At 39.9% G+C, this 70,485-nt stretch overlaps 1 protein-coding gene across 1 annotated transcript; it reads left to right on the plus strand.

Annotated features, from left to right (window-relative positions):
• Positions 1–6: 6 nt before the first annotated feature.
• On the plus strand, positions 7–37,737 carry ADAMTS5 (ADAM metallopeptidase with thrombospondin type 1 motif, 5; the record flags this gene model as incomplete). Its single annotated transcript, XM_009073512.1, has 8 exons — positions 7–105; positions 12,429–12,561; positions 24,637–24,804; positions 30,657–30,940; positions 32,091–32,274; positions 32,702–32,877; positions 33,554–33,729; positions 37,164–37,737. Coding segments are annotated over 8 exons (1,794 nt in total), but the record flags the coding sequence as incomplete, so codon positions are not given.
• Between the last annotated feature and the right edge of the window lie 32,748 nt (positions 37,738–70,485).

Below are 70,485 nucleotides of genomic sequence, written 5' to 3' on the forward strand. Positions count from 1 at the left end.
GCCGCGACCACTCTCAAGAACTTCTGCAAGTGGCAGCACCAGCACAACCACCTCGATGATGACCACGATGAACACTACGATGCTGCCATCCTCTTCACCCGCGAGGTAGGCGCCACCCTGAGCGGCAGCGTGTCCCTTCAGCCGCGTGTCGTGGGGTGGCCGGGCTGCGGCGTGGCTCGCCTGAAGTCCTCCAGCCACGTTGCCCTGCTTTGCCCAGTGGTTGCCTCCCTGCTCGTGGATTTGTCTCTTCCATCGGGTTGCACTGTGTCTCGGGGACCTGCACATGCGCAGCGGCTGGGGATAGAGTGGTTGAGAATCCAGCGAGTGGTCTGTGCATTTGTGTGTGCCCTCAATCCCGTGCAGTCACCCCAACTGCCGGGACACATTCGTGCCAGTGTGGTGTCAGGACTCCTGTCAAAGTGGAGAGGTGGTCATTTGCCCGATCAGGCGACGCTGTTAAGGCCACCTAACTTATTTCTGCTCAAGACATGACATGGTTGCATCTTTTCCAGTGCGATGTTTAACACACAGCCCCTCTCTTTTGGAGAGGTGGCCCAGGCAAATAGGGCTGATAGCACTTCCTAGCCTAAATTAGTTCCCAAATAAACCTGCTAGTGAAAGTGGTGGAGAACACCTTAAAAGTACAGACAACTTCCTTGTTGAGTGCCTTGAGATGCTATTTCCAGCAAGAGTAGCTCCAATGCACTTGAAGCCAGCAGCATTTGTGGTTCAAGTGTAGGACGTAAATGCAAACCGCAGGTAAACAAAGCTGCAGAAGTTGAGTGAGTTGGGCTGGTGGTAAGAGGCTGCAGTCCCTCTCTTGTCCCCCAGCTGAAAAACGGATGTCCTGATCAATTGTGGGTTAGATGTGGCTGGTATTACCCATGCAGAGCTGTGCCTTGCTCCCTGCTTGGTTGTTAATTAATTGCATTGCCAGAGGTCATTAAGGGACATTGCTCTAGTAGACATGTAGCCAAGTTTATGCAATGAACTTCTTCTGTAAGAATATCCCTTCAGTGGTTTGGGTTTAGTGTTTTCTTTTTTTCCCTTCCCCAAAAAAAAATAACTGCATGACTTTCCATTCATTTGAGTTCTCCTGCTTTTCTGCATCATAGGAGCCTGCCAAAAAGGATGCTTTGGATGGTTTGTGGAAGGACTTGCTCCAGAAGGGGGGAAAAAATGTGCCTGGCTTGCTTTTATAGCTGTAAATAGTTGAAACATTAGGTTCTGTGTCAGGCATCACTTGTACAACAGGCGCCTTTTTTAGCAGTTTAAAGGCCATCCTTCCAATTCACAAACTTTAATTTTTTTATCATTATAATCTGGATGAAAGCAGACTGCTTGGGGTGGGTCAGAGTGCTCTTGCTTTTTTGCTGTAAACATCCTTTCTAATGGCTTATTAATTTAGCCTGGGCCAGAATCCATCACTTTTCACTGCAGAGTGTTTTTCTTTGCCAGTATTCCCATTGATTTCCCTGGGATTTATGACAATTCAGAAACTCTTATGGTGGCAGACTGTGAGCCTTTACATCAATTATTAAGTTAATTTGGATTGAGATAGGATGTGCATGTAAAGTGCACTTGCTTTACAGATGCTTATCTGTCATTGTTTGCATGAATGCCCTCCTGCCAGAATGAGAGTCTACTGCTAATCAGTAATCCACTTTCAAAGAGTCCTGATAATTTTTCATGCATAAAGTTACTTCTTCTGGATGTAAGTTGTACCTAAACTAAACAAAATGTCACAGTCCCGTTGTCTCCTCCCCCTCTTAAGATGCAAATACTGCTTGCACTGTTATTTAGGGGTGTAAATGCTTCGTGAGAAAAAACCCCACAGGCTTCCATTTTTCTTGGTTTACATTTTCACAGGTTTAACTATGGAATTAGCTCCTCGATACACTTCGGGATAACTTAGTTTGCTTTAATGATTTGCTGTGTGCACACACACATTGTTTGGCATTGCATTTCAGAATTTGACTCAATAAGAACAAGACTGGAGTAGTTTCTTGCTACATGTGTTCATGATGTTCTTTGCAGGGAGTATGTGTGAGTCCCCACAATTTTTATATGCTTACATTTGAAATGTCAACATGAATCTTATTTGCTCCTCTTGGAATGTAAACATGAAAAGAGTTAAAGGATGAAAAGGGAGTAGAGAGGTTTCCTGGAGAAAACAGCCCCACTTTGAACTAAAAAGAGATTTTTTCCAGTTTAGCTTTTCAATGAGAGTGGCAGCAATTGGCAGGAGAATCCCACTTTTACAACTGTGTTTTGAATGTATGAAGTATGTTGCTTAGCTACTAGACGCCGAGCCATGGCTGCATGTTTTGATGGGCTCTGAATACCGTCATGCTAATTTTTGAACATCCAGATGTCTTTTTCTAAATGACTTGCTTTTTCGGCATGGGGTAAATGTGTGAGGTACATTTTTCCGTCTTTGTTTACTAACTGAGGCCACCTTGAACTTTGTGTGTCTCTGTCAACAGAATAATATTTGCAAATCATTTGTCAGCTGAAGGTGTTTTCCTCAGCTGTATGTAACTGTTTTTGTGTAGATAGAATCTACGTTATCCATACTTGTTGCCATACAAATCTCTAATAGAATAATTATCTTTGTTCTGGAGTGACATTTATTTGGATGTTACTTTTTACACCAAAAGAGGCTGACTGTAAAGACAGTAGCTTTAGTTCCTTATAAAGGAAGAATCCCAACAGAATTCAGCACTATTGCTTCCTCCTCTTCTGTTGTCTTTAAAGATAAACTATTAGTAACCATTGATAGACTAAGAATGAGCTGGCAGGTTTCCCTTATTATAAAATTAGTACTGGCAGTTCAAGTTATGGTCATCATCATCATTCATACTAGGAAGCACTTCCCATGCAAAAATATTTTTTGAAGGAAATTTACTGATTCTGAATTATAACAGCCACTTACTTTTGATCATAACCTATATTTAATTTGATCAGGGCTTTAAAGCAATTGTGCTGCAGAACATAGTAAATAATAAATAAATATGAACATGAGTTCAGTTTTGGTTGATACAGGCAACATGGTTAAGCAGTTTTAAGTCTCTGTATTGCTTTTCAGTGATGGCAAGGGCCATCTACCTATCCATTAGCTGCAGTGGGTCCTACGTTTAGTCTGTAACTGCAGGGAACACTATGTGTCTGGCCATTGTTTCCAACTGTGTAGGAGATTGTGAAAATCTGCCGTGCACAGACAAATTATCTGTCACTAATTATTGCTGAAATTTAGTTGCGATTATTTAAATTCCTCAGATCTGATGAGGAGAATTATATTGTCCCAGTGGTCTCAGTCTCTCATTTTGAGCCTTGATGTATCAAGCCTGACAGAGGTCTGACTTGACAGTACCAAAAGGTGATAATTTTCTAACATGTCTAGTCCTGTGAGAACTCTCATTAAGGCAGCTTGGCCGTAACAGCCATAGAGAGTACATTGGGTCCCTTGCAGTTCACCTACTTGGTAGCTAAGTTCCTGACAGCAGCTGTAAAATTTGGGCCACACGCATTCTCAGAGCATCCTCCATGGAATAGTGGATGAAGGGACATGGTCTATCTGGATTTCAATGTCTCCCACAGCATACTTCTAAAAAACTGGCTGTTCATGGCTTAGATGGGTGGACTCTTTGATGGGCAAAAAACTGGCTGGATGGCCAGGTACAGAGAGTTATGCTTAATGGAGCTAAATCCAATTGGCAACTGGTCACTAGTGGTGTTCCCCAGGGCTCAGTATTGGGGCCAGTCCTATTTAACATCTTTATTGATCGTCTGGACATGGGGATTGAGTGCACCCTCAGTAAATTTGCAAATGACACTAAGTTGAGTGGGTGCGTTGATCTGCCTGAGAGTAGGAAAGCTCTACAGAGAGATCTGGACCAAGCTGATCGGTGGGCTGAGAACAACTGCATGAGGTTCAGTAGGGTGAAGTTCTGGGTCCTACGCTTGGGTCACAATAACCCCATGCAGCGCTACAGGCTGGGGGAGAAGTGGCTCGAGTGTTGTTCGTCAGAAAGGGACTTGGGGGTGCTGGTTGACAGCAGCTCAGTATGAGCTAACAGTGTGCACAGGTGGCCAAGAAGGCCAATGGCATCATGGCCTATGTCAAGAATAGTGTGGCCAGAAGGACTAGGGAAGTAATCATGCCCCTTTACTTGGCATTGACATCTCGACTACTGTGTTCAGTTTTGGGCCGCTCACTTAAAAAAGGGCATTGAGGCACTGGAGTGAGTCCGGGAAAGGGCAACGAGCCTCATAAAGAGTCTGGAAAACATGTTGTATGAGGAGCAGCTGAGGGAATTGGGTTTGTTTAGCCTTGAGAAGAGGCAGCTCAGGGGTGACCTCATTGCTTTCTACAACTACCTGAAAGTGGGTTGTGTAGAGAGGAGGGAGATGGTCTCTTCTGCCATGCCTGCAGACTCAGGGAATGCTCATAAGCTGAGACAGGAGAGATTCAGATTAGATGTTAGGAAAATATTTTTCACTGTTAGTGTGGTCAGGCACTAGAATAGGTTGCCAAGGGAGCTGGTGGAGTCACCATCCCTGAAAGTGTTTGGGAGGTGTCTGAATCTGACACTGGAGGATATAGTTTAGGATTTAAGGGTTACAGCAGTGTCAGGCTAAGGGCTGGACTTGATGATCATAGAGGTCTCCAAAATTGGTGATTCTATGAATATGGTGATGTAAGGATTCAATCATCTGGTGGCCAGGTGAGTCCTCCATGCCAGGCTGCAGTAGGGAAGTGGCTGTTTGGTGGGGAGGAGGAAGAGCTGGAGATTAGCTCACTTTGTTCTCAGTGGCAGTGAAGTCAACAGCGAATTTAGAATTTAGTCTGTTTCAGGTCTCTTTGTTGTGAACAGTTCTCAGAAGCTAGAAGCAGGTTATCTTCAGATTTTTATGGCTGCAACAAAATACTTGCCAGATAATTTGTCATGGTAGTAAAACATATTAGACGTGATTGCAAACTGCAGTTGAACTCACACTGTACTTTTTCTGAGGTCTAGCCTGCTCTGCAATTATCCTCTACAATTCATCCAATCTATTTCATTAGTGACCCTTAGTTAAATTTCAAGTGAACTATTGAGTGCATTTGGATAAAATCCAGCTCTCTTTCTTTCCCCCCAGTTCTGAATCATATGAAGATTAAAATAGATATTTCTCACAGTAGATACAGGCAGCAAAACCAAGAAAAAATACTTTCCTAAGTGCTTGTTAGCATCATCTGTGACAGTACCATCATGCCTGGCTCTAAGAAATAGTTTATGCTGGAGCCAGAGGCCACTGTCCTGCCTTTTCCTGCACTGTAATTATATGGGTCTTGCGTGTGTGATTTAGTTTAACTGTCCATCTGACAGTGCTGTTGAAATTTAACAGCAGGCTTTGTATTATCTCAGCTCTACAGATGATAATTTCATTGCACGGAGCACATGATTTCTCTGGCTCTGGTTCTTCTTTCTTTTCTTTTCTGTATTATCATCTTCCCACAATTATTATCCCATAGAAGTAAAACAAGTCACTGTACCAAAGGTCAATAGAGTATGTTTCACTGTTTATTATTATTACTCTGAAGAAATTATAATGTATTGTGTCTGCCAGTTTCATAGTATTTTCACCAATTTTGTTGCAAATCTAATGCATTTAAATAATGTCCCTGGGGAGACTGATCTAGGAAGGTGGTGCAGAGTTTCCCCACAAAGGAACTTTGCATTAGGCAGGTTAAATCACATATTATTCCTTGTTCACCAGTCACCAGTTTCATAACTGTAACTGCTCCTCCCCATGCAGAGTCCAAATGCATTTTGTCAATATTTTTAAATAATCTGTGGTTTGCATAGCACTGCTGAGTTTTCTTTCTATACTTTGTGGGAAAAAAACCATCATTTTGTTAATGTGTCCATTCATAGCATAAAAGCTTAATCCAATTTAGGTTCTATTTCTAATATTTTGTTGCAGAATGTCTTTGGATGACTAGCTCCTAGGGTCCCTTCATGCCTGTATTTATCATATGAACCCAAAATGCAGATGACCTCAATGTTTAAGCTAAACTGCTGTGATTTTTGTTTTGGTAGATATGGCAGGTATCACCATTCTGGTTTTCATCCCAAAGTAACCAGGCTTCAGCCATCCTCTCAGAATAAGGCCAGGGGAGAAGGGCAAAGCAGTAACCCAGTGAGTCTGACCAGACTCTTGCCTTGCTTCACACCAATGGCCAGGCCCTCTCCCTGGTGCCCTAATTTAGACACCTCCATGACTCACTGGTGTTTCAAGAGGACTTCCTCCAGGGAAGCATCCCACTATTTTGGCTTGTAAAGCCTCTTTTAAGTGCCATAGTATTGGTTGATGGTAAAATAGACCATGCCCCAGTTCTCCCATTAGCCCTGATTTCCTGTATACCTTTTGCTATCTGTCAGCTTCAGTCTTACGCTCCTTTTGTCTTCCAGTTGCCATGCACTCTTTGGGTGATATCTGTTATCCTTTCTGTTTGGGTGAACTGTACTTTGCTCCACATGTGCCATTCCACTTTGCTGTGACATTAAAAAGCATTAATTCACCTGCTTTGCAGAGGGATGCATAGGAGGGTGGATGTGTATATTCCAAATACTGCCTCACCCCACCTTCCCTTTACAGGGCTGCAGTGGGAACACTGTTGCAGAAAGTCAGAAAGTTGTACTTAATTTCTTCCTCTGCTTGAGGGATTTTAGGTCTGTATCGCCCACGTCCCAGGAGAGGTCCTTAACCACTAGGGTGTAAGCTGTTCCGAATGTTAAGGAAACCCCTCTGACCCTAGCTATGTCACTGTTTAGTGAGTAATTCATATGGTGAGAATGAGAGGAATCATGACCTGAAGGTGGTGACTGGAGTGCATAGCTTAGAGCAAAGTGGTCTGGGTTCCTAAAGTACGGAGTGCAGACTGTTTCTGTAATTTACCACAGGACTGTTCAGTGTAAAATGTAGAAACAGCTGAGGAATAGGGACCAAAAATTGGGTCCCGTCACCAGAAGCCACAACTCTTTGTGTGCAGGATCACATGCAGAGACCTTCACTGTAGGCCATAGTCTGGTGTGGACCATACAGCACTCTCCTAAAAAATATGCTTCTAAGTGGTCTCATCCCTGAAAGGAAGTTTGAAGCTGGATCATATTCTTACTGGGCAAAGGCTTTAGCTGATGAGCTAAAGAAACCAGAAGAGCGAGTGAACAAGCACACAGAGATGTGAAAAGTGTTAGCTGTGCTTTATGAGAAGGAGATGGGCAGCTGTGCCTGATAGAAAGCCTAATCCTGTGGGTTTCTTGTACATCTGATTTGAGAGTATCTGTAGGCTTAGCTTCCCTCAGGGACAAAGATAGTGAAACATTAAGCATCTCAAGCCCAATCAAGCTTTAGTATAAGTGCTAAGCTGCTCAGGACCATGAAACTGTGGCACTTTGGGACCCATAAGGTCACAAATCGCAAGCCCTATGATGGGTAGGTACTCAGAAAAACAGAGGATATGTTCTTCTGCCCTTACATTGCACCAAACTGTCCATGTTGGTGTTTAAATCCTGTTTTGGATCCAGTCAGCAGGCTCTGACCTAATAACAGGTTTCACTAAACAGCTTATGCTTGTTTTTAAGCCTACTGAACTAGTTTCAGTTAAAATAAATCCACTGCTCCAGTAGGATGTGGTGACAGTTATCTTCATTCACAACAATGCCATGTATACATGGCAGAGAGCCAGCTGCTCTTGATGTACTTAGGATGCCAAGAAAATTTGGCCTTTAATAAGCTGTCTAATTAACTACTAGTCTTATGATGTACAGTTCAGTTTTCCTAAGTCATTCCTTTGCCAAAGCTTGAGTCTTAACATCTATTTCCTCCTGTATAGCAAATGCATTTCCCAGTCATTTTTCTCTTTTGAAACTACTATAATGCAGATCAAGGGCGAGACTGTATTTCTTCTTTAGAAATATCAAGAAACACTAATTCTTTGAAGCTTCTGCCACTGTTTTGAGGCAATTATATGAATATACAGACCTGCATAAGTGATTAACTTTCTAATAGAAGCCACAGACCAGAATGAAATAATAATTGGAAACTAATTTTAAGTGTCATGTGAATCCCCTCTTTCCTAGTGCTTTAGCTGGAGTATGAAAATTTGAGGTGACCCACACAGTTTTTTTGGATTGCATCATTGCATGGGGGCCTGTTTTTAAGAAAAAAAATGTCAAGGGAAATAAAACCTTTTCCAGTATTTCCAGAAACTTTGCTTTCCAAGACTGCCCAGGAAAACAAAAATAATATAACTATTGATGCTGGCAGCAAATCATCCGTTGCCAGTGCAGCTACAGGAGATTTAAGTCAAGAGAAATTTTGCCATCAAGGTTTTAAATCAGTGGAACTCTAAACAGACATGATTTTCAATAATATCGCTTGAAGTCATGCTGTTGGGAAGGATTATGTAGCTAGTATCAGTGAGTGGATCTGATGGCAAACTTTTCAGAATATGTGTCTCAGATGCCACTTGATAGGCTACAGTTATATTCACAGTATATACTATGTGATGCTATGAATAGAAATATATTAAAGTTCAAATCATGCAGAGGCAAGAGAAGTAAAGAATAAGTGAGAAAATGAGTTGACAACATAACAGACCTGAGCCTTCAGTAATCTGCCTAAATGATTATTGACAATGTCAGCATTAGCTGAAAAAAATCATCTTTGTGCAGTCACTGAGGACTGAAGTCGGCAACAAAAACCAGAAGGCACAATACATGCTCTCTGTTCAAAGCATAGCCGTCGCATGCCCTGCTTTAGCAGCAGATGGGCAACCCATAGACATCCCAGGAACAGCTTCATACACAGAAGCTAATGCCATAAAATATTTCCTGTTCTTGTTTCCAAAATCCTTTACAGGCCACCTCCGGCCACTTCCCAGCTGGGGTTTGGTAGGCGGCTGCAGGGCTCCCCACACCACCTTGCTCAGACTGCTGGAGCGGCAGCACGGAAGTGGTCATGGGGCTGGCTGAAGGAACAGGGCTTCACTGCATCACTGTCCACCACTTTCTGACCACAACACAGTCACTCTCCTCTCTGCTCCTTTATGGGGTCACAGGTCTCACAGCATCTGAGGACAGCTGTTTCCCAGCTGTCTGTGGGGAATTGGAGGAGCTATGTAATTTTACAGAGAAGCAGTTTTCAGAATCACTTATTTCCTGCTGTGGGGTATCCTAGGAGCAACCTTTAACTAATGCAGCCCTAATGTCCAAGGAAGGTGGCGTAATGTAATCCTTTGCACAGCTTTTGAAATGTTGAAGGTGGGATTAACCAGACATGAGTCAGAAGAGCTGCTTATGGTTAACATCCCTGTCATAATTTTCCATGGTCCACACATCCCATCAGAAGTAACTCTAAGGAGGTTTATGAGATTGCTTGCTTAGAAAGTTTATATCCTTTTACTTGTGTTGTCAAATCCAGTGAATCACTGCTAGATCTGGCTGTGTCTGCTGGGATAAATTCCCAGCCATATCACTGCCATGGATGTGTCTTGTATGCAAATGGAAATAAATCATGCATTGGCATAAGACATCTTTGTGCTGATACAACTGTGCCCACATTGGGAGCAGTACTGGTGTAAGTATATATGTAATAATGACACCCAAATACAAGAAGAGACCAAATAACATAGAATCTACATGGAGAGACAAAGCCTGAATTAATGCATTTTATACTATTGTGGGAACTGTCAGCCTGAGAGTAACCTCGACCTCTTCCACTAGGCTTCTTTCTGTCTCAGTTATGTGCTTCTTGGTACTTGTATAAAAATTTCAGCTCAACTGCTTGTGTGGTTTCAGGTCAAATTGCTCTAAAGGTGTCTTACTTCCTATAAAGCTCACACTCAGTTATTTGGGCAGATTATATCACCATGAAAAGATATTTTTATTTGTACTATGCACATGCATTTTTTCTGAGTTTTGTTACACATGCTGCTGTAGGTAAACCACTTACAGTTACATTTACATAGAGTGAATGTACCCTTAGACCGAAAGGGTCAGATCCAGAAGTGATACATGAAAGGCAAATGGATATGAACCCAAGCAAAAGTAATAGGAGTTTAAGGATAGTGTCTTCTTTGTTGAATATACCCCAAATATTTGGCATTATAATAACATGACCTCACTTGTGACCTCTTCCACTATTGGTCAAGAGATGCTGAAAATGATACAAAGTTTATTTGCGTAAATACAAGTGGAAAACTTTTGCATTTCTTTTAAAGTAGTTTAAAATGGACATCCCAGACTTTCCCATAACCCATGCAGAGCCACAGGCAAAGTCTGGGGAGTTAATTGGACCCCAAGGTGGGGAGTCGGGGGGGGTAGGGAAGAAATTGACTGCATAGTATATTCATTACTCAGAATGGAAGTTTTTCTTAAATCATAGATTATACCTGTGAAAATTTGGAAATGGAAACACTTCTGAACTATATTCCCTCTCTTCTTGTGAGGCTTTTTTGTTCATTGGTACTACAGCATTTACAGTTCGATAGGCACCAAGAGAGCACTTACCAAGAAGAGTTCCCAGACACCTGGAAGTGTGAAATTCTTCCTCTGTGTAATTTTGAAAAATGTCTTTGTTTCATCTTGGGGGGGAAAAAGCAACTTTTTTTTTCTTAGTAAAGAGATGCTCTGTCATGGTATCTGTGAATTTGGTGTGTGTTTTTCTTTGACTTCAGTGGGATTTGAATCCAATGTGTTTTCAAGGTTGCCTAACTTGTCATAATCAGTGAACACTGTTGACCTGAAGCCTCATACAAGGTGTGTGTTATTCAGATGGATTAATTATGAAAGGCTTAATAAAAGAAAGTGCTTATAAAAAGGTATATGATGGGAAGAAGAGAGTCTTAAAAATTAAGGTGAAAAAAGGTACTCCTTGATCACTTTGATAATAATATTAGATAATACTGCTTGAAAATGTCAGTTTCATTCAACCACAATGAAATGTTGAAGTGTTCCAAATAGCATGGTATCTACTTTTCCTTCTCATCCAAAAACCAATATATATGTATGTTCAGACTAGAATTCTTCCCCCTGCTTCAACAGAAGCACAGAAAAGTTACTGCTGGTGATTAAAACATGATTTCTGACCAAAGTTGCCTTCATCATTATCATTATCCTGAAACAAAATTAAAAACCTAATGCTACCTGCATGGGTTTTAGAGACACCCTCTATCTACCAGTAGGAGTGTGCTGGTTTGGGCTGAAGTAGAGTTAGCTTTCTTTACAGTGGCTAGTATGGGGCTGTGTTTAGGATTTGTGCAGAACACAAGGTTGATAATGTAGAGATGTTTTTGTTGTTGTTGAGCCGAGCTTACACAGAACCAAGGCCTTTTCTGCTTTCTGTACTGCCACACTGGCAACGAAGTCGGGGGTGCATGGGAGACTGGGAGCAGACACACCCGGGACAGGTGACCCAAACTGGCCAAAGGGATACTCCATCCCATATGACATCATGCTCAGTATATAAAGTGGGAGAAAGAAGGAAGAAGGGGGGACATTTGGAGTGATGGAGTTTGTCTTCCCAAGTAACATTTACGTGTGATGGGCCCTGCTTTCCTGGAGGTGGCCGAACACCACCTGTCCATGGGGAGCAGCGAAACAATTCCTTGTTTTGCTTTGCTTCTGCGTGAAGCTTTTGCATTCTCTGGTAAACTGCCTTTATCTCAACCCATGGGGTTTTCTAGCTTTTGTCCTTCTGATTGTCTCCCCGATCCTGTTGGTGGAGGAGTGTGCAAGTGGCTGCTTGGTGTTCAGTGGCTGGCTGGGGTTAAACTGCAAGGAGGCATGGTTGAGTTGTTGCACTAGTAGGACTGGGACTCAGGGGATTTTGTGCTCTGTCACGTCACTGACTCTGTAAGCAACCTCTGAGAATTACTTAAATACTCGGTATATTGGGTAATACACTATTAATCATTGTACTACTTGACAGATATGAAATGAAGTTTCACATATAACAATCTCATTTCTTTTAAGTGCAAATATAAGACTTGCCTTTGGAATAGAAAGGTGGTCTATCAGGAATCTGAAGCCTGCTTTCTGTACTTTGGCTCACTTCTGTAAATAAAGAGGTATTTTGAGTACCTACCTCAATGCAAACTTGAGCCTCTGTATCCATCACAGAAATACAAATTTAATTAACAATCATTAGTTACAGAACATACCCAAATTCTTTAAAAGACAATTAAAATCATCCCACTGAATTTAATAGGAGTGAAATTGGCTAGTTGTGCTTTTAAACTGCGTTGGCGTCTTTAGATGGAAGCTTATATTGATGTTTTTATCCAGGTTCTGCTATTTGCAAAAGGATAGTGGCTTTAACTGGTTGTTACCTATGGGTGTAAAAATTTATTTTAATGATTTTTTTTCCTTCCTGGGCAGGATTTATGTGGGCATCATTCATGTGATACTCTGGGAATGGCCGACGTTGGGACCATATGCTCTCCTGAGCGCAGCTGTGCGGTGATTGAAGACGACGGCCTCCATGCAGCTTTTACAGTGGCTCACGAAATTGGTATGCAGTGCCTTTTCTGTTCGCTTGCCAAATCAAACACTAGTAACAGCTGCATTAGTAACCAAAATACTTCGCAATTAATTCCAGATTTCCCCTGGTCCAGATACTTACTTGGGGATTAAGGCTGTATACATATGCACTTCAGGGTTAACTAATAAGGGATCAGAAGGCAAGTGAAGGCGCACAGTAGGTGTTTCCTTTCTGACAGTGTCATTTCTAAGCAGTAGTTGAAGTGAAAATTCAAAGGCTGCTGCTACTGTCCAAAGATATCAATACATGTCCCTCCTGAGAAAGCATTTGGCCCATCTATTGCAATTTGCATGCATTTAATGCATACACAGTGGAAAATAACTCACAGATTTTAACTATTTGCATGCTCTACTGTTATAAAGCTGGTTTCTTGGGACAACGTATTACCTGCAGAGAAAGGCTTTTGTGGAAAAAAAACACTAAACTGATTTATTTTTAAGTGTATGGAAATTCCACCTTCTGGTGGAATGTGAACTAATATGAATCCTGTAATAAGTGAAATAGTATTTAGGTGATAAAGGTTTGGTCAAAAAAACTTTTTAACCTTTTTTCAGTTTCCACCTCAGTGAAGAGCAATTAAATTAGGAACCTGACATGTACCCTTCAGAAGGATTTAAGATAGAATTAGTGACAGAAGAAAGTTCATGATCTGGCATATAACATCTGTCATGATGTATTCCTTCAGAGAGACTGCTGCCACCTTGATTATGTTTAATTTACTGATGTTTCGTAAACTGTGTTCACCAGAAATACATTTGGTATAAGAGCTATTCACTTTGGTGAGTGAACAGCAGTTTAAAAGTGGAGAACGTTCTTTTTGTTCTTTTTTTCTTTTTAAACATTCTTGGAAGGAAATAATAAGGAAAGGGGAACTTTCAGAGAGAGCCAATTGCTGAATTGCCTTGTACCTCATGCCAAACCAAAGTAAAGTTTGCTTTGGGAGTATCATTGCTGTAGTTCAGTTTTCAAGTAGCTAGCAGGTAGAGCCCAAGAGTTGTGTGCCTTACATATACATCTGGCTCAGCAAACGGAGGTCACTAAGCATAAAAATGCAGCTGGCATATCAGTTGCCTGACTCTTCAGTGATGAGTGAGCCTAACCAACCCTACAGCCCTTATGGTGCTACAAAGAAGTTAAATTGGCAGTGGCTGGAGAGGGATCATGCGTTGCATGGAAACATAAAATGTTGTGGTAGAACAAGTCCCCAAAATAGAAATTTTATTTAACAATAATGTAATTATAAAAGAAAAAGCCCTCTGAAAATCACTACTTCAGAGAATTTGGAGATAGCAACAGCAATACATCAAGTACAGCTTCACATCAGATGTGTTTAGTGACATCACACATGGCTGCTGTGAAGGTAATGAATGACATGGTCTAGAACTGGGAAAAGTAGAGAGATTACAAACTTAGCCTGTCAGTCAAAGGCCAGTCTGCTCGAGGGACTGCTTGTATCTTCTTGCACCCAGAAGTGATGCTTGCTGCTGAGGGTTAGTGGCAAGGTTGGATGAAGAACCTTCTTGTGATGCCAGTGTTGATATATCTGGTGTGTGAGTAGTTGAGTAATGTGTCTTGACTACCATTTTATCAGCAATAAGTACATGATTGGGTAGATTAAAAATGAAAGAACATAGATCAATAAAGACAGGAATGAGCAGTAAACATACATATTGTTACCTCAAGTTCCACACAAAGAAAATACAGACAAAAGTGAATTATTTTTAGTGATCTAGAAGCAAATTTTTGAGAAAGAGCCATTTTCATACCTAGGTGTTTACAGGAATCCATAAAAGCTATAATTTTCGATGTAAAAAGGCATGAATTGAAATAAATAAATAAGTGCCATAGTGGATAAAAAATTCTAGTTTGAGAGCGTTTAAAATAACATCCTTTTTTTTTTTTCTTCTCACCATAAGTTTTTAGGACAGGAGGGGTGTCAAGTCACAGAATGATCTTTGTGTGTGTGGCCTGAAGTGAAAGAAGTTGAGAGGAAAACAGCTAAAATTGCTTGAGTGCTTAAATTAAATTAAAGGTCAAAAAAGGATGAAAAATAAAAAGTGTGGCATGGATACCCTTTAGTTAAGCACTTTGGGGAAAACCTTGCTTTATTTTATTTGGAGACCAAATTTCTTCCTACAATCCAGAAATCTTAAAGTTCCCCTTGTCCTGTGGGCAGGGTGTTGCTTTAATTTTACAGTGGCTTAGTTACTCACTAGAATTCACCGGGCAACGTAAATGAGGGGATGCTAAGGGCTCTAAGCCTAAGATGTCAGTAGGAAGAGCAGGGTGAGCTGCTAAGTAAATCAAAGTCATTCTACAGTTTTTTAAATAACTCTGCTGTGTGTGCATGGGGAGCAGATGCAGCATCATTAACATGGGCTTGATCTGCAGAATGGCTGTGTGTCCTCACTTTGACTTCCAAGGGGATCTGAAGGATCCAAGAGCACTTTTCAGGATTGGATTCTTTCTCTGGAAGGCAACCAAAGTAAATTGAACTGCAGCTCAACCAAACAGGATGATGCACAGCCCAGGGGCTCATGTTGGATTCATGCACAGGAAGCCAAAAATCAGCCTCCTACAGAATAAAGCCTGCTGCTTCTGTTGCCAGGGTTTCTACCACCTTATGTGTAAGATGTTTATTTTATTTCTTTCAGATGAAATAGATGGATTTTTGCCAGTGGGTTTTGGTGGGGGGAGAGTATGAAATTTCCAAAGAACTGTAAAGGAGGACACAGAAAGAAATAGATGCAACCAAATTCTTATTACACCTGATTAGCTGACAATAAGAGGTGTCATCTGACTGTGTCAATCTATATATTGATGATTAGGTAGGACCTGAATCTTGTCCTACTTGTATGTAGGAAAACCAGTAATAGCTTGTCTCCAATGTCAAATGCTAAAAATGAGGATAATGCAACAAATACAGAGGAGAAAACCTTCTAACTTAGAATGTGATAATCCAGTTTCTCCTCTGAATAAAAGAAAACAGTGTTAATACCATAAATGCTATTTTTAAATCGTAGTCTGTCAAGTCATCCAGCCACTAATAGTAAATCCATAAGTGGTTATTTTCTAGCAGGGGACACGCTGCTATCAGTTTGGACAGCAGTAACTTTGTTTTCACAAAAATAGTCTTCTGGATTCTTGCCTAAAATCATTGGCTCATCACCACGTTGTTGCATAGAGATGCCTGTTTTCCTTTTAGCAACTCCTTCACCTATCTCTCCATAGCTTTGCAGGGCTATCTGAGCTAGCTTAGGCATAGTATGTAGGTGTTCCCTCAGTCTTTGTTATCATCAGCCTGTTGTCTGTAAAGACATGATGTTTCCTTACTTTATGCACTTCCCTGCTTAATAAGGGCATACAGAGAAAAGCAATAAAGAACCTATGATTGCTCATCATCTCAACATTTATTAATGTTTCTCATAGGTCAGCACTAGCATATTGATTCTCCATATATCCCTTCTAATAACCATCAAGAAACAAAAATAACTACATTCTCACTCTAATACTCTGGACTTTTAGATTGGAGATTTGTTGCATTCACAGTGTTGAATTATAAGACAACTCATGCATCCTATGACAATAAGCATGATCCAACATCACCAAGAGGCACAATCAGTCACTGTGAAGTTACATTTAACATATCTTGTGATGGGGTATATCCAATGCACAACAATTCCATGTTTAGTAGCCCGGTCTTGCATTTCGAGATGCAGTCATGGTCAGAAGTTTCTGCTGACTTTGACTCCTCTTATGCTGGAGTCCCATGTGCATCAGTACAGATAGCCCACTGTCCTAAACAGTTTGTCATCTACAAAAGCAAAATGAGAAGGCTTCAAGAGGAAGTAAGTGGAGCTACTACTTGTTTTATCAATAAATCACGAAGGAAGTCTCAAAGAAAACTAAGGATTAAACTTGTCTCTTGAGTTTTGATCTAGTCCTTAAATACAAAAGCATCTTTTCGGCAGTCTTCAAGCAGGCAAAGCTCCAGTTCAGTTCAGTGAGAGTTACATGGGTCCAGTATTTTAAGTTATATGTATTTTTATTCTTTCCATCAATCTTGAAAATCTTGGGATTTTTTTAAAGCAGTGATACAGAGAAAGTGTTGCCTTTTTCCTTAGTGATAATTTTCAGTTGACCTTTTGCAAAGTTCCTATTCCTCTGTTATGCAAACATGCTGGCAGGCTGTTACTCCCTCTCTCCTCCTGAGTAATATGGTTTACTCATGTTCATTCCAAGCATTTTATTTTTAGGACATAGCTTTAATATTGCTACATAGAACTAACTAAACCTCTGTTCATTAGTTTTCTTTTATCTTTTACATGTGACTTTAGAGAAAGGAAGACCTAAGCATGGAATAAAAGCAGCCTTCAAATATGCTAAAAAAATCATTGCAAAAATTTATATAATAAATCATTCTCTTTGTCCACCTGGGGTAGCACAAGGAGTAATGACCTTCAATTGCAGCAATGGAGTTTTACTGTAATCATTAGACAAAAATCATCTAACCTGGACAGTCAAGGGCAGGAATGAATTGCTTGGGGAGGCTGTTAAATCTCTGTTACTGGAGGTTCACAGGAGCTGGCTGGATGAAATGGCTGTGGCTTAGGGGACACCAATCCTACCCTAGGGCAGACAAATGCACAAGATTGTGGACGTGACTTTGGTTTGCACCTGAGCCAATGAAGCTACAGCAGTGCCGAGAACATTGTTTAGAACTCCACCATGCTAAACTCTAGTAGATAAACAAAGAAACAATGGTTTGCTCAGCTGTCTCAAGTTTTGGGTGGATGAAGGGCCTGATGGAGACAGTTATCATTAATGGGAATGGTAACACTTGCTCATTCTCTGTAACTGCATTCATCCAAATAGGAGAGGCACCAGAGCATAGAACTGGATAACCATCACAAATGCAAGTTTAGACTAACTGGGTCATTTGCTTGTTGTTTTTCTCCAAGCTCAAGTAAAAGTGGCTTATCTGTTAGCCTGCTGGGACAGAACAAGAATGCAATGGCAGTAAATACTTCAATGCACTCAGTTGGCCACAGGAGGATCCACAGAATTTCAGATTTCGGTTTGGGGATGAAGAAGAAATTTTGCAACGAATACTTAAGGAATAAAGATGTAGTCAGTTCACTACACAAGATGCCTTTTCAATGTCTCCAGTGAGGCTCATTTTCTGTGTTTATGTGAAGTTATCACAGTTTCCTCCATAGCTGTACTGTGTAATGACTGAAATGAAGAAACAGTACCAAAATCACAGAATCATAGAAAGGTTTGGGATGAAGAAGAAATTTTGCAACGAATACTTAAGGAATAAAGATGTAGTCAGTTCACTACACAAGATGCCTTTTCAATGTCTCCAGTGAGGCTCATTTTCTGTGTTTATGTGAAGTTATCACAGTTTCCTCCATAGCTGTACTGTGTAATGACTGAAATGAAGAAACAGTACCAAAATCACAGAATCATAGAAAGGTTTGGGTTGGGTTGGGCTTTAAAGATCACCTGGTTTCAGCCCTTCCATGGGCAGGGATACCTCCCACTAGACCAGGTTGCTCAGGGCTCCATCCAAGTTGTCCATGAACACTTCCAGGGACGGGGCAGCCACAGGTACTCTGGGCAACCTGTGCCAGTGCCTCACCATCCTCACAGTCAAGAATTTCTTCCATATATAAAATAACGTGTTTAATACCAAATCTTTTTCAGCATGACCTCATTCTGTGGCATCTGCCACCACTGAGGACAAAAGTGTCACAGGCACCATCGACAAAATGTAGTGCTTTATTAGAAAGCATAATTTCCTGTAAAGATAAAATTTTAAAAGTGAGAGATCACTTCTGGTGTCTCTACTTGTATGATTACTGAAATACATCAGAATAATATTTTGCTGAATTTTGAGTGCTCAAAGCTATTTATTTAGAGCCTGAACCTATGTTTGAGTTGCAGGCCTCTGTGGAAAGGCAACCATGTCTGACCTATGTAACCTTTATAGCAAACTATGATTCTGGCCCTTCTTCAGAAAAAGGATGAAACCAAGAACAATGTATGTGATACTTAATGATAGTCTTGCTTTTAATGTCTGTAGATGAGTCAAAAAATCCTCCCATTCCATGTTTTACCACATGTGCTCATTTTGTGTACACTCAGAAGTAACTAGTAATCTTCTAGTAAGTAAGCAGTAATCTTCTCTTTTCCACTGCTAAACATGTAGCCCTTTGATTTCAAGGCTGTCAAGATAAAGCAGATAAAGATAAGCTTCAGACTTGACAGGTACAAATCTTTTGTAGCCTTTCATTTCAAGGGGGATACATTGCCAAGGGCACAGAATCTCATAGCCACATGACAAAATGGTAGAGGTTGTCTGACTCTTATATTGTGTTTCCTTCATGACAGATGAAGTTTAGGCAAACATCCAGATAATCATAATGAGGCAGATTTGTTTTCTTAAAACAACAAAAAAGAGAGCGAGTACAGTCATCCATGTCTTTTCTGATGACGTACATCAGGAAAATTGCTTGATTCCTTCTCTTTGAACCTATTTTAAAGTTCTGTCTTAACTCTGCTTGCAAAAGTTCTTGAATTAAGCCCTCATGAACGTATCCGCTTTGATAAAGAGAAAAGATGGGCAGTCAGAGCTAAGCCTTCACAAGATGTACAGGTGGAGCAGAAAATCAAGCTGATTTCTTAAAAAATACAAACATCACCTGTACAAAAGGTTGCTGGTTAAAATTTTGAATAAAAATTCTTGGCTTGCCCAACAATATTTTTATTAGCTTGTAATGTTACATAAAATACATAATTGTCTCACCTGCAGCAGACATGGTGCTTAAACCAAACCTTATATAGTGAAGCTGAGCCAGTCTGTATGGGCAGATAGAAGGGGGAAATTGATTAACTGTAGAAAAATATAATCCTCAGATTCTGAATATGCTTGAGCTTTTTTTAAACTAGCATATACTTTTAAGTCTGAATAGACTGGGGATCTCTGCCTTCTTACTGTCTGTGAAGTGATTCACACAGCAGTGAGGAGATGGAGGACTAGGTTCTCAACCAGAGGCTTCAGGAAGTGACTCAGAGCATTAATATTGCTTGAGTTTTCAGAGGTTTTCTGGAGTTGTGCTGATCTCTGTGTACATGTAACCTCATGAAGAATTAGATTAAACAAATGCTATGCTTTGAAAAGCTGCTGTAGATCCTGAAATATCGTAACTTAAAGCCAAATATATAGAGTGAAATATCAGTATCTCTGCAACCATAAAGAAGTTGAGAATAAAACATGTTTTGCCTAATATTCAAAACAGTCGTTATAAAAAAAATACTTTAAGGACATGGTTTAGTGGTGGACTTGGCAGCACTAGATACACAGTTGTACTCAATGGTCTTAAGGGCCTTTTCCAACTTAAGTGACTCTATGACTCTATGGTCCTAAAGAAGTTCAGTGTTTAGCCTGGACCCTCAGTCCTCCGGACTGCAAGGGAAAGTAGGGATCGCTTTCCTCCTTGGCAGGTAGACACTACAATGTGATCATGTAGTCTGTGGGGAAGGTACTTCTGGTACAGAGAGGAAGGCAGAATTACCCAATAAACAGGCAGCAAGCAATGCAACTTTTACATTCTTACACTATCTACACTCCCAGAGTTCATGAATTTACCATAAGCTGCCATGAATTATGCTAAAATCCTCATATTTACTGCTATGAGCAGCTATTATCCTCACTAATGTCTCTGGTGACTAATTCAGAAGCTCAGATACTGACAATCAGAATTATGTATTTTGGAAATTATTCGCTACTTACTGCTTCTTTCCTTGTCATGTTTTTTTAATCAAATTATTTTTGATAATTTTGAACATAACAAGCAAGAGTCACATTGGGAAGCTTCTCCTCAAAAAGCTGAAGTCTGCCAAGTAGGTGACTTAGTTCTCGTCATGCATTAGAGCAATTGCCTGATTTAATATGACAACGTAGACGCTGTTAACAAGGCATGTCCTCAGTTCACCCCATTTATCACTGTGAAGTGTAGAAGTTATCCTGTGCTCTAATGAAAGGTAAAGCAGTAGCTTGACGTTTTCTAGAAGATGACCCTGTTTCAGATTCCTGTGCTTTTGTCGAAGTATTTGGGATGTAATGTTCTGTGCTGAGCATTCGCCTGAGAAGCATTTAATTTTATTTATTTACTCTGAACTTCTCCGCAGGGACTGCCAGTCTTTTCAGAGAGGGAGGCTGAATTGCAATCATTTTATGAAAAAAATTTTCAATCTCTCTGCTGAAAGTGAAGAGCTTGAAATTTGGTTGCAAGCTTACATCCAAAGGATATATATTTTGTCTATATGAAGGATAAAAAATGAACACCTTCAGTTCACAATTCAGAGATTTCGTTCTCTGCAGAGTCAGCATGTTTTTCAGAGTAGGGAGGGAATGAAACTAAACCGTCTTCAGGCCAGGAAGCCAGGAGCAAGCTGGAGCACAATATACTGCCTGGCCCGCTCCAGGGATATTCATGTTGCTTGGCTGTAGATTTTCCCTAGCTTGATGTGGTGACCACACTGTTCTGACAGAAAGTAGTCTAAGCTGAAATTGCACTGCAGGAGGAGCCGGGGCTGAAAAACACATACAGGAAAGGCAAAGAGGCCTTTTCAGAACCATGTTGTTGAAAGAATGTCATTGGTGGCAGAGAAACACATTTAGAAGCGTCAGCATTAACAGGCCTGTCCATCTGTGCTCTGTCTCAAGTGTTTAATTATGTGGAACGTCCTTCACATAAAATGAACAGTTCTGAAAGGTGAAGTTCGGGAAGGTTACACAAGAAAGGGGTTTGTATAGAGAGCAAAATTGTATCTTTAATGGGTGGAGTCTTGCAGATTGTTATCACAGGCTGTTAAGAAACTTGAATTCTGCGCTACAAGACTAAATGCGTTGTAGCGCAGCATTTTGGGTAGTTCTGAATGTTGTGCACTCTGAAGAATTAAGTTTTTGAGTTGCTGGTTTGCACCCAACTATCATTCATATCTTACACTGAACATGTGTTGTGTGCCATGTGGTGTTTATTCAGCCAAACTCTAGATCAATTGTCCAGCTTGTCTTATTCCCCCAGAGCTGCTTAGTACCGAGCCAGTGACTTAGAAATGAAACTCCTATTCCACCGAGAGGACCTCATTACCTTATTTCACAAGCATGCTGCAGTGAAGTAATTTCTACAGCTATGGGCAGTCTTGGGACAGCAAATACAAAAACATTCTTCTTGCAACCTATAAGCATCCAAGTTGTCTCAGGGAAAATTGCTATAGTGAGGCTTAGGTCTAACCAGCATGGGGTTTTCTTCCTGGCTGGACTAATTTGTTGCAAATGTTTCTGTTTAATCGGTTGGTAGTATGTGCATATTAAAGTGAATGGATTCAAGTAAAATGTATGAAAGTGGCTGAAACTGCTGAACAGCTATGCAAAGCAGTGTGTGGTCCTGATTTAAATGAGGGGCTGTACAGCATATTGAGGGTCCATCAGCAAAAGCTATGGGATGGCCCTCTCCCATAAATGTTTGCTTAAGTTAGCAGAATACTGGTGAAATGTGCTACAAGGAGATATTTAATGTCAGCAGAAAATGGTTCTAGTTATATTACTACTAGGCATGTGTTGAGGTTCATTAACCTGTCAGTTCTGCTCACAGTTCTCAGATGTCTGGTGTGACCTGGTGCTACTCAGTGCATTAGCATGAATACAAGCTCAGTGATAACATGGTGTAGAACAGCAGTCAAGAATAACATCATCTTTGCATTTCCTGAAGACGCTTATTGTCGGTGTCTAGGACTTTGCCAAAGTCAGAGGCAGTCCTCATTGGCACAGTAGGAGCTGATGCATCAAGCCCTCAGCCTGTGACACTTCCACAGGATTCACTCTGTAGTTTAGAAGTGATGCACTGATTATGTAGTTATTCTGTCAGAGTAATTGGTCTGTTTGAAGTAATAATCTCAGTAGTGAATTATTCTGCTCAACACCAGCATTTGTCTTAAACAAAACAAAGATGTTGTCGTCTCTTCAGAGCAAGTATTTATATAGAGAAATATCAGATTGAAACCAGACACGTACCTACTGATATTTGACCTTGTCTCAGTGCAGTATAAAAATAGCATTATGTGGCTATATATAGTAAGTATTGCCAAAGGAAAGTGGGTTTATCTATCAAAAAAAGTAAGCCCAAATCTTGCATATAAAGTACACCAGTAATTACAGATGCCTTTGGTATGAAAGTTTGATTCATTATGTTTTTGCAGCAATGTAGTTGCGATATATAATTGCAGTAGCAATTAGCAACAGTAGTAACAGGGCAAGGACTATTAATTCCCATCAGTGTTAACCCAGGTCACTTGAATAAATTCTTACTAGCATTTATAGTATTACAGGGCCTTTTATTCAAACAGTAGCTGTAGTGGAATGATGTTAGTAAACGTGTGCACATCAGGGGAAAAGAGAAAAAAGATAAATGCCCTCTTCATTCTCCTTCCCACCTCCTCTCCGCTGGGAATTCAGTAGCTGCAGAAGACAGGCTGGCTCTTCTCAGTCATCACTGCTACAAGTGGGAGTGATAGATCAAGGTCCTTTTGTCACTTGTCCTGTAGCTCTGTCCTTTGCTCAGGAATCCACCATGTGAGTAAGGCTGCCAGATGATACCTTGGCTTCTCTCACAGGACAGAAACCTCTGACCTCCTGTAGCCTTGACACAGACTTCTGGTCCAGTAACTACTTTCCTAATCTCAGATACAGCTTGGCAGTGGATGCTGCCTCCATCTCTTTCGTCTTGTCCCCCAAAATGAGTTGAAAGCAATATAACAGCAAGTTTATAGAAGGAAAATTTCTTCTTTTCCAGTCTGTACTGTAGTTGTTATTATTGTTATTACTATTATAATTCCTATGACTATGGATATCAGAATATGTTATCCTGCCATCAGTGTTCCTACTTGTGTCACATTGCAGCTAGTCTACAGTAGTTATACCAGATCATGAAGCAATGGTACATGTAAGGCTTTTAGTTATTGCAGAATATTACAATGTGTCTCCTTCAGGAGAGAAAACATCAGGTTTATTTCTCTGCAGTGGCTTTGATGGATGGTCTTTGTCCTTATTATTCAAGCTCTCTTGGTCTATCCCCCATCCCTCTATCGAGGTAAATCCAATTGGTGGCTGGTCAGTAGTGGTGTTCCCCAGGGCTCAGCATTGGGGCTGGTCCTATTTAACATCTTTACTGATGATCTGGACATGGAAATTGAGTGCACCCTCAGTAAAATTGCACACTCATGTAGCAGTGGACTGAACTCCCCTGGACATTAAGGATTTTTGGAAGTTCTATTGTGTTCTGCTTTGTGTGCACATTATTTTGAGTTTCTGGAATATAAATATCCAATAAGATATACATTTCAAAATAAAACCTAGCAAAACTAAAACTCTAACCAAAACAAACTAACAACACCCTCTGCAAAACAAGATGCTCTATATGGAAGACACTGAAAGCATTATTCAGATTGTTTGATGTATTTTATGTTATGGAGAGTACTCGCACTTCAGCATGGTGTGCACTTTCAGAATTTAGACGTTTGTTTATATGTTTTATTTATATGCTTGTTTAGTTGCATCATACTTTCATTTTTTATCCATTTAAAAAATGTTGTAGCACCTCTAGACAGTTGCAGAACGTCTTTACGGAGTAAAGTATTAGTCTTTCTTGCTGAAGATGATTTGGAAAAACAGTAAGAACTAAATTATTGACTAATATAAACGTGTACAGTTCCCTTTAGTCTTCATCAGGTTTGAATTAGCACAGTTCAATGACATGTCAGCTGATGGCATTACTTCTTTGCTATATGTAATGGTGTAAACACAGAAAATTTTTTTCCTTCAGATGGAGATAGTATATTTCAAGTGGCCTGTTTTGTGCTGCTGTTCAAAATTTGAGAGTGAATTAGACAATTCATTTTGCCATGACTGTGAGCTCGAACTAGGAAATTCTGCTGTGGATAGCCATATAAATTTATTTGTTTGTTTCATTTCTGTAGGGCATTTGCTTGGGCTTTCCCATGATGACTCCAAATTTTGTGAGGAGAACTTTGGCTCCATGGAAGATAAGCGCCTGATGTCCTCCATTCTGACTAGCATCGATGCTTCAAAACCCTGGTCCAAATGCACTTCAGCAACTATAACAGAATTCTTCGATGATGGTCATGGTATGTGTTATCACACCTTGTGTCAGCTACATGTTAGTTTTTACTGTGATCTGATTGTTGTTTATTTTTTAATAAGGATATTTTATGGCAGCTTGTTCATTCCTAGTTCATTCAGGAATATCTTGGAAGTGCTTGCAAAACTAGGCAAAAGTCTAAGAGGCTGCCAGAGTCTCACCCTCCCTTTCAATGGTTCAATGCAAGAAAAAAGAAATAGCTGATGGAGTATGTGTTGGCAATACACTGGTTTGGAAAATGGAGAGGTGTATTTAAAAGCATGAAATTAGTCTTGTCCGCCCAAATGCCACAGATATGAGCTCAAAGGGTCCTTGAAACAGAGCACACAAAGAAATGGCCTCTTCCTTATAGAAATTAAAATGGATGATATGGTCTACTTAGAGTTAGACTACAGAGATGAGCTCTTGTTACCATTAATGACATTGTATTTATTATGCTTATGGAGAGGGGCTGCAAGCAAGAAGTAAGACTCCTCTGCGCTGTATATGGTAAAAGATAACTTCTGCTCCAGGAGCTTACCTTCCAAAACCTTGTAACTATTTTTTGTTAAGCATTAAATTTACCCTTTGGAGAATTAGTGTAAAACTTTCATTTTCCAAAATTAGAAGCAAGAAAGCATAGTCTTCACTCTTTAATGAATCTTAGTCTTCATTCTGCTCGCAAAGCAACTGCAGTTCTTAAACAAACCATGGAAATTCCAAAATGCTGAGATAAAAATGACGTAATTGAACGAATGGATCAGTTGCTATGGTAACCAAATGCTTATGGATAAAAAGTATGGTATGTCTGCTGTATGTAAAGGTTTGCTTTTAAATATTTTGCCAGCTGATTTCAGTACTCTCTGAAATATTTTCTCCCACTTTTCTGTATTGGAGAATCACTTAATTTTTTCTCTCAGTCTTATTAGATCCATTAATCTGTACTGTCCTGTTTTATGGTCCATATTGCTCTGGCATTGACTTAATATTACCAAGTTAGTTTCCACATATGAAGAGAAATTTCTCTTTTGAGTTGTTACTGAAGTACAGTGCAGCTCACTGGAGTAAAAAAGGGACCTCTCTCACCATCCATGAATGACCTCTCAGAGAGTATAAGGAACTCTGAACTATATTTTCTCTTCTGTTTCTCACCTGCAGGCAAGTAGAAAGGTTGTTCTCAATTTGTGACCTGATTCCTTCTCTTTACAATGCATCCAGCTAGCTGCTTTCTCCAACAATAATGAAAGTAAAGAAAGCATTTCTCCCATCCATCTCAGCTTTGGCTTGTTTCTATCTAGGGGGATGCTTGAAATTTGGACTCCTGTTCATGAGTTGGGACCCATCTCAATATTGAGTTAAGAGGGGCCTATAACAGGTCTAAGAATATAACTCTGACAGGTATTTTCCATCACAAATAGGTAGGAGCTTCACATCCTTCAGAGCTGCATTATGGTCTCCTTGTTCATCATGAGTGCTGAGTTCCTGTACAAGAAATTTGGCTGTCCTCAACCGCTGACACTTTTCATTGAGTCATGGAATCACAGAATGGATTGGGTTGGAAGGGACCTTAAAGATCATCTCATTCCAAGACCCTGCAATGGGCAGGGATGCCTTCCACCTGTCCAACTTGTGACAAAGTCATGTATTCTTTGCTGCATGTAAAGGACATAGGATCTGTCAGTCTCTTAAAAAATGGGTTAGTGTACATTGCCATTTCTAATACTCCTGAGTAGTTATCACTCAGGTATGTAGTCTTAAAGAGTTAGCAGTGTAATCAAGTAATTCACAGAAAATTTGAGCCTCTCATCACATAGGTCCATAGTCTTCTGGGAATCAGTTTTATTACTGATGTTACTGGTGTGATTTCAAATACACAATGTTAAGGGAATCTGTTTTCTTGATAGATCTGCCCATCAGAGACCTTTCCTAAGCAACAGACTTCTTTTCTGTTGAAATTTGTATTTCTCCAGTTATTTATTTTAAATCTAAAATTTGTCTTAACACAAACATTGTCCACGAAGGAAAAATGGAAGTCGATTATTTAAATTGCACTTTCTTCAAATTATTGTGCTGAAAGGACATTGTATCATTTTAGAAAGGGAACTTCTGATTTTATTTTCTTCTTTCAGCCAGTGAATTAATCCATAGCTCCATAATACCCATTTGTAATGCGCATCAAGTGTACCAGAAACCACAGGGTCCTGATAGAGCAATGCTGCCTTTCAGACTGCTTTGGGCTGATAATAAAACAGTGCAAATGTGCCATACTTCTGTTTTCTTCAGATTAAACGTGTCTGCTTTTTGGGTTTTCCTTAGCTGAGGCAGATGTACTGTTGTATAGTTTCAGTGTTTTCCCTCCCTTTTTGTTATCACGAAGGAGCTCCCCTCCAATTTTCCCATAGAGAGGTGAAAATCCCATCTCTTTCAAGTACTGCTAGGGAGAGGAAAAAAGCCCTCACTCATTCAGGTGTAATTTTCAGCAGTGCAGCTGGCATAACATAGATCCGAATGGGCATGACCGTATGAACTGTGCTTTGTGATGACAAACAGGGTATGGCAGCATTGGTGTGAGGAAATGTGCTTCATCTGCTCCTTCTTATGGGTAAGCATAATGAAATGTGAATGGAGTCCAGAAGTTTGGATCTGTGAGCAGTTTTGTATTACAAATGAACAGTCTATGTCTTAGCTAAGCTTTAAGTAAGCTTCCTATATAGATTTAGATATTCACCCCATACTGCTGTAACAGAAAACATTACAGTCTCGAGACTCTAATTCCTTAACATCACTTTGTCAAAACCTGATGTTCCTGTTTTCTAAATTTGGAAGGTGATGTCAAGGAGCAGACAGCTTATGAAATGTGGGTGCTTATGTAGGTAGCTCCTATACTGGGTATTCAAATTCCCATCATAGTGCAGAGGGGTCTAATCAATGGCTTCAGCAGCATTGGCTGACCTCATCAGTTGCATTAGTGGTGCTGAATTACACCATAAACTCATTTGCCTTAGCAGTGAAGCACCTGACAGCTGACTGCATTGCAGACACCAGCAGTACATACAGTTAAAGTCAGCTAAATAAATCCCAATATAAATGTCTTGTACAAGGTCAAGCAGAAGGTCTGTGGAGGATCAAGGTGCTGATTCCTAGTCTCCTGAGGCCCACTCTGAGAATGATAAACAGCGTGGTCATGATATCACCGTTTGTTTTGCACTCATGAGATGACCCAGACTGCCATTTGACATTCAGGAAGAAAAGACTCAGTGTCTAGAAGAGAGTGATATTTATTTCCATTTGCTTTTAGCCGAGCCTTTCTTTCCAAAGGTGTTAATTGCCTTTATTGTCATGCCAACCATGAGGCTGTGGTATGATTGCTTGCAATCTATTGTGTTCAGTCACAGGGCTCAGTGCTTTGTGCAACCTGAGACAAGAACTGTTTGTATTTTAATTAATTTATATCCTGCTTATCTGCTTCCTGCACAGATCTTATTCTGCCTTTTTTTTTTCTCCAAGATACATTACATATAGCATCAAGAGAGAGAATGAGATGGCTTAATTAGAACTGTCAGCTGCCAACAGTGTTGCTCTATTGCAGGGCACAAAGATGTTCTTTGGTACTCAGAACAGAAAATGGGAATAGCAGTATATACATCCTCTGTATGTTGAAATGTATCACAGTGAATTGAAGCTCTCTCTGCCCTCTCAACCAGGGCAAACCTTTCTCCAACTTCTGAACTCTGTCTTTTCTTACAAGTAGAAGATTGGACCAGCTGGTGGTAAAAACACCTGCATGCCATTGCAACCTGTCTAAACATAGACACTTCTACTATCTACCAAGATTAAGACTTTTTTTCCTGTGGGGCATCCTTAGGGGCCTTTGCTATCTTCAGTTTTGAATTTATCATGTGAGATCAGCTGGAACACCTGGCTTTATAAAAATTATACATGATTCCTCAGAGCAGTATCAGTTAAGAAGAAGCTTGGATCTCATTCCCCTGTGTTCTGGAGGGGGGGAAAAAGCTATATTTGCTATGTAAACTTATGAAACCTGTTATTCACGTGTGAAAGGTATTTGAATGGGTGTTAACTAAAATGACTGAGAGATAAGAATATGCAAGTATGAGACTTTTCTTTCTTTTTTTTCGAAATTTGTATTTCTCGTCATTTCAGTCAAGGTAGATAGTGATGGGCAGCAGTGTCTGTCATGGCAAAATGAAGTGTTATTATGATGTTTTAAAATACTGGCTAACAGTTCCACTTGGGAGTTTGATAAACTTCAGTATATGTACAATAGAAGTGTATACTACTGAATGTTGACATGCTACCGCCTTCCCATCATTGCCCTAACATTGTACTAGCTTTCTCCCTCATCACAAGGTATGTGAAGTAGGACTTCCACTGTTATTTGCTTTTACAAAGTGTCTTTTTGCCAGAACATCTGCCAGAAACTCTAGAAAAAAGATCTGTGCTTCCTCACTCCTCATCATGTCTCTAATATTTTACACTACAACAACCTTTGAATACCAGGGTACTTTTAATTCTCTTTATCTCATGACAGATAGCATTGGCACACCTTGTCTGCATTAAAAAAGTCAGCATAATCCAGATTAAAGATTAAGGCTAGGGTAAATCAGGGTCAACAAATGGAACAGGTTTAACAAGACAGAGTTTTTGATAGTAAGTGATCATGCAGAAAGAATTTTTGGCTGATTTGGCTAATTGACCATAGTCTTTACAGAAAAAAAAATGAACAGTTGCAGTACACATATGTTCTGGAAGGAAAACCAAAATAATTGAGAATTGGGGTATTTGATTTGTTTAAATTCACTGCCATAGCTAGAAATTCTATTCCATTTTGTGTAAATAGTGAGGTTTTTATAGATAGGCTTTTTTCACCCTTGATCCAGCTGAAGAACACTGGTGCAAATGCCAGAGTGAGGTAAATTGTGGTAAGTTATTTTGGCCAAGGATAAGTGAAGCTTGCCCAGACCATATATCCCTTTCATGAAGTGTAAAAGACGTTATGCTGAATAAATAGTTCTGCATGTCAACAAGTGAAGGTTTCAATAGTAAAAAAATAGCTGTCTGTAGATACCTAGAACATAAATGTGAATTCTCATGTTTAGAGTCTGACAGACAAATCTTGATTGCTGTAGATCATAAAACACACACTTTGTTTCTGCAATTTTTTCCATTTTCTTTCTGCTATTTGTGTATTTCTGTATAAAACAGATAGCCTTCTTCAAACTAATTCCATAAGCAGGCAGGTATCCTTAGAAGGAAAGCTCAGTCCAGATTTACCCCCAGCATTAGCTTTGATATGCATCTTAATTTTTTCCTTTGGTAGGTTAGAGTTTTTAATTTCTGTTTTGTTTTGGTTTTTTCTTTTCTTTCTAAGTGCCTCTTGTCTACAAGTCTGGGTTTTGTGATTTTCTTGGCATCCCTTTAGAAGCTCTACCATTTCTGATATTCTGTCTCAAAGTTCAAATGACAACTTTGCTTGCATTGCCATGAGTCTTGCTCACTCCTTAAATCACAAACTGATAAATATTGTGGAATGTGTTCAGAGCCATTGCATAAAGGAAACCAGCACGAAAGGCCAAAGGGCCCTGAGTAAAACTCATTTACACCTTCAGATTGGAAGTAGGCAGCTTTATACGTGGTGTGCTGCTGAGTGAGAACACAGTGGCACCACTATGACCTTGTCCAAAACCTGATGTCACCTCAGAGACCCTTTCCATACATGTCAGCATCCTTTGAATGAGGCTTGCTGTCATCATCATTCTGCCTAACTTGAATGACAAATTTGCAGCACTGTAGAGAAAACTAGGAAATGAGTAACAATAGGTTGGTTTGCTCTTTTAGGTAACTGTTTGCTGGACCAACCAAGAAAGCACATCCTGGGCCCTGAGGAGCTTCCAGGACAAACCTATGATGCCATTCGTCAGTGCAAATTGGCATTTGGCTCCGAGTACACAGTGTGTCCTGGGATGGATGTGTGCTCTCGCCTCTGGTGTGCAGTCGTGCGCCAAGGTCAGATGGTTTGTCTGACTAAGAAGCTGCCTGCTGTTGAGGGAACACCATGTGGAAAAGGAAGGATCTGCCTCCAAGGAAAATGTGTTGACAAAACCAAGAAGAAATACTACTCAGTAAGTTACCAGCTGTGACCCTAGGGAATTTCAGAAGGTGTGATCCTAAAAGGTGATGATTTTTGTGGGAGTGAAAGGGACTTCATGGAAGTCGGATTGAAAGCTGCCTTATTTTTTTAGCTCATAATTGGAGTGTTACTGGGGAGTGATATAGGAAAAAAGCTGCTGGGGTTCAGGAAATATGTTCTCTTCCTGAAGTATGAAACCCTTCATACCTGGAAAACTCCCTTCAGAGTAGAGGATGTGCCCATTCAGTAAATCTGTTACCAGGACATAGCTTTCTGACTTCTCAGCCATAGAATGCAAGATAAATTCATTTGAAAGGCCACAGGGCCCTAATTCTAGTTTAAAAAAAAGGTGGATGAAGTTAATCTAGAATATAACTTCTAGGCCAGAAACGTTTGTACCTCCAGTGGCAGAATCCCCTTTGTCAACTTTATGTATCTGAACTGTCCCCAGACTCATGAGAACTGTCAGCTGTACAGTTCAGATACTTAAGAATTTACTGGGTAGACAGTAGCCCCTTGTTATACCCACAGAAGAGGTGTGGACTTGCAGAACTGTGTGAAAATATTTGCAAACTGTGAGAGCCATTCAAATCAAGATACAGTCCTTATAACATGCTTTTTATGACTCTATATACTTTACATGCTATTGCAGTACCATTTCTAGGTAGCCAGTTTAGCAGAGTTGACAACTCCATTTCTTGCCAGTAATTCAAAGCAATACCTACACATCACAATCATTGGATTTAATAAATCATAGATTAGCCTTATGGATGTATTCTGGGAGCCAAACCCCTTGTACACAGGACCCTTTTGCTAGGAGTAGCAAAATATAAGAGAGCAGCACGAGACTATGGGCACTATTTCTGGTGTATAGGTGTCTTCCATGAAACAGGCTGAAGGTGGACAGCAAGGCCTAGTATTGCCTTTGCATGCAGAGTGCCAAATGAGATGTTGTCAGCATGCAGATAAAAGACACAAATTAATTCTGCTAGAAGAAAGGCGGCTCCTAAGACTTGCTACTCGTGATTAAATGACCAAGGAATCACCTTCAATTGAGGAAAACATTAAGCAGTGACTTTGAGATGTAGCAATTATTCACGTTTGGATGGTGAGCTTACCTCACACTGTTCCATGTGTTTCAGGCTTCAAGCCACGGTAACTGGGGATCGTGGGGACCCTGGGGACAGTGCTCCCGTACGTGTGGTGGAGGAGTTCAGTTTGCTTATCGTCACTGCAATAACCCAGCTCCCAGGAACAACGGGCGGTACTGCACGGGCAAGAGGGCCATCTACCGCTCCTGCAACGTTGCTCCCTGCCCAGCAAATGGTGAGTGCCTTCATGCTCCAGCCTTTCTGTTCATAGAGAGTAAATACTGAATATCTACTGTGAAAGGACACAACAAAGGTCAATTGTAGTTCCTCAAAATGTATTTACCAAGGCAAGACATTGGTCATTAATACAGTATCATAATTCTTCACCCACATCCCCACAGATATAGAGGAAGGAGGCTTGAATGAAAAAAGATTTCAGCCCTGAAAAATGAACCATAATACAAAGACCTTTAATGCTTATTATGCCATGAGAAGATTTCCAAGGTAAAACAGTTGAAGGATTGGAAGGCCAGTTCTAAATAAAGAAGTGAAGTTATGTAACTTAAAAATTATGTAAAAAAAGAGATTGGAATAGTAGACGGACATAATGATATTTGCAGTGTGGTCTGAAATAGTCACTAATTATATGAATTATTCTACAGCTAAATCTTTTCGACAAGAGCAGTGTGAAGCAAGGAATGGCTATCAGTCTGACACAAAGGGTGTCAAGACATTTGTTGAATGGGTCCCCAAGTATGCTGGAGTGCTTCCCGGAGATGTCTGCAAGCTCACCTGCCGAGCCAAAGGAACTGGCTATTATGTGGTATTTTCTCAGAAGGTAATGGCAACTCCAATCATGATTTCATGCTCCAGTTTAGAAGTGTCCTGTATCTTAGAAACCTGTAACCAGGGAAAAGAAGTTATTCATGCGATTGAAAGATTTAACTCTGTGATTAGATTTAATGGTTTGATCCACTGCTTATATATTTGAACCAGAACTGGCCTCTAAAATGAGATAAATTTTTCCACATCTCAGTATGTGAATTCATGAAAAATATGGGCCTCTTAGTGCACTCTGCAGTGGTTTCTTTTCAGTAGTGGATAAAGGGATTTCTGCCTGGAGTTTTCTGTCATTCTGGGGTTTTCTGTGGGAGAAAAGGTTTTATGAGGAAAAGAGGAAATTTAACCCTGAATTATGTTTAGGGCGTCCAGAGTAATTCTTACAGAGCCAGTTAATACAGGATAATTAACCAAGTAGTATAGATGTGACTTGTGGTCAGTTTGTTCTATCAGATGCAATTCAAACTGAAAGTTATCTGTTATTACTTTCAGCCCTTTGCTAAATTTATATGCTTTTGTGCTGGGAATGTTGGAGAAACTCAGTCCGGTGTGTCAGGGTAGGCACTCTGTTCTGAGTAGGTGACATAAATAAGTAGATGGGTTATACCAGTTGGATCAAAAAAAGTGAATCTTTTCTGTGGCACTTTTAACTAAAAGCTCATTTGATTGCTCAGGTCACTGATGGTACTGAATGTCGACCGTACAGTAATTCTGTCTGCGTCCGAGGAAAATGCATCCGAACTGGTTGTGATGGCATCATCGGTTCAAAGCTCCAGTATGACAAATGTGGGGTGTGTGGAGGAGACAATTCCAGCTGCACAAAAGTCATGGGGACCTTCACCAAAAAAAGGTATTGGTCTCAAGTATTAGTAAATGTATCTTGCTGTGCAAATAGTAACTCTGCTATGTGCTGCTTTCTTTCTGTCTCTAAATGCAATTTGCTTTCATATGAAGGTTGAGAAAAAAAAGTACATTGCATGTACTTTATTGCACTTTCCAGAGGCATAGAGCTGGCTCTTAGCATTACCCCAAAACTGGCAAATAATCAACTGGCAAAACACTGTACCTAGTTAATTTCCAACACAAAGTGCCAGTGATGCAGGTGAGCACCCCATTAATAGGAGAGTCTGCCTAGAATAAGGCATATCAACTTGTGCTACTTGATGTGTCAGATGGATTGTGGCTCCTAGAGAAGAGAGAAAAAGGAAGAGGGGAGTGAATCAGAAAGTTGTGGAGATCATAATTATCTGCATATCTCTAAAATTTTGCATTTCCTACATGTTGCTGCACTAGCAAGTTACATCCTGGAAATGTTTTTCATCTCACCTATTTTAAATGACAGTGAGGACATCCAACCTGATTTTGTGATATACATTCCATACACTCCATATAAGTAGTGGAGAGAAGCAGACAGCTGTAAACATCTTCCTTAATAGCTGAGAGGGATTATGCCCTAAAATTACCTTTTTACACTGCTGAATGTGTGTGGAGTTTAGATCAGAAGTAAACATAGTCTTAAGCGTGACTACATCCCTTCATGTCCATTCGCATGTCAATCTCCAGAGGGAATTTTTTTAAGTCAAAATATTTATGACAGTTACCTGTGAGACATTTTTCTGTCAGAGTTCACATTTCCCCTGTAATAAAACCTAATAAAAGGAAAATAAAAGGAACTGGCCCCATGGTTTTCTCTGACCACATTGAGGGAGGAGTAAGCTTAGTACTGAGATACCAATGCCAAGTAAGAGTCCTTTCTATCTGAACTCATTTTCTTCCCTCTTCAATTCTTAAGATTCATAGAAAAATGAGTATTTTTAATTATCATTTATATATATTCCAAGGTCTCAAAGGACTGCTGTAGTGTTCTACTCATAGAAACTTTTAGTTGACAGTTTCTACTCAGTGACTGCATTGGTGTAACATCTTTTATGTATAAACTTGATTTTGTTTTATGTCTTCCAAATTCTTACATAGCATATTGGAAGCTACCAGAAGTTGAAAACTGACTCCTGAAATGACCTTTTATTTCTATACATTTTGACATACTGGTTAATAGCAGTCAAAAATGGCTTCAGGAGTGAATTTTTTCTAAAAATGAACATAAGTAATCTTCCTGATAAACAAATGATTACTCATCTAAGGATGCCAAAACACCTCTGCCAAAAAGAATGGCTTTCCATCCAAATTAGTAATTATATAAACCAAATCTTTTCCAATTTGTAAATAGATATTAAAATGTCTGGGATGTCTAAATGAAGAAGACAGTGGGAGATACACTTCATGTTATTCAGTAATAATCCTTGTGCTGGAATCCAAGCTCCCACAAAAGTGTTCAAGGGACTCCATGAATTTCAGTGAGGCCAGATTTGTAGCATAGATATCCTGGAAATGGAAAGATTTAATTATAGTCATTCCTGTTAAGTTACCATCTTGACTTTACGTGACATGAGACTGGCTAGAGGGTAAAATATATAAATTCAACCTCAATGCATTTAAAATGTTGCCCCATTCAGAAAGCAATAGTCAACCTTTAAGAAGTATTTTCTAACTTGATTTTGATTGACTTTTGGACTGATGAGGATTTATTTTTACTGGAAATGTTGAGACAATTCTTTTATGCAAGTAATTGACTTTAAAATAAACCCCTCATTAAAATAGCGAAATCTTAACTGTCTGTAAACTGTTTTTATGTATGAAAGGGCAGTGGCTGTATTAAAACTGTCTCTCCACCACTGAAAAAATGGCAGCTCACATGTTGCTGTCCATTATAAACCAACCTGCAGCAATCTGTACCTAAAGTGTACAGGGAAACTTAAATGTATAAGGGGAAACTAGTATTTCCCATTACAGACAATCGCCAAAACAAGGTTTGTTTGTACTTTTTTTCCTTTTAAAGCAGGCAAAACATAATCTTCTGGAAGATTATGTTTCCTAAGAACATTTTTTAAAGGCTAGGAAGCCAAATTATCAGAAGTTTGGAAAGAGGAGAATTAATCCTGCACGTGCTTCTTCATGCACATGAAGTATTATAGATCTCTCTGCAGATGACTTGAATTCTCCAGAACTGCTTTTAGTTTTTGAACAAGTGATTTTGTAGCTTTAATGACATGTTTTAACAGAGCTATTCTGGCAACTGTTACATAAAAATCTTTGTGCAGTGCTGTAGCGCAGAGTCCCCAGCGTGGGTTTCACACCATATTCCTTCAACTTTGTGGAGGTGCTAAATCAATAGAGATTTAGTTGTTGTCCCATAACTGCTGGAAATACCAGGAGAATAGCACAAGCGTTTAATCTGTAGTACGTGCAGTCTCTGCTTGTACAGCTAAAAGTTCTCAAAATTAGCAGTGTTCTTTAAACAATCCCAAAGGAGATCCCTTCACTTTTATGTATTTTTAATGTATTTTCTCATTAAACCTTTCAGATATGAGATACTTGTAGGATGGTTTTGTCATGGATTTAGAAATGAAAATACATGTCTCCAAAATCCAGATGGTAGCTTATAGCTATGTATAGTCTTTAGAATTTTTTCTACAGATCAGTTAAGTTAAAATAATGTACTTCAGATAGTGATAAATTCCAGCCCACTTGCAGGTTTTCAGTGCTTGTCACTTTTAGTAGAAGAGTTAAATACCTTTTTCTAAATCTTAAATATTTTAAGATATTTCATAAGTTCTAACAGAAGGAACTCTGTGATGGTACAAATGAAACACTTGGGTGCCCCTCTTATTAGACATTTGACAATCAGTCTCTGAGTTTATGAATTTCAAAGTAAACAAATTTTTTCTCAGTGATCAAGATTATTTTTAAAAGTTCCCAAGGTACCTCTACCCAGCTGTTACTCTGCTCATGCTTTCCTTAATCATCATTATAGCAAAGGCAGCAAGAAACAGCTGTAACCAATGCATATCTCATTATCTTTTCCTTGGCAGGCAACGCGTGCATCGTATTTCATATCTCCCACCCTTTGCTGAAATATAAAAGCTGTCTGTTATTTTTCATTCCTCTTGTATCTGTCTCACATAAAATTGTCACTAAAGCTAAAGATTAAGCAATCTGAAAGAAGTGCAATAGAAATTTTTTCAAGAACATAAAGAAAAACACAGCAGATCAACAGTGGAACCTGGTTAAATTAATATTAGATGAGCCTCAGTCCAGAAGGATTCAGGGACTGAGCTGAAACGAAGCAAGATGTCTCATGCCAATGACTTCGTCAGGCATTGCAGTAAGATTTGAGGTTTATTTCATGCTAGCTACTTAATACTTTTCTTTTTTCCACTTGCTCAGCAAGGGCTACACAGATGTAGTGAAAATCCCAGAAGGGGCAACCCACATCAAAGTTCGGCAGTTCAAAACTAAGGACCAGAGCAGGTTCACTGCCTACCTGGCCCTGAAAAAGAAAAACGGTGAGTACCTTGTCAATGGAAAATACATGATCTCCACTTCAGAAACAATCATCGACATCAATGGGACTGTCATGAACTACAGCGGCTGGAGCCACAAAGACGATTTTTTGCATGCAATGGGACACTCTGCCACAAAAGAGATTCTTATTGTGCAGATACTTGCGACTGATCCAACGCAACCGTTGGACATCCGCTATAGTTTCTTCGTGCCAAAGAAGCAAGGGCAAATGACTAACTCCGTCACCAGCAATGGCAGCAGCAGCAGCAAAGTGACTCCACAGCTCACACAGCCTCGCTGGGTTACGGGGCCATGGCTTTCTTGTTCTCGAACATGTGACACAGGATGGCACACCAGGACTGTCCAGTGCAAAGATGGGCAAGGAAAATTAGCTAAGGGATGTCTTCTCTCTCAGAGACCATCAGCATTTAAACAGTGCTTGTTGAAAAAGTGTTAACCTGTGGTTGTGATCTTCTTTAACAGGTTTGATTAAGCCATTGTTGACATACTGGTATTAGGTCTGCCCAGAGAGAAGCAAAGGCTTCAATGTACTTATATACAGTGTCAAATTATGGGCAGAATCTGCCTATTTGGACCAAATGAAGATGTGCACTGGTTTAAGAACTAATAGGGTGATCTTAATATGTCAAAAAAACCTAAGCATTAAAGTTGTTATAAGCCCTCTGCATCTGCAAAAATGTAAAATAATGCAAAAGAAGAAAAGCTAGTGAATGGAGGATCCTGGGATATTTGAAGGTTACAGACTCATCTCCCCTTTTTCACCTACCTCTAATACTGTATATCCTTAGAAAACATCTTGTGTACCCGTGATCCCACAGTAGCTTATTTTATACTGTTCTGTAAATATCTTTCATTCTATATGTCACTTTATATCACTTGGTTCTATTAAAAAAATCAAAAGGCAAACTACATAAGCAAAGTGATTGACCAAAGCATATCTGCAGCCCTTGTGGACTTGGTCCATTCTTCAGAAAGGGCCACAGATGTTTTACTGGAAAATGAAGAGCTTGCTGCTGGTTTTAAAAAGTAATACCTTTTGGTTTTGACAAAAGGAAATACATTTTCATCCTAGGAATTTCCTGACAGTATATTGTTATCCTATGACAAATACTGTGTTTCCACCATAAATTCTCAGAATGAGCATTGCAGCATCCTGCAGACCAGGGAGCCCCACATGTACATTGCTCAAATACCAGGACCATCAGCAACTCCTCACCATGTGTGTGTTAGACACGCACAGAAGGAGGATTTGGCTGCTAGGAGGAATTTGTGTACACTGTGCTTGTAAACCTTTCACTAGTTCCAGCTGTGTCACAGCTTGGGGTTCTTGTTGTTGAAGAACAATAGCTGCTAGCTTCTTCTTTCCATGAAACAAAGGCATACTGTATTTTGTAGAAACTAGTTAGAGAACCAAAAATTACAGGTAAGATAATCAAGTGTCTTGTAACTCAGATATTCTGAGACTGTGTTCAACTGCTTTCTCTGTTGTTTTCTCTATGGCTTCCACCTTGAATCTAACAATGTGTAATGTACCTACATCTTTTGAAGAGGCTATAAAGGTCAAAAAAACACAGCAAGCAGTTAATATTTTATCACTGTCTTGTGCATCATGTCTAACTCTGGTATTCATCTTACCAGCAAATGTTTGTAACTATTTGTCTTTTTTGATTGTTTTGTGTGTGTTTTGTGGTTCTTTAAAGCTATAGAAGGCATTCATGTTTTGTATATTTACCACATTTGGGAGGAAGAGGGGTCACTAGGAAGTCAAACCACATCAGGATGTGGAGGACTTGCCCAGTATCAATAAGACTGTTTCCACAGTACAGGTAGTAGATGGTAATAGTTTTCATTGGCAGCGATTCCTGAATGCTACTGTTGTCCGTGTCTGTCTGTTGTTCTGTGACTGAGGATGGGCATTTCACTTTATGCAGGTGGAGACCTGATAGCAACCCTGTTAAAATTCCTTCCTCTTATATCAGCAGGCTTTGAATTAAGCTCTGAGATAACAGGTACTGAAAGAAGTGGCTATAAAAGGCTGATGAAAGTAGAATCCCATCTGTCTTTTATTCCTTGGTTCATCCACACAGGAGAGTGCACGACTGCAGGAGGGTTTTCAGACAAGCCTCACAGCTGTAACTCAGTGGTACTTTAGCACTGAAATACCTCAGGCTCTTCTGAAAATCCCAGGCATGAAATAAATCATCAGGAAAACTTGTTGGCCTGTGTAGCAAGAAGGGCAAGTCCGACTTCAGGCTGACACAAACATGTTTTTGCAACTGTGGCATGTTTGTATGATCTCCTAAAAATCATGTGATGATTTCAAAACAGCATAGAGTTGCTACATCTACAACTGTGAAACTGGAAAAGTATCTATTTTTGTACCCTGTTCTAAATAAACAGTATCAGGGCAGAGGCTCCTTCTCTGTTAAATGGATTAGCAACAAATGTTACTAATCATCTGCAGTTTGCAAAAATCATGTGGCCTTCTGTTTAGGAGTAGTCCTTGTGCAAAACTCTGGATCTTGAGAAAAACTCCCCATTTAAAAATAATCCCTATCCCACTCTAAGAACTCAGATCAATGCTCTGAATATTTGCAAAGTTCTGGAAAGTAAAGATTTATGCCTTCCTTGCCTGTTAAAATAAGATCACTTTGAAATGCCTTATTTTCCCTTCAAGCAATCTAATTTTTGTATTTATATATGTATTGCACATGTTCTAGAACCTCTCCAAAAGTTTATAACAAATAGAAACCATCATGAGAGGAAAAATCAGGAGATTTAATGTGTCTCAGCTTAGACTTAACATTTGTCTCGACATACAGCTGTTGCATTAAGTGGCATTTGTTTTGCCTGTGTTTTGTCCTAATAGAGACAGAATGTGCAACTATTTGTGTTTGCATCATGATAATAATTTATTATATATTCAGGATAAGTAAAGCTTTTGGATGCTGTTTAGGGTCCAGAAGAGTAATACCACACACGGGTATAAATTTGAAACTTCCTTTCTTAGATCAATAGTATCTTTTTGAGAGAAAGAGTTTATTTATTAAAAAATAAATAAGTATGAGAACAAACCACTATAGTGACTTTTCCCTTTTCACCAGTGTAGCAAGGAAGCAAATTAACATGAGCAAAAAGCAGTTCCTTTTCTATGGTGAGAGGGCAAAGGGGACAGAACAAGGCAGGACCCTAAAAGTGTAAGATAAACTAGGTCAGCCCACTGTAGCCAACACTTGCTTTTTTAGGTGTTATTAGAAATCAGATTCCAATTCCAAACCTTGCTTCTGTGAGTTATGGCTGCCTCATGTAACCAATGAAAGAAAAATTGGTGCGAGGTATATGACTTTGTTACGGCCACTTCTGTTCTCAACTAAATTCGATGTTACTCACACTGCTACATCATTGTTTACATTACTACCCAGTGTTGCCAAGCAGGATCCGTAAAATGCACCTAGGGAATAGAAACCCAGAGTTTTGCTCTTGTCATAGAAAGGAACAATCCTGAGTTAACTTTGGGACACACCTTCAGTGCCCTTAGGTGAATTTGGACCCCTAAGCATCAGTGGGTTTTACAGCATCTGCTTCTCAAATAAGACATTCTCATTAGAAAGAAGCCTGTCATCTTTAGTTTGACCATATATAAGAAATTAAATTTAACTGCCCTCCTGTGGAAACAGTTTTATCACATGGGGGAAAGGAAATATCTTGTGGATTAGTAACAACTGTTTAAAATTTAAAAAAGCAACACAGCACTGAAAAAATAAAATAATTTATTGTTTATACAACTGGTATGTGAACGGATGTAATGAATTTATTTATTCTTATTTAACAAAATGCCAATTGTGCAAATTCTATATTTAAAATGTTTTGCTATCATCTCTGTCTCTCTCTCTCTCTCATTCTTTTAATTTATGCTTCAAATTTGTGTTGAAAGTACACCTTGTGAGTTTACGTAATATATGGCACTGGTTATTTTTTGTATGATTTTATTTAGAAAACTTTCTGCATGAAACAGGAGTATATGTGTATACATGTGTGCACACTGTATAGATGTATATTCTTTTTCTGCTACCACCTTTTTCTTAGAAAAGTTGTAGATTTTAAATTTTGTGACCTCATGCTCAAAGCTCCTTGTTACACTTCACTTTGAAAATCTCTCAACTAGCAAGTCACAAAGGTCTGTGGACCAAAAAAACCCCATAGTGGCTCCTGAAGAAGTCAAACAACAGATTGGCTTCACATAGGCACATGCAATTCATGCTGCACACCTCAGTGATTGACCACCAAAGTTGTTAGGCATCTTACCCCTTGCTTCAATTGCAGCACATGCAGACTTCTAGTAACTGGGAGTCCTCTATATGTGAATGTAGTTCCTCTGAGTTGCCAGGATGGCAAGTGAGTCTTTTCTCATGCAGCTTCTTATGTTTAAGTGAAAACACTAAAGAGAAACTCTTGGGTGCCTCTTAAAAAAATTAGCTTAAACAATGTATGATTTGGTTTATGAAGACTGAACCATTAAAAAAACCCTACTTTTTCAATGTTTTCACTGTTTATATACATATATAAATATGTATATATGGCTATAAAAAGTCAAAAGCCTAATTTGGAAGGCTTTGCAATGTTTTACTTCATGGTGTTCTAGCTCTCTGCACCACATCAGGCAAAGTTAGATGCAAGAAAGCCAGCAAAGCATGTTTCCATGAAAATAACAATATCTGCTTGCTTCCACTTTTCATCCAGTTCAGCTACTGCAGAACTCAAGGGAACCTTGGTCCAGTGTAAAGAAAAAAATGTGATATAGACAACCTACAGCTTTTCCGCAGTCAGTTTATTTAACAAGACAAACTACTCCTGTAGCTACTTCACTGTAAGGGCAATGCTACAGATTGCACATAAACAATTTCAAACTGTTGAAAGTCATCTTGCTTACCAGTGCCCACATTTACCCAAGTTAAATTCCAGCTCAGCCTCTCTGCAAAGTGCCTGCTGCCACCCAGGCACTACAAAGACCCAGGCTGTAGATGAATTAATAATGGCCAGTGGGTGATGCTTCCTCACTCAAGACCCAATCCAAAATGCCAGGGAATAACTACAAGCCTGGACTTTGATGATCTTCAGGGCATGCTTTAAATAGGATTTGTAAGGATAGATCATTAATAATTGCAGGCTTTCAGCAATATGTTTAGGTGAATGTTCTTCTTCATGCTAATGAATGCTGTGCTGTTCTTTGTCACTGAGGAAGATGGAGCCTATGACAAGAGGCAAAATTAGATTCCCTGAGCTGCAATTTTCAGAAAAAAAAAGTTGCTTGCTTTGGAGGGATTTGTTCCTTTTTTCAGTTAAGTGTTTGGTTTTAATAAAGCTGCCAGAGTTCATCGTTACATTCATACGTGTCATTTACAACATTTTCAAGAGTTTCTTTTTCATGGGTATGCTGATACTAACTTGTATAGTTAAGCTAGTTCAACATTCTTGCTTCAAATAACTTTGCAAATGTAGACATTTCTGGTTTATCTTGTGTACCAGTAATGACTCTTAATGCAAGAGAAATTATTAGGTCCTCAGCTGGCACTCCAAAAGGTAGCTTTGGGGCTTAGAAGATTTTATCAGAAGTTTTCAATAATAGTGTACAAAATTTGAAATGCCCCAAACATAGGTGAGTGGTGTAAGAACTTCTCTCCAGAAACACTGTACCAAACATCCCGATACCATCCCACTGCTCTGCACACTGCAGAGTTATAGGCTGAAAACAAAACTCACAGCGTTGTTTGCCCTGTGGAAGCTGTAAGGTCACTGTAAGGACAGTAAAATCATGTCCACATATATCAGCCTGGCCTGGTCTGTGTTGAAACACATACATGGGCACATATAGTACTTACCCGTGGCTAAATGCAAGTGCATATTTTTTGTGTGTGCCTGTGTGTGCTTGTGTATATATAAACTTGTACATCTACATATATACACAAGTGTGTATTTGGGTCTCCATTACTCCCACGCACAGGAAAAAAGTTACACTGGGTTTAGTTATAACTATGTAAATTTAAAGTAACTTCATTGCATCATTTGCTTTGCAGGAGCTGCTTCAAACTTATGCCACTGTAATCATATGAACTGTGAAATCTCAAATAGTTCACCTTATGAAACATAGTGACAGTCAAGCATAAATCCATTGTTAAAATCACATCAGATACAAGAAATAATACACTGAATTCAAGGAAGTTAAAGGCAGCATATACTCCTGTATAGCAATAAATCCATTTAATTTCTATTGCCAGGTCATCTGCGTAGCATCAGATAAGATAAAATGAACAAGATATTGTAGGGAAGACCAAGGGGAAAACACAATGTTTGGTTTTGCTTGGTTTACTTCACATGCTTCTTTATACACTCCATTGGTGTCAGCATTTTCTGCAAAGTGTCGCTTTGTGCATTACAGATAGCTTGGCTGAAATATCAGTACCCTTTGGAAAACCAAGATGTGTCACAAAACTTCTTTTTCATCCTAGTGTGTGTCTAACCGAAGAGAGTTAACATTTTTAGAGGACTACTATGTCAGCCAGTTTACATCATTAAAAATATGTTATGCAAAATATAAATTCATTTGAACTGAATTGTACAAGGTCTACACTGTACTATGACACATTGAAGGCAAATATTTTGTTTTGTAAACTATTACATATGTAAAATTTACCAGTTGTAATCTTAAAACATTTGATTCTGTGATTTCAGTAAAAGTAATAAATGCAAACTCTATCATAGGTCCAAAATATTTGTTTAAATGGTATATTTGGGGGCCACCATTTGCTGTTTGTGCCCCACTGCAGGCAGACGAGCATCAAGAGCTTGAGCAAACAGTGCACTTTAGTTGTGGTGGGGTGGAGTTCTAGCAAAGTGTTTTGGAGAGTCATGAAACATAACAGGAACATGCAGAACGTAGTATTTGGTACCCTTCCCTCTGAGAAAGACTCCCATCTGCTGGAGTTCAGAAAGATGGTATAAACCAGTGAGTGACCACCTGAGCCTCATCACAGCCCCTGAAGTCCATGCAATATGTTCAACAGCAACGTCCTGCAGAATTAGTTGATTAGACATTTGGAATGATTCATAAATAGCTATATAAACCAGTCTATGAGTGTTGATGTGTACAGAAGTGGTGGTACAGTTCCAGAGGAAAGCTGAGAGCAGTTATTTGGGGATTGGGCTGGCACAACAGATGCATACACACTCCAGCTGAAGTGTGGCTATTAAGATGTGTACAGAAATTTACTTTGCAAATAGAACCACATTAATATGCCTTATAATACAATTTTCATGCTGACTTCTTGCTTATTCCTTCCAATCCCACAACAAACTAAGCTGGAGTTTTTCAGTTTCCAAAAATGATGCTTTCCTAAAAGATGTTCTTCCCAAAAGTAAGAGCAAATCTGCCTTGTCTAAATCTTATCCCATGTGCATGTTTAATCTATCAGTTGCTAGCATTTTTATGAATTTTGGATCTTGCCTTTAATTAATTTGGAGGGTTTGCTTTATTTTGTTTTAGAAATTGTGAATTAAATCAGTTCTTATTTACAGAAAGTTTATATATGCCTAGGAATAGCTTTTCTAGGAATAGCACTGCCAAACAATGGCAGTGAAGCTTTACAGTGCTGTCAGTACTCATAGAGGGGCCCAAGGTCTTCAGAAAAAATTGTCTAATAAATCTGCTTGAACCACACTACAAGAGAGCTGTCCTGCTAACGCTTGGTACAGTATATGGCTATATATATATGCATAATATATCATATTTGTAATATTAGTAATGCATTAATGTATATATAAATACATATATACATATGTAAATATCTTTCAGAAAATCTTGCTTATTCATTTACACTAGATGGTTATATGGTCGATGCCCATCAGAAAGCCTACAGTGGTCAACATCAGTGAAGGGTGCAGTGAAAAAACTGTGCTACTTCAGTTTTGCCATTTACCCTGCATAAATATTCTAGGGAGATAGTCATCTGCTACAATCTTTGGTAAAATTTGGCTAACAGGTTTTCACCCATCCTTGCATCTTTCCTGAGCCAGAGTCCTGGAGGAGTGCAAAACATCCACAAACTCCTTGTCTCCTTCTGCCCACAAGCAGGTAGAAACAGCAGGCATGCAAACTAAATGATAACTTTATCCTCTGCTTTCAGATACTTCTTCTTTCCCAGAGAACTACACAAGTGTTTCTATCTCAGAGATACATCAGTATCTCTTCCACATCTTCATCTGCATAGCAAGCCACAATGTCACCAAGTGATTATGGCAGGTCCTTTCTTCCCTAAATTCCATTTTTATTTCCCATTTTAGACTTCACAGTAGCTCAGAGAAAGCCATTACTGGGAACAGAAATCCATTCATATACAAATCAAGTAGAGCAGACACAGCAGTATAGACTTTCTCAAATGTCCAATGCTGCCATAATCCCATTACTGTGCAGGGACTGTTCTGTATCAGGAAGATGAACTCTTTCTCTCTTAATGTATTTTCCATCTCTTCATAATGTGACATTTCACCTCTTCAGAAACTATCTGTAATTACATGTGAGGAGGGAGACTTCTATTCCCAAGACTGAACTCGCAGACCCAAATCTCATTTTCAGGTGGGGATGCAAGATGGATTTGATTCAATTTCAGTCTTCTAGCCAAAATGATACTTCTTTTTAAAGAAAAAAGACACAACATGTGTTTTGTAAAGCTCAAAATATATCCAATAATCAAATTAGAAAACGTGAATGTCTTTCCACGTTGCTTACGCCATTACCTCACTCTACTTGTGCTGTGCTCTGCGAAGTCTAAAGTAATAAATTCATCATACCTAGACCACACGGCATTTTAAAATGACCCAAGGATAGGGTTGAAGAGTAAATGTGTGGGAAAAATAATTTAACAAAACCCAAGGAAAAAATATTATTTTTCCATGCTTGGAGGGAAAAAACCCATGTCTAAGTGAAAGTGCATGGATATTTTCTTAAGCAGCTTAACGTCTTCTTGTAGCCATCATGTGCAACCTAAGGATGAGCTTATTAAAACAACTGTTGTGGTCACTGCCACCATATTCTGACTGCTCCAAGTGTTGCTAAACAAATGCAGTAAGACACAAAGTCATTAAATTCCGGGAACACGTGTGCATGTAGGTATGGGAGAGAGGGGTGTCTCAGAAGGTGTGAGGGGTCAAAAATGCATTTTGCCACAGGAAGCTAACAAGCATGTATTTATGCCTAGCTGTAATTTGGTTCACTGGTGTGTATTTCTTCCATCTGTTCCACTGTCTCAGTAAAACCTAAAGGACCTGAATCCGTAGAATTAAGCCAAGCCTTCCTGCACATCTCTGACTAAAGAAGCCTCAGTTCTGCTAAGGAGTCTCATGTTAGCAGCAACACTTCCCAGTAACTCATGTTGGCTGCCAGCCGGGCTATAAGGGAACAGTGTTGGCTGTCCTTGCAGCTGGCAGGAGAAGTGGAGGGCAAGGGGATGAACCCAGCAGATCTGCTGACATCAGCTCTTAGACTGTCTTAAGGGATGAAGCCAGCTGAACTTTGAGATCCTGCACACATGCAAGGACATGCCTATCTCTAGCTCATCTGAGCACTTTGCACAGGTATGCATCAGAAATTAATCCTTTTTTATAGCACCATCTCTGCTTGCCTCCTTTTTTATCCCTTACACATTCATGGTGTTATTTAAAGAGAGTGCAATCAAAATGGTTCTTATGTTCTTTGCTCTGGAGGCACTGAGGCCCTTACTCCTTTTAAGCTTTAAGCTGCTGCAGTAGCAGGTGCTATTCCCAGCCCTCTGCTGATGGGACCTGGGTCTTCTCATGCCCATGGATAAGTTTTCTTACCTGCTGTCATGATCGAAGGCCGTATACCCTGGGGAGGTTTGCAGATGTAAATTTTGTTCCCATGCTGGGAACCACTAAGGGCCATTCATAAACGGTATATTCTTAAAAAATAAACAAGTGCAAATTGCACTTGACTGGCAATGAGGCTGAGAAGCCCATTGGAAACCAACCCAGTGCAGCCATAAAGGCACAGAGAAACATCTGCTTGGTAAGTAGGCAGACACCAGCACAATGAGCACTGCTACGGTCCTGTCGTGCCTGAGAGCATCAGGTAACTCACATCTTGAAATACTTGAGAGCTGGCAGCAGGCCACCCAAGGCAATTGCTTAGATGGCAGCTACCCAACAGGTCGGCAAACAACCTCAGTTACCTAGTAAAGGTGGTCTGTAACTAAAGAGGAAAGAAAATTATACTGGAAACTTTCAGAGCACTTTCAAGTGGTCAATTTAAGACAGGGCCCTGCCCACTGGAAGTGGTCCTTTGCTGAAGGCCTCGCTGTGCTAGGGCTGGTTTTGTCCAGAAAAAACAGCGTTAGAGGCATTCTGTGTGGGCTGGGAGGAATGTTTTCTCACTGATATTTATGTGGCACACTGAGATCTGACAGCCATCCAGACGGGTTTTGGCCAGTATTTCATTTTAAATACATGCTGCACACAGCTGAATAAAAGCACATGAAATGGCATTGCTTCTGAGGGTAAACCGAATGGCAGAGCGGCCACACATAGTGGAGAAAGACTTCGTATGGTAAACCAGCGGCTATGGAGATATAGGTTGTTTCAACAGGAATTTGAGCTATGAAAGGATTTAAGGGGAAATTACCAACCAGTCTGGCATTCAAATGCCAAAATACACATTCAGACTCTTGGCTGTACATGCCAATGTAATACTCTTTAGCTTCACTTCAAAGGGAGAAGGGAAGTGGCAGGACTTCTCTGTGGAAACCTCAGCCTCTCCATGCATGCAGGAAATAACCATCACAACACTACCCCTTCGTCAGGATAAAATGAAACTGTGAAGAATTATATATGAAAATCTTTTCCTTCAGAAGAGAGGAGAAAGAACCAAAGGAGGTTTTGTTTCCCTCTCCATCAAAATATTTATTATTTTGAGATGAGTACATTGTGTATTTTTGACTATTTTTCCCCAGAAATAGTTTCTTAAGGCAAGGCAGAGACAGAGCCAGAACGTAAGGCAAGTTGTGATGTTACTGTGGAACAGCTTTGCCTCCAAAAGGTCTCTACCTGAATCAACCTGATGAAAGTCTTTCCAGTATGGCTCCAGACTTGGGCTACTCTTCCCCAGAGCCTGCACCTTCTACCACAAGAGCTATTTCCTTTGGCTGCATTCATAATGCATATTTAAATCATCACCTGGTTTGTTTTCAGAGCTAGTCAGGTTTCTAGAAATATGTAAAAGATGATGTTAAATACCCAGTAGATTAGGAAAAATACATTGGCAAAAAAAAATTAGGAGATATAGTTACTTCTCATTTACAGCTACAAAAGAAAAACAGAGGAGGGAAAGCTCCAAGAGGGAACAGTATCTATGAACAGTATCTCTTCTATTTTGAATCTGGATGTAAGCCATAACCAGGCAGCATCCAAAAAATCTGGAAAATTTGGGGAGCTAATTTAGATCTCATAGAACTCAATATCTTGGGGTAAGCTTTAAAATATAAAGCAGAGCAACTAAAATAAGAGAATGGAGCAGCAATAGAGGAAAAAATGCTTTACTTTTGTCATGGTTTAACCCCAGACAGCAACCAAACACCATGCAGCCGCTCACTCACTGCCCCACCAACGGGATGGGGGAGACAATCAGAAGGACAAAACCTAGAAAAACTCATGGGTTGAGATAAAGACAGTTTAGAACGGAAAGCAAAAGCTGCACACACAAGTAAAGCATTAATTAATTCACTGCTTCCCACGGGCAGGAGATGTTCAGCCACCTCCAGGAGAGCAGGGACCCATCACACGTAAATGTTACTTGGGAAGACAAACGCCATCACTCCAAATGTCCCCCCTTCTTCCTTCTTTCTCTCACTTTATATACTGAGCATGATGTCATATAGTATGGAATATCCCTTTGGTCAGTTTGGGTCACCTGTCCCGGGTGTGTCTGCTCCCAGTCTCCCGTGCACCCCCAACTTCCATGCCAGTGTGACAGTACAGAAAGCAAAAAAGGCCTTGGTTCTTTGCAAACACTGCTCAGCAATAAAAAACATCTCCACATTATCAACCCTGTGTTCAGCACAAAACCAAAGCATTGCCCCATACTAGCCACTGTGAAGAAAGTTAATTCTAGCTCAGCTCAAACCACCACAACTCTTCAATTAGATACAGCAAGAAAGAAGTAACTAAGAAGGAAATCCAGACAGTTTAGGATACATACAAGGATTCATACAAGACTAAACTTGTCAGATAAATATAAGGAAAAAAGGGTTTTTATTCCATAAGGATAAATATGGATTTCCATTAGAAGCAGTGGCTGAAGACTTCATAGCCCAAATGAGAATGTGGATAGTGTTACTAAAAACCTGAAGATTGCAGCCCAGATGGATGTTTCATTTTAAGCCTTTCTAAAGCTTAGTTGATTTATTTAATTAGATATTCCAGGAAGTTCCTACTTCTGCATGGAAGCAATTGTAGCTGCAATATGCACAAAGGGGTGGGAGTGAATCAGTTATTCCTAACGTACTTCTTAATGTAAAAATTGCATTCAAAGCAAAGGAAACCCAGAGATTCTCCTATTATACCTATTCAGGCCAGTAAGACATACCATAGGAAACACATCTCAGAGACAGAGAATTTGGGCATAAGCTTGATTAACAAGTACCCCAAGAGCTCTTGGTGTTATTACACAAGAGAAAGATGCTGGATGAACGACATGCCAATGTGGGCACACTTCTACTGTCCACGGCACCAGGGTAAAGGTCCCAGCTGAAGGTGCACCAGGACCATGGGTTGTAAAGGCTCATTGAGGGACAGTTGCATAGGTTCTGAGCACATATATTTGTGAGAAGGAAGGGATAAAGCCTCCCTGGGAACCATTCTTTAATCAAAGGTATGAGGCCAATTCACCTGACTATTTCAGTAAAGGTCCCATGAGTAAATAATAGTTTGGTCATTTGGGACATGGCTCAAAGCACTGCATAAAAGCAGCTAGAGGACCACAAAAATGACATTGGTGTCTACATGGCAATAAACAGAGGTTACTCTAGCCATGTGAAATGTTTTCTGATTCCAACAGCACATTAAAAGTGCCTAAGTAATCTGCCAGTGACAATAATGTGTGGTGTAATGTTGAGGATGAAAAAACCTTGGCTGGGTTTGACCCAGTATAAACCATCCCTAGGTCTACTCCAGTAATATGCAGTGCTAACTAGCTCTATCTGGGCTTTTTATCTCAGTAGTATCTATCATTTGAATAGAGATAAATATTACATTATGCCTACACTTAAGACAGTCCTTGGTGTTGACTGAAAATGTAACTTTTATTTCTGAATCATTTCAGTGAATTTGTAAATCCCGTTCTTAAAGCTTTTGAAAAACATATATTATTATTATTTTTTGACTCTGCTATTTTACACCATAGTGTGATTCTAGCCAAAACCTGAAATCCCACGCAAGAGAGATTATGTTCAGTTCTCTGGCTGTCTACATATTTTCCTTTTCTCTGTACCTTACAAGCCAAACCCTGAATACAGCCCTAAAAGCATATCCTTATCATACACTCAGGAGACCACATTCAGTATCCTGCCACCCATCATATTGAACTGATTGATTCTGCCAGGATTGGTAATAAAACCGTAATTTCAAAAATATCTCTTTACTTAAAGCCTTTTTTTTTCAATGCCTTTTTTAAATGGTGTAGTAGTTATGGCAACTGCTTCCTGCCACTTCTGCTGCCAAAAGCCACAATCCATCCATGAAAAAGAGCTCCTCCATCCAAACACATTTTTCAGTGGACAGCAGCATTCCCTGGCTGGAGCATGCTCTTCCCTTCCCTTCTGGCAAACTGGAAGCCAAACAAAATCTATAACAAATGTGAGCTGAGAGTGAGGAATTAAGTGAACTTCTTACAAATAACTTTGTATTTTTACACATACAAGCAATAGAAATTTTTTAAAAAAACAGGGAAAGTCAATGGGGGAGAAAAAGCCAGCCAACAACCCCCCAGGGCTGTTCAATGAAAGAAAATGTTTTCCTTTCTTAGAACACACATTTGGAATTCAAACTCTTAAAAGTCTTGGCATAATAGTAATTAAAAAATTGGTGTGTTATTTCCCCTTTTCTCTTAGTTTTATTCTACCATAGAGGTCAGCAGCAGGATTTCTGAAGTCTGGTGTGTTTCCTGCATGATTATCAAAGTTTCCTTTATGAATTTGAAAATAAAATGTTCCTATACTTTGCTAGTACCAAATTTCTGTTTCTATAAGCAGGTCTTCCTGCTCTTGACACAAAATAAGCCTTAAATTTTCTGTTTGGCAACAAGCTAAAGCTTTTTCTAAGAGCTTTACAATTATTTTTATAGGCTGTATTAATAAATATTATTTTCCCTCCCAAGGTGTAATTCCAATGCAGAGTTATGTGGAGCTTGCTTGTCTTTCCCTTGCTTTGTTGGCTGTGACCTTTTACCCACACAGAAAATAATTAGAACATTTTCCAGCAGATAGTTGGATGATTTCATGCTCTCTTATTATGAGAAAACATTGTAACAGAGCACTTGGGTTCAATGTTCAATGAACACTTGAGTTCAAAAAAGTTCAATGTGCTGTTCTTTCAAGTCCTTGTGTAGCAAATAAATACAAATTTACAAGAATGTCAAAAATTTAATGAATCAAGAATGAACAGCTGCTTCTAAAGCAAGAATTCTCTTACAGACTTTATTTGGAAGTTTTATTAAAATGCAACACAACCATCATGATTCAAATCACTTTCAGATTTTTGGTTGCATGTGAGAAGATAAGACTCGAGTTCCAGGTCTAATGAGGCATTGCACACATTGTGGTCATTAATAATTTCCACCACAGTAGCTTCAGCCTGCAAGGTATTTTCCAATCAAATTGCAGAAACATGGAGTAGACAGTGTAAACACCCAAACACACATACAGTACACAAGTTTGAAATAATGAAAAATAGAAGGGAAGGAAAAGTAACAGCAGAGACACAGATTTGAGGTCAATAGTACTAAATTTGCTTCCAGGTTCAGCAACAGAACCGCATTGCCTAGTATTCTGTGTTAATGCAGTTCTCACTGATTAAAATTCTTTATCTCCCCATGAAGTGCACTACTGAGATTTTTGCTTTCAAAATGGTTTTCACTGCCTCCATGCAAGTGACGTATTATATAGCTATGTTAGGCATTTTAGCTTCTTTTAGACAAAAAGCACAGCAATAGGACTTCAGAGCATTTAAAAGTCCCTTCCCACTGGGGAGCTTAACAGCAGGAGTCATCCAGTGCCCCCCTTACATATGTTCTTAGTGTGCAGCTGAGTTGTGTGGATAATAGTAGAGTTACATGAACCCTCTCTGCAGAGCAGTTCCAAAAAAAGAGGAAAGCTTGACACTCATGGGTGTCTGCTCCCTGCTTTTATTTCCAGTTCCCAACCTTGAGCCAGCATGCATTGCAGCAACAGGAGAATTAAAAGAAATCAGAAGAAAAGGCAAAGCATATACATATGATGCCATGAAATAAATGTAAGTTTGTATCTCCAAGGATTTACTGATTAATTCATCACTTGGATATTCTCCCAAACAAGGTATGCTGGGTTGATCCAGGACTAGCTCAGCTAAAAGATAGTGTTGTCAATCAAAGCCTAATCCTAATCAAGTATTCCCAAATTCCCCTTAACTATGAAGTTGAGCTGTAAGATCCCAGAATTTGCCTATGCTTACACGGGTCAAATGAAGTGGTGACAAACAGAGACCAGAAGATATCCTTACCCCTGTTTCACAGGCTGAAGAAACTGGAAGACATAAAAGTCATCATTATCCTGCATTAAGTCACACAGCGTGCAGAGCCACAGCCAGGAATGTACTGTGGGCTTCTAGGCTCCAAAACAGTGATATAAAGCAACCGATCCTCTGTTACCAGGATTTTTTACAGCTGCTTTGAGCATCAGGTTGATGTTCTCATTTTTTTCATTCCAGTCATCCCTTGGAGCTGCATCTACAGAAGCAGTTCCATATTGCAGACAAGAGCACGAGCCCTGTCTCCAGCACATCTTGAAGCACCTTTACTTAGTCAACCCTGACACCTTTGCTAATTGAGAATTACAGAATCATTTATGTTGGAAAAGCCCTTCAAGATTGTCGAGTCCAACCTTTGACTGATCACCACCTTGTCCACTAAACCATAGCACTGTGTCACATAAAGTCATTTCTTGAACACCTCCAGGGATGGTGACTCTACTACCTCCCTGGGCAGCCTGTTCCAATGCCTGACAACCATTTCCATGATGAAATTCTTTCTAATGTCCAACCTGAACCTTCCCAGGCACAACTTGAGGCTGTGTTCTCTCATCCTGTCACAAGTTGCCTGGGAGAAGAAGTCGATCCCCACCTTGCTAAAACCTCATTTTGGGTAGTTGTAGAGAATGATAAAGTCTCCCCCTAAGCCTCCTTTTCTCCAGGCTAAACATCCCCACCTCCCTCAGCTGCTCCTTATATGACTTGTGCTCCAAACCCTGCCCCAGCAACATTGTCCCTCTCTGGATGTGCTCCAGCACCTCAATGTCTTTCTTGCCATGAGAGGACCAGAACTGGACACAGTACTCGTAGTGTGGCCTCACCAGTGCTAAATACAGAGGGACAATCACTTCCCTTGTCCTGCTGGCCACGCTATTTCTGATACAGGCCAGGATGCTATTGGCCTTCTTGGCCACCTGGACACACTGCTGGCTCAAGTTCAGCTGCTGTCGACTGGCACCATCAGGTCCTTTTTCACTGGGCAGCTTTTCCAGCTACTCTGCCCCAAGCCTGTAGCACTGCATGGGGTTGTTGTGGTCAAAGTGTGGGACCCAGTACTTGACCTTGTTGAACCAAATACCATTGGCCTTGGCCCACTGATCCAGCCTGTCATGTCTCTCTGCAGTCTTTCTGCCCTCCAGCAGATCAACACTCCAACCTAACTGCAACCATCTGCAAACTTACTGAGGGTACACTTGATCCCCTCATCCAGATCACAAATAAAGGTGTTAAACAGGACTGAAAAATAGGCAACTGAAAGGTACAAGGCTCGTGGCTTTTGCCATTGACCTTAGGATAAGATGAATGTGCCCCATGGCCTCTTGTTTCTCCCTATTGGTCTAGATTATTATATGTGGAAAATGCTTCCACCTTTGACCAAATAAATCTATCCCCAGCCTCAGACTGCTCTACAGACTGCATTATGGAACAATGGTTGACTTCTATACAAGTAGGTCTATGAAGACAAACACTGTGTCATAAATTATATATATTCCAGTGGCATGTTGTCTGCCAAGACTGTATTATACTGTTCCTCTTATTAATTTTTTTAAGCCTAAATATATGACTGTGGCACCTGCTTATCACAGACTTTCAAGAACATGAAAAAAAAAAATTTGACACTGTGGAGGGGTTTTCTTTCAGGACCCTTGGAATCTGCATCTGAAACTGTGTTTATAGGTGCCTTTTGGATTCATCAGAGAGAGAATGGGCACTTCACATATGCTATTTGTTTCACCCTACAGCAAATGGCCATAATAGGTTAGATGGATTGCACATTACAAATAAGTATTTCTTTCCAGTAACAAAGGGACTCAGATGTAGAGAGCTACAGTACAGATGTCTGAATCTGAGGGACATGAATCTCATTCTAGGTCTCAAAGGGCTGAAAGTGCTAGGGAGCAGTATCCTTCTTCCAAAGAGTTTTCAAGTAAAAACTCAGTTCCAAATGGCCGCAATTCTTTCCAAAAATTGACTGGATTAAGACAGGTTTGTTCTGCAGCATTTTTTTTCACTGAGCTACCACTGTGAGAATTAGTAATGTTCCAATTTGGACTCTCTTCCTCCCTATCATCCCTCCCCCTTACATCCTCCAGCTCTTACTTCATTGCAAAGTTATCTTCAAGCTCGTAAGTAAGAAACTATACCTCTTCCCTGGTATAGAAAATATCTGCAGTGAATTCAAATCCCCTCAAAACATGAAGGTTGCAATGATTATCAGAAAAAAATGCTTTGCTTACCTCCCCCTCCCCAAAATATATTCATGTGGAGTGACCTCATTTCTACGCTAAGACTTATTTGCAGATTCTTTTATACTAATATGAAGTTGCTTAAAATAAAATTATGAAGACCTTGGAGAGATGCACAAGTATTCGCTTCACGTAGCCTTGATATACAGTATTAAAATTGGATGTAACTACAGAGCTTTTAAAGTCAATTATTGAATTATATATTAGTACTGGTTATTAACAGCCAGTATCCCTATTACACATCCGGTATCTGTAAGCCTTTAGCTTTAACAGGCTGTGAATATAAGATCCAAAATGTAACCATGAAATAGAGGCTTTGAATACTATGCATTGTGAAGAATCTCTCAGCGAGTAAATCTCATTGCTGTGCTACAAGCACAAGGTGAACTCAGCTTCTTGCCCATTTTCTCTGTGTATACTTCCACTATCTCTTCTTTTTTGGCTTCTTTACTCCATGGTGAGTAAATGTAATCAAGCCAGGTGCTACTTTCACATCTGTGCACAGTTTTTCCACAGGTGTCACTAAGTTCTCTTGAATGTACTCCAGATCATTCCCTGAGGAAAATCCCAACATCCAAGTTTCTTTTTCTGATTATAAATAGTCATTATAATTTAACCATGTTATAACCAAATTATTGTACGAGTCAAATGACTTATCTGAGTTACCAAAACAGAAAAAAAAAAAAAAGGGAAAACACCTCACCAAATGTAAAACATTGACTCCCATTTCTGAGCTGATACAGTTTATTTAAATTCCTTTAACTCAATAAGTGCAGAGCCACAGAAAGCACAATACTCCATATGCATCCATGCTGGCTGTGGCAGTAAGAAAGGCAGAAGTGAGGGAAATACTGGACTCAAGGAAGGAGCTTTGGAGAAAATGGTGGAAGTTTATGTACCTGGTTCCTGGGAAGCTTATTTTATCCTTCTGCTTTAGTTGTAGGTTTACAGGCAACCACATTCAAAAGAGGAGCCTCTTAATACAGCAGAATCAAACACTTGTGGAAGTCATTAGATTTCTCAACTCCTTTTGCTACCCAAATAATTTCTGCTCTAAGCAAAGTGGTGTTCAGTGTTCTTTCCTTTGTATCATTCATTATTAACATACATGTGATTAAAATCATGAAACTGAAGTAATTGTAAAAATTACCCCTACAGGACATGAGTTTTCAGAGGTTCTAAATATGAAAGGGGTTTTTTCCCTCCTTCAGCTATTACATCATAAAATAGAAAGTGACTAGTAAAAACATGTCTTGTTCTTCCCATTGCAGACTACTAAGCTAATTTAAAATTCTAAATAATCTGGTAGTGACAACTGGCTGAAGCTTCCCCTTGCCAACACTTGTAATTCAATGTAGCTCTGTGGGCTTTGGTGGAATGACTCCACATTGCACCCACATAAATAAAAACACTTTTGGCCCAATAACCAGAGATTCATAAAGCTCAATATATAGCAATGGCATCAGTAGCTTCTAAAGAAACAAATATTTTAAGCGCAGTGCCTAACTGCTGAGTAATTTTAACACATTTGCACTGCTCACCAAATGTCACATTGTCATATTTACAAAACTATGAATGCTTTCATGTGGGCCTAGGAAAGTAGTATTTGCAGTGCAAAGTTTAGCTGATTATATGTAAGTGTGCACCCTCACTTTTCCTGTTGCTCTAACATCGAGTTAACTAAGAAGACTTCTACTTTTGCACACAAAATTACAGAATTAAGGAAACAAGCTATTTCTTTGAGTATTATTAGCAAATTCTGTGTGTGTATGTGTGCATGACTAAAGGCTGTTTGGTGCCATCTTTTGGGTGGTCCTAATAATACAGAACAACTTAATCAAATCAATTACATATTTGCCATCATTTGTGTGTCTAGGAAGCCATGCATGACTAGTTCCCTTAACATGTTTCTAGAGAGTGTGACGGTTTTATCCTAGATTTTGCTTTCTAATGACCTCTCTAAAGGACAAACAGACAGAGATAACAAGAGATGTAATCAAGGGTAAAACCCCCACACTCTCTAGAAACAAGTTGAGGGAACCAGTAACATGTGGCTTCCTATCCACAGTTAAGCAAAGACCATACATAGCTGAGTGGCAGCAGTCAGATGATAAAGAAACTCAGTGTGAGGATGAATTGTTGGGAGTGTTTCCATGCTGCATAAAGAACCACCCCTCAGCCCTTTCTTAGCACACAAATCCCCAAATCCCCAGCAGCAACATATTTTCCTATTTAGAAACACTGTCTTTTTCCAAGTTTGGCTATTTTATAAGATAATTATCTATGTACCTCAGTCACACCCTATATCACCACATTTCTTTCTTCTGACTCCTAACATAAGATCAACAGTGCACTCAGTAAATTAATTGTTTATACTCTGTCTTTATTCCATATTCCTTGCTGGCTCTAAAAATAGGCCATATATCAAAACCAGACAAAATCCAAGCATCCAAAACTCCAACTTAATACCTGCACTGATGCCACAGAATTGAAAGCATACATAAACTATTACTCCTATGGCACCCAGTACATGATAACTAATAACCAAATCTAGCCATAAACCCCTGTCTTTCCCACGTATGAACTAAAATAAGATTAGATTACGACACCTGTTTGAAAAGATTGGTGTTCAACCAGTTTCATCTTAGGCAAGAAGAAATTGAGTGCAGTAGCTAATGCTTTCAGCAGGGTTTCCTTTTCTCTTAATGAGATGAGAGGCCTTTTTACCCCTGCTCCTGGACAAACAAGCCACCTCCCATAGGAAAACCTAATTTCACCTGTGAAAGGGAGAGTACAGGGCTTGGAGGTTGCTGGGCTTTGGATGTCCCATTGCCAGCAACATAGGCACACAATGAGCAGGTCAAGGTTCGAACTGTGCTCCCTGACTCATGGTCCCAAAGACAGCACGGTCAGAACCAAAAGAATTACTCATGTGTGGAACAGGATTTATTTGCCCCTGAAGTCTAGAGCACCAGCTGATCCTTTTTTGCTAGCTGTTTGGATTGAAATGACATACGCACACAGAGCAAAATTTTGGACAAGGCAGCCTCTCCAACAAAATGCTGATGTCTGTAATTAAACTTATCTTCATATGGTAATGTTCCCCAGGCACTGCTTCCCAGTCCAAATGCTTGTTGGAGGCTTTTTGGAGGTGTCAGAAGGTTTGCATTCCCCTGCTCTTGGATAATCAAACACTGCTTGCAAATTTGTTTGGATGTTGAAATAAGCCCAGGAAGAGAGTTTATGCATGTATGGTTTGTAGCATTTTAGGGACATGAGTCTGGAAGCTACTTCTTTTATCAGTATATCCCTTCCTCTGCTGTGGTAGGAGATAAGTATGCATAATTCAGTCCAGAAATTAATCAAGTTCAGTTTTACAGCCATCATGCCCTCTGTCTCCATCTCTCCTGTTGGAAAGCAGGTCTACCCATGTGCATCTACAACAGGCCTTATCAGGAAATGGACCCATGAGAGGCCACGTAGTCTACGAACGCAGCAGTCACCAACATCAATAATAGATCTCTTTTCACTGGCACTAATAATTAAATATCTGGCTTGTGGAAAACCACATATTGCTCACAGCTAGAGCCTTGGGTACTTTTCATATCGTAACTGTACAAATGATCTAATGGGAGCTGACACACAACGTATTTCCATAGATCTTTGCAGAGCTGCCTTAGTCAAGATGAATTGTGCTGTGCTAAGAAAGTGGTAGGGGTGTGCCACAACACTGCTGTAGGCAGAAGTGAGGAAGAGACTTCCAGCCACACAGATCAAAGCCCTTGAACGCAAAAGAGAAACTTGAACAACATGAGTGTCAAAGAGCCTCTGTTCAAGTGCAGCTGTCCTCAGATATATGAAAAATATTGCAGGGTTGGAACCACAGAGATTAACATAAAGCAACACATGCTGACACTTTTAGCAGAGGACATCCTCACCATCATTGACTTTTCTGCCCTCCCCAAAGCAAACAGCATGTTGTCACTTCTTACAGTTTCTGAGTGTCTTATGTCATAGTTTGAGTGTTTATAGTTTTTCAGCTTGTTTCCAATACCATGTTTGAGTTTGAATTCTTGTGAAAAGGTAAAAAGAGAACATTTTTCTTGGAGAGCCTTGAAATCCAAATTACAAAGCTGGCAGGACCCTCTCAGTTAAATTTGGTTTTGCTTTTTTTGCCTCATTGGCAATTGCCTTACACAGGCTATTACAGCTCACATATTTACCATACAAAGCAACGGCAGCTCAGCTGGCATCACTAGAATTATATAAATATATGTTTTTATAAAGTGGAAGCTTTTTACCTGTTTGCTGAAATACCTGACGGTGCTATGGTTTTAAAAAGTGTGTTACATGTGACATCTGTGCATATTTGCACTGTAGCTTGGATTTTTATACCACACCCAGTTCATAAATGTTATTGAGCAACAACTGAGATTTTTAAATAACGCTGATTTCTTTCTTCCCAGCTGATTAGAAATTGTGCTGACCTGCTTTGGAAGTTTATGATTAAGCCCAGGCTCAGCAGAAGGCCTCCTATGGGACCTTGGAGGTCTCAGGGAAGGGTTTTCCCTAGCTGGTTCCATTTATGCCTTTGAAGACACATAATATCTAACTAGACCATGCTTTCCCTTGGGGTGTCAGCATCAGAAGCCCAAGAAGTCTCCTCCAGTCCACGTTGCTCATTAAGTCCCACGCTTAATGGGGAGCAGCCCAGCATTGCACTGCTTTTGCCAATGCACCAGCATCAGCAGCCACACAACTTCAACCAGCACGTCTGCTTAGCCCAAAACAGCCCAGATCAGCCACAAACAGCTGGAGGACTCTCCTCTTCACCCACTTGCATTTCACAAGGGACATGCAGACGTCCCTCTGCCCAGGTTTCAGCATGCAGCTGAGGCAAGCAGAGGCAACTGCAAACCAAAGTATTTGGAGTTGCCTCAGCTGTACCCCCCATGGATCCTAGGGTGCCAACAACTAAACTGGGAATCAAACCCAGCCCTCTTTCACAACAGGAGAGGGTAAGGGAATATAATGTCCACTCTCCTGTTATGCTCAGCTTATGATGGCTGAGCTTGTACAGGCAATAAAATAAATTATTCTGCTAAAAAAAAATAATTTTTTGTGAAACTATGATGCATCTCTCTGTCTGCAATATTTTAACTGCATATTTAAATATATTTGGAATTAAAACTTTAATAAACAGAAGGTGGAACTCAGCAATAAGAGAATTAGTCAAAATACTGAGATTAACTGTTAGATATAATAATACTGGGAAAAGATTTCCCCATGCCTACTTTATCCCTTCCCTCTTTTTAGGTCCACATATTCTTGTGTAAGAATACATATTCAAGAGCATCCACATAATCAAGTACAAGACACTTGAGACATTTCAAAACCTCCGATTTTTTTCCCTTCAGTCAAATACATTGACTTCATGACACTCATGGAAATCAGTCTGAATGAAGAGGTTTCTTGAACATCCCATTCTCCCTGAGTTCAGTGCTTTATCACCAAAGCAGTAACATATCTTGTGCCACGCTATGCAAAAAGCAGTTGGTGGCATAGTGAAGGCAGCACATCAGTAGGGGTTCCATGAATTTCTTGCAAACATATGTTCACATGCTTAGCTTTATACCCACTGGAGATCAACAGCCTGTCACAGCACAACAGCAAAGCCTTTGCATAAGGGTTTTCATATCAAAGCCAAGAGGAGAAATTTAGTGATGCTAAATAAAAGTTAAATGTTTTGTAGACTGACTATTTGGTGCTTGGTCTTAAGCAGGAACAATGTTTTTCCAGAAGACCTACAGATAACGAGAGTGAAAATGCAAATCTGGGTATTGGTTTACTACTGTCTGTTTTTCTCTTGTCGTGCTCTCTTACAGTGTCTGCAGTATAAACTGACATGGAGGATGGATGGGTGTTTTGTTTTAAAAACTTCATTTCTTGTATAAGACATTGCACATGCTTTTTCTTGATATCATTTATAAACAGCCAACATTTTATTAATTTTTCAATCCTGGGAGCACTCGAGGGGTTAGCAAGATGCTAGAAGTTAAGCCTAACCATAAATATTTCCAGGACTGGGGCCTATGTGTCTGCTCAGTTCCCTTTGTTGATATTATGTGACTGAGCTACGTGCTCCATCGCTGCAGCAAAGGCTGTTCACATGGGCAAAGTGTATTAATAGTCTTAATAAGGAGTTGTGCAAGCAAGGTTATGTGTCAGAGGAAGGGCTCACATGAGCTGCTCCAGATCAGCGAGGGAGATAGCAACTGTGACTCTGCAGTGAACTTGGACAGACAGCGATTTTCAACCTTCCAAAAACTGGAGGGAGCAGCAAAGGGAGGCCCATACTGCCCCCATGCTTACCCTCCTCCTGCCCACAGCTACCTGTCTGATCAGCCGGTGAATACACAAGGAGGAAAGTAGAGGGCAGCAAGAGGCCTCCTCATCTCACCTGTCTTCCTCGGAGAGGAGCAGAGGCAGTGTCAGCATGGAACAAACAAAAATGGGGTATCATCAATCCAAAACTAATGAATCTATTTTGTCAAACATTTCATTCCTGAGCAGAACACCTGGTATTAGATTTTTGCATGGCTTAGGAAAAGTCATATGATGTAAACAGGCTGATGAGAAAAGCTGAGCGAAAAGGTCTCTAGGACAGTGGCAAACATGACCCCGCTGCAGTGGCCTGTCCCTGCTCCTGCTGCCTCTTCCCTGGCACCCCAGGCTCGAAGAGTAAAGGTCAGAGGGAAGGACAAAGGGGATGGGCAACAGGTCACAGCAACAGTGAAGCTGGGCTATAAGGCAGTGAGCTGGAAAGGGAAAATAACAGGATATAATTTTCTCCATCCCCTTTCTGCAGCATTTTTAACCAGAGTACCAATATGGGGTGTGGGTGCCCAGGTGTTGACAGGGGCTGTCAGGAAGGCTCCTGTGAGAAGTGGGGACTATAACTGAGGGAAAGGCAAAGAGGACCTGTCATGGACTTACCACAACCCTACATTCCCCATCCTCCTGCACCACTTGTGAGGGAGGCAGAGCAGTCAGGAATTATAGACTTCCTTTTAGAGTAGGGGGAAAAAAAGTAAGGCAAGCAGGGGTTAGATCTTGTCTTTGCTTCTCACTCTAATTAGCAATAAATTAATTTTCCCCAAGTTAACTCTGGTTTGCTTACGACAGTAACTGGTAATTGATCTCCCTGCCTTTATCTCAATTCACAAGCTTCTCTACCTTATTTTCTTCCTCCTGTTCTTCTGAGGAGGAGGAATGATGGAGCAGCCAGTTGGGCAGCTGACACGCAGCCAAGGTCAACCCCTCACAATACCCTATAGTTCTTTGCATTGATAAAATGGAGATATTAAGCATCCCAATGTTTCAGGAAAAACATGTGATGAAGCCTAGCTATCAGCACAGCTGACCTTGTGATTAAAACAAGATGTCAGCATTGACATGTGGACATATCCAGAACTGAGGGGGACCTTTTAGGAGTCTGTTCTACCCCAAGACACCAAAACAAGTCTTACTGACTTACATGCCCTTGTACTCAATAGCAAACAAAGATTTCTCATTTACTTTTTGTGCCTAACATTATAAAAGAAGCAAAGAAGCAGTCTGAAGTTACAGCCTAACATTAGAAAACAAGGGGGACTGAAAGCAGAAAAAACAAGTAGCCTTCCCATGTCCTGTTCAAAATGTGGACAAAACTGTCAAAAAGCAAGAACAGATTAGCAACACCATGAACCCTGTCCTAAAATAGCTGAAACAAGTTATGGCAGAGCTAGAGGTTCTCCAAATTTCCATGAATTGCATTGATGTAACAAAGGTATTTTGTCTCATTGCTAATAAATTGCTAAATCTCTTTGTGCCTCAGGTTTTTACCTGTTAAATAAATTACCTTTTAAATTTTTATCTGCTAGGGGCTTTTGAGGGTTCATTAGTCCATAATGACAGTGAGTTGCTTGTTTGAGAGGCATATAAGCACAATGAGGGGAGTCAAAAATATAATCACGGAATCATGGAATTGTTAAGATTGAAAAAGATCTCCACAATCATTGAGTCCAACCTTTGACCAAATACCCCCATGCCCACCGAATGATATTGCAAAGTGCCCTGTCTACTCATCATTTGAGCATTTCCAGGGTGGCAACTCCACCCCCTCCCTGGAGAGCCTGTTCCAATGCTTAACAACCCTTCCAGTGAAGAAATGTTTCCTAATATCCAAATTGAACCTCCCTTGGCACAACTTGGGACCATTTTCTCTTCTGCTAACAATGCTTAGAAGGAGGTAATTAATAAGAGCTCAACAAGACCCAACCAGACTTTTAAAAATAGTCTTGATCCAGCTACTAGAGTCAATAACAGATTTTTTTACCTATCTATGGATTTTGTTGGACCTAAGCATAGGTGATTTGTTCCTCGTCTCAAAAGGTGCCTGTAGCACAGCCAGGTCTTCTAAAAACTGAAGAGACATCTTACCCTACTTTGGTATATAGCAAATATTAAAGAAAGAAATATAAACCTGTACTTAAACCCATGACTTTGCACTATAATCCCTTGCAGTATTTCTGAAATACTTGCTTAGGTCATGGAATAAATTGATGAATGCCCAGATTAAAGCATCTAAGTAAAGATCCTGATGCAAATCCCCAAATTTACAGTTAAGTAAAATGCCTTTAAAGGTACTCTCTCTTGAGGTATGTATTGCTAAGATTTTTACCTGCTCACATGTTGTGAATAAAACAGGTGCAGGCAAGAGTATTTCACGCTTGGCTGACTAGCACTTTCTCCAGTTGTGATATAGGTCCTGCTTGGCATCAAGGCAGAAGCTAACAGACAACCTCCGTTACTACTGCTTGCAGGTAGTGCAGACATTAGTGAAAACACCAGGACTAGGAACTCTCGGCCTTAAAAAGTTGCACTGACATGTCGAAATCCCTCTCTTCACACGAGGAAAACTCAGAGCTGTTGAGGCTTATATTCAACTTCTGGATGCAGAAAAGTGTAACTGTTGCTCAATTCTGTACCCTTTTTTCCCCAAAGTTTCACTCTGCATTTTGTGTAATAAAGGCATTTGTCCATTTACTTCTCAAACAACTAACTGTTGCATGTTTGACTGAAGACTCAGACTTCACCCCAAGAGTAAGCTGAGGAGACTCCAAATGCTGTTTCCATTTGGGAGTCAAGTCTCACGGAATGCAGTAGCTGCTCAGTCAATATAAGCTCTTATTTAAAATTAAAGCAGGATTTAAGATGACAAATACTAACCATGACCGAGTATTGTAAAAGTAGGTCCTCAAAATACATGTAAAAACCGCTAAGACTGATCATAACATCCACCTCTGGGCCAGCACTGACAGAGTGAGTTGCATCTTCTGGTCCCACACAGTCTACAGATACTCTGGTCTTAGTGAAATATATCTAGGATCACAGAGACAAAAAGACATCGTCATCTTATCAAAAGGTACAGAAGCAAGGTCAGTGCCTCAACAAATTCAAGGACCATGTCCTCAGCATATTAAGGACCACAGAGATGGCTCACATATTTGAAACAAGTGAAATTTTTCTTGGTTTTCAGTGTTTCTAGAAGGTGGCAGAGGGCTTCTGGTCTTCCCAGATAACAAAATCTACCCTTGGCTGTACTGAGCAAGGCTTTAACTATGTCAGACACCAACGTGGCACAAGTTGGGCACTATTTAGTATCTGCAAAGGTGACAGAGTGATCTAAGATATTTGGATGTTAAGATGCAAGACACCTAACTTTTATAAAGAACACCAAACACCCCTGAAACTGCTGCCTGAGGAATTCCCTCTCATTATAGCAAGTGCAGAAAAACACTTCACAAGGTGTAGAAAGGCAAGACTCATGTCTGAAGAAAAAGGGGGGAAATTGCATGTAACATTTTGAACACTACCATGATTATCATGATTAGTGTATTATCTCTGTCATAGGTGATTAAGAAGCTGATAATGAATATAAGACTCTACTTTAAATCGCAATTTTAGATAACCTCAAGCAGTGTGTTGGACTATTATAGAGAACAGACAATACACTGAACCTCCCATATATGAATGTATAACCACAGTTAGAAAAGTTCTAACTTTCTTCCCTAGATGTCATGTTATTCAAGAGAGAAAAATAAAGCTGTGCCAAGCAGAAAAAAAGAGTTTTCCCAAGAATGCTACAACAAACACCAATTATCCAGTTATGGCCATCTTCAGGCACAAATAGGAAAGATGAGGCTTTATGGAAAGGGAGAGGGAGGAAAAAAAGAACTCTCTCAGAACAAGTAAACAAACCAAGACCCAGAGGAGCCCCAAGAACAGCAATGCAAGAGGGCCAGTCTCATCCCTGCAAACCAAGAGGAAAAGCCATCCAAGCTTTTAGTAAAGCATTGATTAGATGAGCCTAAACATGTAAATTGTTAGGAGAGCAAAGAGTGGTTAATCACTTTCCTTAATGTGTTTTGCCCTTTGTTAAATATATTTACTGCCGATTTTTGATTACTCAGAGTAGCAGGGAGGAAGGGTGGGGTAAGAGGGGATGAGCCAGAGCTAGGGTGAAGGAACTGCCCAGCTTGAGATTTAACTCCACTAAAAATATTTGTTGCTAATGTCCAAATTTCTTGACACTTTTTATAAGGTGTATCAGCATTACACAGGCTCTGGTCCGAAGGAATGACCAGGAGAGCATGAAAATCTTTCTCAGCAGTGGCTTTGGAACCATATCAGCTAAGTGATGGTAATTGTCTGCCACACCACACAGATGTCTCAAAGGTAAAAAATCATTAATAGGTACAGTGATGGCTTTACATTATGAGGACTTCCACGGAAACTGTAACACTTCTTGCAGGACTTGTGAAATCCTCTGTCCAAAGTATGAGAAAGAGTGATATCTGTTGAAATCCCAGTGTGATAAAAATGTCAAAATGTCAGCAGGCTCAGGGTATGCAAGAATGTGCTCCTCACCATTTGCCAAGGGACTTTGCAGTCAATGTTACAGTTATATTTAACTTCTGAAACACTTTTGCAGGCATGCTACAATGCAGCATTTTGTTTTGCCTGATTCCTTTTATTTGATCCCTACCAGTTGTTTTGACCATGAAAATTTGGATTTAGGTCAGCTGTTCACAAAAAATTTAGGTGGTGACACAAATTCTTCAGTAGAAATACTTCTACTACCAGAAAGCGAGATACACCTCAGACCTCAACAGTCTTTTAAACCAGTTGCCTGTGGATTTATGTGATATGGTGGTACAGTCACATCTGAACTCACATTCTTATGCAAGCTTCCCTCTTCAGTCTTATCTGCTGTGATAACAGACTTTTGTTAAGGTATGTGACTGATAACAGCTAGGGAGATAAATTAACATAAAACTAAATGCTAGGCCATCCCCTAGGTGTCCATCTAGCCACAAAACTACCATTAAATAGATGCACATCTTTGTGGCTGCTACTCTTAGAACATTATCATTTAAAATGCATTAGCTCCCAGGTTCTAACAAGCATAATGCTCCCAGGTTCTAACAAGCACATCAATCAACAAACCATAAAATGGTTGAAAACATGGTGGACAAAACTCAATACATTTTTCACCATGCTTATTTCAGGAGCAAAGAGAAAAAAGAAAAATAAAACAAACCAGAAGTAAAAACTTGTATGAAGAAGCCTTAAGAAAAATTCAGCTGAAAGATAGTCTGCAAGATGGAACAGTCTTCATGAGATGTGTAGCTGAGCTGGATTACAAATACTCCTACCTGTGTCCAATAAAAAATGTTAGAGAAATTTTACCAACTATAATACTATTATTTGTATAAAAATCAGAGGAGTGGTATCATATTAGTCAGTGCAAAAGAGAGGAAACGTTTTTTACAGAAAGAGGGGAAATTTAAATTAGATATTATGTGGAAATTTTTTACTGTGAGGGTGATGAGACATTGTAATGGGTTACCCAGAGAGGCAGTGGATGCCTCAACCCTCAAGCCAGGTTAGATAAAGTCTTGACCAACCTGGTCTAGTGGGAGGTATCCCTGCCCACGGCAGAGGGGTTGAGACTAGATGATCTCTAAGGTACATTCCAACCCCTTAACATTCCATCATTATGAAGATATCTACATAAATTTTCTTTGTGATCTAAATAAGGACTGGCACATAATAAATGGATTCTCACAAGTGTTGTTCACTTAAAACTAAATGAAGCTAATTTACTCTTATAAATTGAACTAACCTAAATTTTGAACCCCAAAGTCTGATGCATTGTACTTTCTGAATAGCAAAAGGTTTGACTCACACAGCCATAAGGGTCAGACCAAAGTCCCACTGAACCCAATATTGATAAAATTTTACCAATGGAAAGCAGAAAGAATTGTTAGGAGTTAATTTTGAGTGCATATAGGTCTTTTTTTTTTCCCACTTCTGCTGATTATCAAAACACTTGGGCAAAATTAGAGGCTTTTTCTCTTTACCCTGTTATCAGGCTAACAAAAAACAACAGTTAATGACCTTAAAATCAATAAAGGAAACAAAATAATAAATTTATCATACATAGCACGAAAGACATCAGAGCGGAATGATCTCCGTAAATAATCTTGGAAGTGTTCTTCTGAGGACTTTTTTAACAGAATCGTCTTTGATCCCCTGTTCAGTGGGCTTAATGTGCCATCTGCTGTTTTAAATCTTAATTATAAGCTTTTGAAGGAAGCAATCATTCTGCAGCATTTAAACAGATATGGTGAAAAAGACTGGAGTGGTTGGTTTTGTTGCTTTGTTTTTATTTTGAAACCAGCTGTTTATGTCAACAGTGGCAAAGAAATTAAAGTTTCGCCACAGCTAATACTGCTCAGAGACTGATAACACTTGGGACTTACCCATAAAAAGCTATTCTTGCACTGCAGACTAAAACACGATTATCTGAACCAAAATACGGTGATGTGTTAGCGCTACCTGGTGGCTACTTTTGCGTTACAACTTTTTGTCTCTCCCTGACCGGGGTTTTTTTCTCCAAGTGCTAGAAATTTATTAAAAAGACAAGTTTTATGCCTTTTGTAGATCTTTATTCGACCAAGAGGAATTCTGCAAAAGTTCAGTACGTTTCTATTTCTAATCTTGATTTACACAAATTGTTATTGAAGATGACATGGATTAGATAGGCTACGGTTTGCAAATACATCCATGCAGGTTTTCATGTGTTGAACAGTCCCGCTAAACTCACTGGGGTTATTCACAGGAAGCAAAACAAGCGCTTGCAAGATCATACGTGTGGTGTGTAGCAACACTGCAAGTGTGTCAGGCAGCAAACCTTTTGCAAATGTGCCTTCTAAATGCAATTGGTGTTCAGGTAGTGCACAACAGCACAACTAGCAATGAGGGCAAGTTGAGTTCTTTCTTAAAACACTTTCTTGGATATTATATGAAGGGCAGGAAAATTTTTGTTCTAATCACAGAACAGTTAATCACTGCTAAGACGTAAGCCTTTCCACCAGAGCACGGTTTGAAACCTGGGAGATGAACCGTTAAACACTTTCACAGAACAATTTTTTATTGGCGAGTGCCCCCTGGTGGGATACCGGGAAGACTTTCCAGACCAAAAAAAGCTGTTTTAAGGTGGTCAGGATATTATCAAATCAGATGTTTTACATCAAAAAATAACAGCGAAGTCTTACCACAAAGGTGCATCTGGCATCTGGGTGGACACGTTTGTGATGGCCTGGCTGTAGTACCTGCTGATCTATGTCTGGCGCTCATTACGCTGAAAGAGGAGGAGGTTTTCATGTTTTTAATTAGTATCTTTGCAAGTGTCTCTCTCTTGAATAGATGTCAGTTAAAAATAAATTAGGAAAATGCTTTTCTTTCCATTCGATATTTCTATTTCTAAGCTTTTAGACTTGTAATTCCATAACTATTCAAAGTACATACAACTGCTAGGTATGTATCACATGCAACACAAAAGTAACAGGTACCTTTGTTGTGCATTTTCTATCCTAGGAGAAGCACAATATTTGGGAACACATTAACACATCTCAAAGATAAGGGTTAAGGTTGACACGTCTCCAACTCAAGCGAAAAATTAGGCCTCTGTCGTAACTGAATGGATATTTCTAGTCCTGACATATAAATGGGCAGCGGTCACAGCCTCCAGAAGTTGACACTGCTTGAAATTTCAGCATTTCCTGCTGTATGCCAAAGAAAATCCCACATTTGAGGCCTAGTTCTGATTTTGCTCATCACTTTGTGGGACAACAGCCCTTTTGTTGAGCAAGCAGCTGGGAAATTGGTTTCATCTTTTCATGTGTGTTTTGCACAACTTCAAATAATGACTTGCAAGATTTACAGAACACCATGAGAAATGAATGGTCAGAACATAGCAAGCAATTAGACTGTGCAACTGACACAGACATGTCTCCAAGTGTGTCTGACATGGTTTAAATTAGGAAGAATTAGGTTTCGATTTAGTGGTGTAACCGGGACACTCCATCCGAAGGGAACAGTGGATACATAAAATTTTATAAATGTTCACTCTCAAGGTTGATGTATTTTGCTGCTTCTGTTTTAGGGTCTGGGTTTTACCCATGTATAAAGTGCACATCGACTGACACCTAAGCATCTTTATTTAATTTGGAAGCCCAAGAGTTGCCACTGACAGGTACATCGCTTCTGTTTTCATTCACACATCTGCCCTCATCCTCCAAAAAGGCCTCAAGAAGCAGAAGGAAGCATTAGTCAGGCTGCACACATTGCATGGGAGTTGCATATAAAGAATTAAGGGGATTAGCTGCACCACTACGGTCGGTTATGGCTTCAAAGGAAAATATTGGCTGCACCTACGTAAATGTTTCTGTTTAAGCCATTTACAAGAAACCATTTCCCAGAAGTACAGGTGCATGACCGACTGCAGCTATTAGGGCCACGAAAGGGCAATAAATGCTTGGAAAAGAAAAAAAGAAAAGAGGCAGGAAAGCGACAAAACAAGCGGAGGTCTCTCTCCTCTCCCTCATCGCAGGATCGGAGCGATTAGGGACCGGAGCGAAGGGATCGCGGGGGAAGCACGGGCGGCGATCCCGCGGAGCGCAGAGGGGCGCGGGCGGCAGCAGAGC

The sequence above is a fragment of the Acanthisitta chloris genome, unplaced genomic scaffold (genome assembly GCF_000695815.1).
Source record: "Acanthisitta chloris isolate BGI_N310 unplaced genomic scaffold, ASM69581v1 scaffold13624, whole genome shotgun sequence".
NCBI lineage: Eukaryota > Metazoa > Chordata > Aves > Passeriformes > Acanthisittidae > Acanthisitta > Acanthisitta chloris.